This window comes from Nelumbo nucifera, chromosome 3 (genome assembly GCF_055504915.1).
Source record: "Nelumbo nucifera cultivar China Antique chromosome 3, China Antique-T2T, whole genome shotgun sequence".
Classification (NCBI taxonomy): Eukaryota; Viridiplantae; Streptophyta; class Magnoliopsida; order Proteales; family Nelumbonaceae; genus Nelumbo; species Nelumbo nucifera.
In genome coordinates, this window is record NC_142651.1 from 44532677 (window position 1) to 44604765 (window position 72089).

A 72089-nucleotide genomic window follows, 5' to 3' on the forward strand; every position below is an offset into this window, starting at 1 on the left:
ACTTCATATAAAGCACTAAAGCATGTGAATTTCATCTGTTTGATCCTTGGTCACAGTAATTTCAACCTCAAATTTAGTTTTATGCATTTCTAGAATTTTTTTTTTTTTTTTTGTGAATTACTTTAATGTATCTATGTCTATCCTAATTGTTCAACTGTATTCATGTATTTGCAAAATGTATTATGATACATAACCTAAAATTGTCTATCCAATTCACTTTTTAAACCTTGATGGAAAGAGGGATAGAAACAAAGGTCTGCACTCTTCAGCCAGATATAGTAATGCCCTAACCATCACTAATCTCTACACTGGAATTTTATCTCTCGTTAGGCTGCGTTTGTTTGCAATGTAAATACCGACTTGAGTAATTAAAATCTTTGGTCCGGTTTTGTCAGCTTTTGGATGGAGCGCAGTTAAACATCGAAAACATTGATGTAAAATTCCACTCATGTTGAGTTTTACATCGATAATTGATGTAAATACCACTTCGACAAGAACAATGTAAATATTTATCGATAATCCCGCTCTTCATTTACAACGGTTCATAATTTTAAACCAATCAGTGTACAACTCTATCAATGTACTTTTACTTTTACACTGCATTCAAACCCAACCTTAAGAACCACTCTTATTTCTGATTACACTGCTTTTATAGTTACTCTTTCTAGTATGATTCGCCAATTAAAAAAGCACCAAGAGCAAAGAGAAATTCATGAATCTGAGTGCAAAGTTGGAGAATAACATGCTCTATTGTTAATCTAGCACAATGACTCATCCAATGTCCTAAACCATTACACGCAATCAATTAGCCACCTCTTGAATTAATCAATCTGAGCCATCCAAGTTCTCCACATATCTGACATTAGAGGCAAGGGAATAAGTGGTTTCTGAGATCGCAAAAAGCACTTAAGAATTGAATTATTTTTAAGTTGTTGGGACGACTTTTTAAGTACAATAGTCATTGAAATATTAATATCATAAATCAGTCCTGAAAATAGGTTACAACAATAATGCACCATGCCCAAGTGATAGTGAATATTGCTTCCCAAGTAAAATCTTGGAGGTGAAGTTTAAAATACATTGATATTGTTATAACAAATGAGCATTGATACAATACATGTTGCCAAGCCTACAATACAATCTGCATTTCTACCTATATCTAGATCATCATAATAAATTAATAATCAATATAAATACATATACAAGCTGCCAATCTACAGTTATTAGTAACATACAAGGTGGGCCACCAGTCCACTGATCTGATGATTCTGATCCACTCAATGCAAGTGGTTGAAATTTCAGGACCCCAGAAAGAAACAGCTTTACCTGCTACTGAAGTTACAGATTGTAAGCCAACCGGTTCTATCAACCAAGGCCTACGTCTTCTCTTGCCTCGAGAGTGCAGCTAATTCCATCACACTCCAAGCTTACAGACAACTTCCTATTTGGTTGTGAAGATTTTACAGCTGAGGCAAAACCCAATGAACTAATTTTTGAGTGTTCTTCAACTAGCTTGTTACCTTCACTTTGGTGCATCTTTTCCTCAAAGGAGATTTTGCTCTCTTTTTTGATGAGTGGAGCTGCGCCTCTTGTCTCTTGTCATGGCTAAGGAGCCGCACATAAAAGGGATTTACAGATGAATAACATACAGATTCACTCCTTAGGTTACCTCTATCAAGACCAACATTTCCATTGTTCACCTGAAAAGAAAAATTATGGCTGGAATAGATAAATGGAGCATTTATAGAATGAAATGTAAATCTTTTAAGGAAATTTAAGGTGTCCACATCAGGTTTTTAAATGTAAGAGGGATCATGGAGGTACAAATCCATCCAGTTCAAATCTAGGTTTTCAACACCAAGTAGCCACTAGCCACCCAACAACCTGACCAACACCTTCTAACTGAATTGGCTAGAGATGTCCTAGTTGAGAATGTTGAATTGTTTGGTCCCAACCTCCCTCCATACATGCACCACAAGGCTTCGGCACAATAGTTACCAAAACCCTAGAGTTAACTCAAGAGTAACTTCTAAATATGTGGCAACTAAATCCAGAATATAAAGATCACAAAGTCCAAGAATAGATGCCAACACCAGGCTACAAAACTCCCTTATACCCTAACTGATGCCTCTATTGCAACCAGCTGGGAATCAAAATATTCAGAGTACCTACTTCCAAACATTAACGAATAACAAGGGAATCACCAGTTGTAGGAGTGCCGAGAAAGTCCTAGCAACATCATGCTTTTCTTGGCCTGCAACAATGTCTGCAAAGGACATGCAACCTCCACTATCGGCTTTGATGGAAAGTTTATCCAAAACTTGACCACCATATTCATGGATATCAAATGGAGGGTGGGAATCCTGTTAAAGAAGTTCAACCAGTTAAGGCTAGTAGAAACTTGAGAAACTCAAATAAAATGACAAATAAAGCAACAAAAAAAATTAGAAATTACTTGCTCCTCCAATGTGTGCTCAATTCGCTGTTTCCATGTGGAAACCCTAGAAGCCAATTCAGTCTGCTTCTCAGTTTCAGCTATACTAGAAAGGAGAGCATCCTGTACAGAAGAAGAAAAATGGTTATATAAAATGTGGACATCCAAAAGATACATGAACACTGAATAATAGTAGCAAAATGAGTTAAGGAAGAAGACAAGATCTGGATACAACCTGTCCAGTCATACCACCTAATTAACATTAAATGCAGTTTACCAGTAGATCTTTAAAAAAAGGATAGATTTGAGTGTTGGTGATGCAGGAGATGAAAAGTCAATATTGGAATTTTTCTGAATTTCAATTTATTTTTCTATTTTTGGACAGTATGGGTATTTTCATCATTTTAACTATTCTATTGTGGGGTGCAGCCCAATAGTAGTGTTTGTCTAGTCATAATTTAGTCATGCCTAAATTTTTAGTTGTTGGTTATGGAGCTTGTGAGTCATTAAGTTTTCTTTCAGTCGGTTTATGAGTGGTAGAAGTGTAATTTTGAGTTTTCCTAGTTTAGAAAATAGTTTGGCTGACTCTAGACAGTCTATATATGTATATAAAGTTGCAAATGTGGACAATAAATTCTAGAGCTTATTTCTGCTTGTGTGACTTGTGGTGAGGGATTCACTGATTCTCAAGGCCCTAGAAGTGATTCCTAGGCATCAAAGACTTGGGAAAAGGTAATTGGGGAATCATCATTCACATCAATTAAAGGACTAAGTTTGGCCCCAGGTAAGTCTCCTCTCCATTAAATTAAGTTCTCAACATCCACATACCTTTCTAGAGTGAGAAACTTGTCTCTCTAAATCTTGCATACCAAAACTTGGTTGAAACCAGATCTGATTCAGCCATCCCCCATATTTAAAAATCTTTTTCATCCCACTGAAACCTTTTAAAGAAATCTCACTAAAAACCCTAATTCTCAAAAGTTTTTAATTTTTATAACTCTTGTCCTTTTGTGCCATATCTTCTCAGAACCCTTTCAAATTCAATCCCCTTCTTTGTTTCACTTACAGAAACCTCCCTCTAAAACATTTGAAGAAATTTCATTCCAATCTTGAGATATTGATTTTTACTGTTTTTTTTTCTCTAGAAATTTCTGCAAATCACAGCCCAAAATAAAGTGTCCCGTGCCTTTCCATGGGTTGCATGTAACTCTTATTTGCTGGTTTAATAAAATTTTACTCATTTATCAAAAAAAAATCTGCATATCACAGGAATCTCAGCACTAAGCTATCTTTCTGACCACTTCATCTATCCATATAATAACCCAAGACAAACCCTCATTTCCCTTCTTTAGAGTCTAGACCTACATCTAGCCCCTCAACCCCAACTTGAACCTAACTCCTTACCATCTGTAACCATCATCATTTATCTTTTCAGTTTCCCTTAAATCTGCTACCAGTGTAGCCTTGGATCACATCAGTCCTACATCAGTTGGGCCTAAAATTTCTTACTTGACTGGAGTTTGGTCCAATGGTTCAACCAAGTTCATGTCAAGCAGCCCTGAGATGATATGGACCATGTTATGATCTTCCAATTTATCACAGTACCAGACTAAACCCTTCCACCTTGTCTACCAGTGCAACTAAACCACTAACACTAGGGCATTTTATGAGCAGTAGTATATCAGGAAATGACAATGCATTGTATGGTCCAAACCACAAAACTGAACCGAACCAAACCAAATTTGTGGTTTGGTTCAGTTTGCACCTAAAAACGGTTTGGTTCGGTTTGATATTTTGCTAAATTGCAGTTTATGGTTTCAGTTTGGTTTATTAGATTTTATAAACCAAACCAAACAGTAAACTATAAACCGAAATTATATATAATATAATATAAATGTATATATACAATATTAATTTTATAAATATTATATATATAATATAATATAATATAATATAATATAATATATCTAAATAGAATGTATAAAATTATAAAAATATAATAATTTCTTTTATTTTATAATAAAATAATAACATAAAAGCTTTAAGTTCTAATTTTTAGGGATGCTATTTGGGCTTTCTAATTGGGTTAAGCCCAATAGAATCATAGAATGATCCAAAATCCCCAAACCATATTAGAAATCACACCACACCATAATAAAATGGTTTGGTCTGGTTTGGCTTCCTGCTTCCATGCCAAAACGGTTTGGTTCAGCTTGAGAATTTCTCCAACTGTAATTTACTGGTTTGGTCTGAGATCTTCTCCAAACCGCACTGAACCAGACCGTGAAAACCCCCTAAGTGCATCATAGGAGTATCACTAATATATAAATATTAAATAACAAGAACTGCATCTAGTATAAAATAGACATTTTAGAATAAAGAAAAGCAAATTAGCTAAAAAAGAATTGCCTACCAAAACCAAAATGATAGCAGTTTATGTAGTTGTCAACATGTTTCTTTTCAGTAAATAAAAGGGAAATTACCATTGTAATAAGGAATGAAAGTGGTAATGTAGCTCTCTTATTCTCTGGTCCTCTAGGATACAATGAGTGGGGAGATCAGCTAATGCTATGGCTGACAGCTTAGCCAAGCAAGGGGCAAATAGGGAATAATTGTATTGGGCCAAATTGTAATTTGTTTTCTTTTTAGTCTGTTGGGAGAGGTTGAAGCTTGTGCCTCTCCGTAAACAGTTGTAACTTTTTCTCTCCATTCTCTAATAAAATCTGATTACTTATAAAAGAAAAAAAAAAGAGGCCTATGTTTACCAGGTGTAAACGGCAAAGATCTTCCAAATTTGCATGAGAGTTTGAATTCTCCTGCTGAAAAGTATCCTTGCCATCAAAACAAGCATCATCACCATGCTGCAAAAAGATCAGATAATAAGTAATGCAGCTAAAAATTTATGTACAATTTCACTGCTATGTGAAAAAACAACTAACCTTCACAGGGACTGGAGGTTCTGTGTCCATGAAATCACTATCGGGCATGTTACCATCAGTTTGCCCAAAACCAGGGAAGTCTGCATGGTCAATATCCTCATCTTCATTCTCAGCATTACTAAACATATTGCAACTTCCGTGTCCGCCAGGAACAAGTGATTGTCGTAGCTGCAACCAAACAACGTAAAATAACAACTTTAAGTTGTATATAAGCAATAAAATCCTTTCAATGAGGCAACTTCCTCAGACATGCAATTGCTGAAAAGTGGCAAAATGAACAACCCAAGGGGCTAATCATTGGGGCTACCTTTTTTTTTCTGGAGGGAGAAAATTCTCTTTAAGAATTGGAATAAAGCGAAATAACTCTGTTGGATGGGGATAAAGTGGTAGTGCAAGTGAGAGCCTTGCTGAGAATCAGGGGCAGAGCCAGGGTGAACCTCTAAAATTACATTGGGGGTGATGGTGGTGAGCCCTATCCTAATGGAGTGGTCCCCCAAAGTGAGGAATTCTGGCACTGTCCCTGCTTCAAATGTATCCAAGGAGACCAGGCAGCTTCTGAACTAAAACATGATGCAATGTAGCTTGTAGCACTTTCAGAGAAAGAGAATAAGAGATAAAGGAAAGACTAAGAAAGGAATTGCCAAAATATATACAAGTTAGTGGTAAAGATGGCAGGGGGAAATGAAAAGGGAGTCTTGTTGCCTATAGTTAGTCTATGGGTGAGACATGAGGTGTTTTCTCCTATGATGGGTTGTTGGATGGTGGTTTTGGCTTGAGTATAAATTTGAGTAGTTGATTTGCATGCTGCTCTGGACACAATAAATAGAAGGGGTTTCTGCCTTTCTGGTCTTCTTCAGTGGTTTAATTGGAAGGCCTTTTTACATATATGCTTATTCTATAGGTCTCTCGGCTGGACTAACAGGGTGACTTCTTTAAATACTGCTGTTCTTTTCTCTCTCTCTTTACATCTGCATCATATATGTTCTGTATACTTTTTCTTGTTCTTTCAGTCAATAAATTCCTTATTTTACCATAATAAAGTAATAAAATCCTTTCGAATAGACCTTTTCATAAGGTGGAGGAGATTGAGAGTCCCGTAGCTTTTCACGGGCATGGAGCTTTTCCTCCCACATTTCTGAAAATTCTGAACTTATAGTGCCACAGAGTCTTGCTAAAGGAAATTGGGCAGCTATAGGCATCTTTGTCGATGAAATTTTCTCAGGCTTTTTCAGAACAATTACTGAATGGAACAAAGCAAATGAAAATCAAGATGCAGAACCAGTAGTTGGTACATAAAATAAATAACAGGAAATAATACGTAAGCAAAATATCAAAGTTTTACACTTACATTTTCTAAAAGCTTTTACTTTCAAGTTCCCAGGCTCATGGGGATTCAAAGGCTTCCATGGATCATCATCATCTAAGTCATCTGAATCATTCCTAGGTCTTGAATATCCTCCATCCATTTCATCTCCATGGTGGTTATTCTCAGGAACACTACAGGCATGAGGATCTGACCACATATTATTATCATTATCAGCAAAGTTGCAACTAACAATAGGAGATTGATTGGCATTAACGTCGTGGCTTTGTCCAACAGATGTTTTCAGAGCAGTTCCACCAGAAAATCTTGTTGGGGATTGGAAACTTTTATGTGTCTTAGACCTCAAAGAGCTGCCCCTTTGGGCAACATTGTGCCCTGTACAAGTCTTATCCCCCTTTAAAAAGTCGTTTACTGCAACAGCATCACAGGGATCTAATAGAAGAAAACCCTGGTATAAATCGTTGGTGGCTAACTGCAACCATGATACAAACCAGGCAATGAGCTGAATAAGAAAGAAAAGAATGCACAATTAAGCTCATACAAATTACCCACAGTTGTACCAGATATGATTCTAATTCCCCAGCATCACCAGTTGTATCTAAACAATCCCCTTCTAGCACAATCAAATTTGCAGGGGGCTTCACATAGTGATCCAGAATTTGGTCTTTACAGAGCCCATCATCAAGACAGTTTTTAGCTTCCACTGCCAACATTAATAAATGTCAGGTAAGAACCTTTAACCCTGCAAGGGAAATGATTGCTACAAATGAACTTACCAGGCACATCATCTAGACCCAGAAACAGTTCATTCTCCTCATCAACAACTTCATGGCAATCACCTCCTTCAGCATGATCCCCAGTCTTCTCTGGCCGATCTTCCTGCCTGTTCCAAAGAGACCTGATTTGAATACAATATTATTGAGTTTTGCTTCGGCATTTTCTTCGTTTCCTCTCTCTTGCTTGTTGGTCTTGTTCTAGAGCCACAACCCAAGCCCTTCTACTACCTTCTAGTAGAAGGTTAATGTCACTACCTTTACGCATTGCAAAACCTAGAGGTTAGTGTTTATTGCTTCACTCCCTGACTTTTGTAGCAATATCAATGCCATTGGCTACTTTCCTTGAGTTTTCCTCCGTTTAGAGACTTCCAGCTGCACTAGGGAGCTTGACCCAATGTACCTTTTCTCTCGTCTCTATAGTCATTTTCCCTTATTTCTTAGTTTGTTATTTCTTTTTATCTAATGCAACTATTTCTTCTTCAAATATAATGTTACTGAAATCTATATTCAGCAACACTATTGATGGAGGATGATTTGACCTGACCCCTTGAGACAATGACACGTGGACCTGACTCAGCACGAGCAACAACTCAGCACTGCAGCCTGACTGCGACTAAGTAACGAGCCTGTAGGACAGCTCGCTACATCATAGCTCGCTATAGGGGGAGCTCGCTACAGCGCGAGTTCGAGGTCCCCCGAGCTACCAAAAGGGAATACTCCAAGGCTATTCCAACTCGCGAGCTAGGGTAACCAGCTCACTCCAACACTTAGGCAGAAAGACTGCCCCAAAGGCAATCCCGATGAGGGTCACCTCAAAGTACCCCTGGGAGCTCGCTACGAAGTAGCTCGCGACAAGATAGCTCGCTGCGTGACAGGGTAGCCCGCTACAAGGTAGCTTGCGACTAAGCAACGCGATGCTCTAAAGGAAGCTTCTATCTGACAAGACCGTACCCGTCAGATTGCGTCACGTCTCTTGACTGACGACGCAGTCCCTGTCCATTCGGCAGACTGTACCCACGTCTCTCGACAGATGGTGGCGTGCCTGTCCTCCCGAGACGTGTCACCCATCCAATTGGGTAGTACCATGCAATGGTCACCTACGCAGCCCTGGCAGGTAACAGCTACGACAAAAGCCCAGTGGCAGTTATGCCCGATTTGACAAGGACGCCTATATAAGAGCTCCCTAGTTAAAGGGAAGCTCTCTCTCGAACATCTGAGATCTTATCTGAAATTTACTTGCTCTCGAGCTAATCTTGAGAACTTAGTGATCTAGCGTGACCTACACTCTTAGCCTCTTTACACTCTTTGCTTTCTCCCCCAACGTTCTAACTAAAGCTTCGGAGTATTCCCGCCGGGCAAATCCCCCGGGAATCCTTCATCTTCTTCCTCTCAGGTGCTGTCCGTTGCCAGCTAGGAGCCAGTCAGCAGCCAGCTAGGAGTGCCCGGATCGTGCCGCATCAACTATCATACAGTCTAGCCAGCTAATGTTTCAGTTTCACCTGAGTTATTTGTCTCAAACTTTTTCTATTTTTATCATGTGTTCTTAGATTTATCTGCCTATTAGTTGTTCCCCCACCAAGTTCTATTGATTGCTCAGATTTATGAACATTCCCAATGCAAAAGTTTCCAGCTTCCACGCTGTGCAAACTCAACCAACTTGTGTTTACCAAAACTCGCACATTTCACATTTGGCCATGCAACTAGTTAAAGACTCAGATGACCTAAATGGGCTGCTAGGCTATTTATTCAGGAAAATTAACAATCACTTAAAATCATGGACATCAAGTCTATAATTCAGATTGTTCGAGTGTATTAATTTTAATCGAAAGCCTCCGCCTAGTATAAATTGAGCTGACAAAATAATTAGAAATCATACTAGTTACCAAAAGGAACAACGTGGGGAGAATAGTAGTTTAAACTCGAACCTCTTCTGAGAAACGAACTCAAGGGAGTGCAAAACCAAAGAATAAAGATATTCCACCTTCCGGCTGTACACTTGAATGGAGCCTTGAAGCAGAAGAGCAGCTGCACATTGCATAAAAATAAACAAACCTTCCATAGAAGTCAGAACATATAACCAAAAATGATTAAAAAATTGAATATGAAGGAGAAATTAGTGCTGGAACGAACCTTCAGCAAAATTCACAGAGAGATGGACATCGTCTTCTCCATCGATCTCACCGGCGCAAATCTTCAAGAGATACTCCTCGAGGTTCTTGGCGAGGTCAACAGCCCAATTGGATTCAAGGTCCCGAAGTGGCTGCAAAATATGGAATTTGCCACTGCTGCCTTCACTGACCTGTTCTCTGTCGCCGTTCATCTTCAATAAACCATAAAAAAACTCGCCGCCATTTGAAACACTAGATCTCGAATGTGGAGCAAAAGTCAAAAAACTAAATAAAAGAATGCAAGTTCAAAGAAGCCCTAAAATTGTGCAGAGAAATGGTTCAGGGAAGAGGAAAAGACTCGTCCTTTGAGCTTTGGTCCTCATTCCGACGACCGATCATGATTTTGGTAAACAGTTAAAAACAGTGGATATAGCCAATGAAAGAGGGAGATAAAGATGATACACAGTGAGGGAAGGAGGGAGGGAGAGTTCACTAAAGTTTGGTGACCGTTTTCGCGCTTTTCCGACAGTCCAAGTCCAACAGTCAGTCCAACTACTGCACTGACCTTGAGATTGCACGCAATGCGCTAATTCCACTTCTGGCCTTTGCACGTACATTTTTCGGGTAAATCGGGTTTGGTTTATCCTGATCCGATCCGACCCCACTTTCCGTGCAAGCAAAAAACTCTGTATACACCATGGCATGGGAATCGAACCGCACATTGTATATCTTGCCATGAATTTAAGAATACATGTGTGAGATATTTGAATGTGTAAATGGATGCTAAAGGATAAGCAGAATTTATTCACAAAGGGAAAAAAAGAAAAGAGGTATTAGAATGGGTACATCTAGGCTAGGACTGTCAACGGGACCGGTCTTGGTTGGAACCAGCTGAATTATAACCGACCCAACATGAAATGTTGAGGAGCTGGACCCGATAGGGTCTATAATTTTTTGACCCGGATTTGAATCGATCGATTCTCGAGACAATTGGGTCTGACCCAATATATTCAATCATAATAAATAAAAAATAAACATTTATGTTTATTATATATTAAATATTATATATAGTATGTATAATTTAGGGAAAATTCCCGATTAATACCCTATACTTTGGGCCTAGTGTCACTTTGGTTCCCAAACTTTAAAATGCGACAATTAAGTATCCAAAATTTTAAAACGTGACAATCCAGTACCTACTAGTTGTTAACTAACCGTTAAATGGCATTTGAAAAAGACACAAATGCCCTTTAAGTATTATTTAATTTGAAGGGATGAGAGTTTCATCATATGAATGGTCGAACCATGCAGGGTGGCTAGGCGAAATTTCAAAATTTTCTTACTCCCATCCGTGAATTGTATTCCCAATTTAGAAAATTAAATTTTCAAGGTTCGTTCTTGTAACCAAATCGGACCAAATCTGAAACCAAAATTAGGGAGAGGTATACTTGATACGGAATCTACACAAAAAGCTCCTCCCAACGCAGGTGTTCACGCCCAAAGAGAGTACGAAATCCTCCCTCCATTGAATATGACACAGTTTAGGATGAGGCAGGATCAACAAGTAGTTCTTCACCAAGAACCTCATATTTTTTAGTAAGAATCGAATGGGGTAGTGAGCACAACTTTAGAATTGTTTCTTCCAGCAAGAGATAATATCAAGTTCAAATCTTGATCACTTCCAAGAGATGGAGATCAAATAGGGTGGGGCGACAAGAGTAGTGAGAAAGAACTGGAGGCAGAAACAATCAAACTGTGTTGTCTTTTCAGGTCCGCCTTGCTCTTTCTGTATAGCCCTTAAAAAGATAATCTCCTAATCTGATTACGAGTTTCTTGATTCAAATATTTATTTGGATCTAAACTCTTTAAGTGATAAGGATAATCCCTTATCTTATCTACAAATCAAGATCAGCCTCTCCTATTCAAATTAGAAGTTCTCTTATCCAAATCTCTATTTGGATCTGAACTCTTTAAGTGGATAAGAGTTATCCTCTTATCCTTATCTGCTGATCCATACCCAGATCCACCCCTATTTAATTAATACAATTAACCCAGTTCGAAATGGGCTTTAGGCTCATTAAGCTTTCAGGCTCACTTTCTTTCAATGCTGGTTAGCTTGGCTCTCTTTGTATGGATTTGCCTGTGACCCAACAACAAACTCAGTGAAACTGAATAGGGGCAAATAACGTTCTAAAAATAGTGTCTTCAGACACGCCTCAAAGCTTCTCCTCCAAATTTACAATGACCCCAATTTCCAACAAAAACCTTCACTTGGAACAGTCTCATCCAAATCCATGTCATCGGTCGTGATCCCTATCATCTAATTTGGAGCCTATGGGCACTTGAAATCACTATAGGAAGAAAAAAAAATTCATGAATCATTATAGTGTAGGACAAAGTGGGTTAAAGTGCCTTCTCACAAATGCCATTTCATGGATAGCAATAGGGGTGCTCATAGTTTGGTGGCCTAATTTTGAAACCGAGCCAATATGACCGGTTTTTGAAAAACCAGTAACCAAAACCGAATTGAAGCTGATTGGTTAACTGTCAGTTTTTTATTTTTTTTTAATTTAGAATATATTATAAAAAACATAAATATATAATAAAAACTAGAAATATATATAATGCATATTTATTAATTTATAATATATAGAAAATATAAAACATATATAATATATAAATATACATAAAATATATAGAAACTGAACTGGTACCTTCATTTTTTAAAAAAATACTGAATTGAAATCAAACCAACTGGTTCAGTTTTGCTTTGTTTTTCAGTTTTTCTTTCTCACCCCTAGATAGCAATGGTTTGTTGCTATGTGAAAAATGATGGATTCAATGAGAGTTTGAAACTTTTTAGAGGGACAATTGATTTTAGGAGCTAAATAGTTTTATTTTAAACTCTGATTTATGTAACATGCTTCAATATTTTTTTTCTCAATAATTTTCCCATAAACCAAACAATAGAAATGAAAAACTTCACACTTTTTCATCCCATCCCATTCCATCATTTTCCATCCCACCCAAATCATCCCACAAACCGAATTGAAGCTGATTGGTTAACTGTCAGTTTTTTATTTTTTTATTTAATTTAGAATATATTATAAAAAAACATAAATATATAATAAAAACTAGAAATATATATAATGCATATTTATTAATTTATAATATATAAAAAATATAAAACATATATAATATATAAATATACATAAAATATATAGAAACTGAACTGGTACCTTCATTTTTTTAAAAAATACTGAATTGAAAATCAAACCAACTGGTTCAGTTTTGCTTTGTTTTTCAGTTTTTCTTTCTCACCCCTAGATAGCAATGGTTCGTTGCTATGTGAAAAATGATGGATTCAATGAGAGTTTGAAACTTTTTAGAAGGACAATTGATTTTAGGAGCTAAATAGTTTTATTTTAAACTCTGATTTATGTGACATGCTTCAATATTTTTTTTCTCAATAATTTTCCTATAAACCAAACAATAGAAATGAAAAACTTCACACTTTTTCATCCCATCCCATTCCATCATTTTCCATCCCACCCAAATCATCCCACAAACCAAACATAAGCTTATGCTCTAAACACTTTGCATAGGAGCCTATAAGGGACTTAACCTAGCCCTATGTCTGTCCGAACTACATCCTAGGCCTCAAACCTGGGGCTACACAGAAGTGAATCAGTCCCAGCCTATGAATCTTGAGTATATAAAATATTTTATACTTTTGTATAAGCCAAAAGACATGATACCTAAAAATCCGATAACTAATCACCTCGTTGTCTAACTATCAATTTATCATAAAAGTAGTAATCAAGCAGCTGGTATTTAACAAAGTTCATGGAATGTTCTAATTGGTCAAAGTTCTTCCAATATCATACCCTTCCATTAACACAAAAATTGCCATATGTTTATATATGTCATACTTAATATAATATATATTATAATAATTTTAGGTTAAAACATATTATAGATATAACAAATATGTTTTATCTAGTGGTTCCATTGACATAACACTAGGAATGCAAACGGATCAGATAAAATTCAAATTAGGATATACTCAAATCTGATCCAATAAACTTTGAAAAATTAATAAATTATTAAAAGAAAGAGAAAATATAAGAGTTTAAATAAAAAACAAAAAACTAAAATATTTTTTAGTATTTTTATCATATATATATTTTATATAAAAAATTATAAAAAAACATCGGATTGGCTACTTTCAAATTGGATAAGGGTGATCTGAATCAAATCCAAAAATCCAAAATGAAAATATCAGAATCCAACAAAATAAGGGGAATTAGGATTGGATCGAATCATGATCCAATTCATTGCACCCCTATATATAACATAACCCTAACCCAACTTGTAGCACATAAAATCCATCTCCCTACAAATGGGATGAGATAGCTGTTAAGTACAGCTTGGTGGAAGATAATGTCAACCCAGTAAATGGGGCACGGCAGGACTGAATAGTTGGTGCATGGAACGTACTGTTCAGATGTGCTTAGACCAACACGGGTAAATTCACAAACAATGCTAGCTCCTCATCAACACAAATTGTAAGCCATATCCCATAGAAACCCCGAGATAATAGAATCATCAACACAAATTGTAAGCCCCAAGGCTTCAATTATAAGTCCTTGAGCGATTGAGGAGAGACTTTGAGGCGGATTGAGAGATAAACATCTAAATGAGGTCAGGTATCTAAGACTACCATAAATACTGATATTAGGTAGATGTAAATTTGATTCATTTATATTTAGATTTGAATTGAATCTTATTTATCCGATTTACTTTAACTCAAATCTAATTGAGATTATATACTATTAATAAAATGAACTGAAAATGATTTTGATATTGTATATCATGAAAAAAATGTGGAAGATAAATTTTATGAAACTTGAATTAATATATTTTTTTACCAACTAAGGGCTGGCTCGCTGGTGTGTTAACTGGTTTATTCCAGCGTTCACATGGAATCACTCAACGAGCACTTTGGGGAAAAGGGGGTCAGGAGGAAGTTATTAATGGTGCATAGCACTGAATATAAAAAAAAACTAATATATTCTTTCTAATAATACAAACATTCGAACCAGCTATACTAATATATAAAATATTAATTTTAAGTTTACATGTAAGCATATCTTTATATATATATATATATGTGTGTGTGTGTGTGTGTGTGTATATTATATATATACACTAGGGCTGTTCATAAGAAGGCCCAACCCGACCAAATCGACCAACCCGGACCGACCCAACCTGAGTCGACCGGGTTTTCATCAGCATCGGTCGGTTTCGGTTTTCTTGTGTAAAAACCAAAACCGACCCGAAACCGATCCGAAACCGAACCGAACTAGTCTTCCTACTTAACTAGTCTTCTACTAGTTCGGTAGTTCCTAGTTTCCTACTTAACTAGTCTTCTACTAGAACTAGAACAGTCCTATCTTCTAGTTCCTACTTGACTAAATTATATCTATCCTAGTTTCTATAGTCTTTTACACCAAATAGGCAACCCATTAGGCAATTACAATTAGAATTTGGAAAGTTTCTTTAAATATAAATGTTTCAGCCTTCTTTCATATATATATATATATATATATATATATATATATATATATATATATATATATATATATATATATACACTAGGGCTGTTCATAAGAAGGCCCAACCCGACCAAACCAACCAACCCGAGTCGGCCGGGTTTTCATCAGCACTGGTCGGTTTCGGGTTGGGCAAATTTATAAACCGAAATATCAGGTCAGTTTCGATTTTCTTATGTAAAAACCGAAACCGAACCAAACTAGTCTTCCTACTTAACTAGTCTTCCACTAGTTCGGTAGTTCCTAGTTTCCTACTTAACTAGTCTTTTACTAGAACTAGAACAGTCCTATCTTCTAGTTCCTACTTAACTAAATTATATATATCCTAATTTCTATAGTCTTTTACACTAAATAGGCAACCCATTAGGCAATTACAATTAGAATTAGGTGTCCTCTTTTACCTAGATTAGAATTTAAAAAGTTTCTTAAAATATAAATGTTTCATCATTCTTTCTATAAAACTGTTTGACTTTCTATTTTATTGTATATTGATAACTTTTGTTTTTTAACTTTTCTCTTATTGAATATTGAATATTAATAACTTTTGTCTTCTATAAAACAGTTTTGTCTTTTGTCTTATTGAATACAAAAGCTTTTTGAGTGGAATAGGGGTTAGTAAGGTTGACACTGGACCAAAGGTGAGACAAGTTTCAGAAATAAGGTTTGACTACAGGAACAAAACCAAAACCGACCCAACCCGACCCAACCCGACCCAAACCGACTAGGTCGGTTTTGCCTATCAGTGGGTCGGTTTCGGTTTCCACCTCAAGTAACCCGACCAGGTCGGGTTGGTTGGGAAAACCCTAGTAAATTGACCCAACCCGACCCATGTACAACCCTAATATACACGAAGGGGGTGGCCTCCCCTTTTGCCGATTATAATACAATTATCTATTTATTTAACCCGGTTTTAATAATTACTGATTATGACAATAATTTAATAAATATATAATTAGTGACTATAATTAATAATTACTATTATTATAAATATTGTTAATAAATAGATATTTACTTTAATTTTACTTTAATCTAAAATTATAAATACTGTTAATAAATTTAGTAACTCAATTTTAATAATTATTGATTATTACAGTAATTTAAAAAATACATAATTAGTGATAATAATTAATAATTATTGTTATTATAAATATTGTTAATAAATATATATTTACTTTAAATATATTGTTATTAATAAATACTATTAATACATTTAGTAATTATTGTTATACTAAAAATAATTAAAAATGTTATTGATTATTTAATAAAATATTATAATTACTGACTATTATTGATAAGTACTGTTAATTTAATTTAATTTTGGTAATTATTAATTTAATGAATATTGTTAATAAATCCTATTCATAAACTTAATAATTACTGTTATATTAAAAATAACTAAATAATATTATTAAAACTATCATTATTGATTATTTAATAAAATATTATAATTACTTACTATTATTGATAAATGTTGTTAATAATTAAATATTTAATAAATAATGTTAACAAAAATCAGCAAAAATAATGTTTGTCTTTTTGCTTATTGAGTTTCTTTGGTTTAAATTTTTGGGCTTTGTGCTTTGAAGATTGTTACATAATGTTAGTTAAAAATGTTATTTGCATTTAGCTTAATGAATTGCTTCAAGGTTCTAAACATTGACTGGGTCGATATGCCCTGTGTCGGTGCTTTTTTTATGTTTTACTTTTTTTTTTCGAAATCGGTTCAGAGGGGCCAGTTTAAGCCTTGGCTACCCTTTGAACCAATGGCTGACCTGATACAACCCCTATAGGGGCGTATCGGGAAGCCACCAACACGATGCGTATTGGCCGGTATAGGCCGATATGTGTTGATACTTTGAACCTTGAATTGCTTTGGTTTACATTTATAGATTTTGTGTTTTGAAGATTGTTACATATTGTAAGTTAAAAATATTGCTATTTGATTTTTTTTTAATTTGATAACTGTTATACCTGAAATTGTCAAATAATGTAATAATAACAATTGTAAAATAATTATAAAAATTATCAAATATAAATTAAAATAAATTACCATTATTAGACATAAATTACCAATATTTATAAAAAATTACTAAAAATAAATCAAAAGAAATGATCACAAATTAGTAGACTTTAGGATTATAATTACTTGAAATTATCAAGTAATATAATCCTAAATACATTAAAATAATTTGCCAAAAATGATCATAAATTAGTAGAAATTTCCAAAAAAATAGCCACTAAATTCCATAAAATTGATAAATTACTATAAATTACCAATAAACTATCATATAATAAATATAATACATTGGTATATATTTACCATTTACCAATAAACTATCATATAATAAATATAATACATTGGTATATATTTACCAAGAAATTAGTATATAATAGAAATTACCAAAATTTAGTAGAAATTATATAATGGAACTAACTTCTACTAATTGACCAATAAACTTTCATATAATAAGTATAAAAAATAAGTATATATTGACCAAGAATTCTCATAAATTATTATAATAGAAATTAACAGAAATTAGTAGAACTTAGCCAAAAATTACCACTAATTTCCATAAAATATTATATTTACCAAGAATTATAATAAATTATTATATAATAGAAATTTCCAGAAATTAGTAGAACTTAGGGAGAAGTAACCATTAATTTCCATAAAATAGATGAAATTAGTTTAACTTCGTAAAATAACCATTAAATTCCAAAAATTAGTAGAACTTAGGATGATAATTACTTCAAATTATCAAATAATATAAATCTAAATAAATTACAATAATTTGTCAAAAATTGCATTTCGTTTTGCCGTGCATCGCACGAGTCCCCGCTAGTGTACTTTTAAATCTAATTGAATTGAATTATTTTTATAAGACATAGGTGAATCGGTCAAATTATAAATTGATCAAATTCAAATCACCCTTAACCAGATCGAATTTGAATACAGATAAAACGACACCATAGCCAAGAATCAAAATTTCATAATGTATCAATGGGTCACAGATACGTGATATGTGAAATAATAGTTGTTTCAGGGTTTGACCTCCTGTTTCAGGGGGTAGACAGGCTTTATACCAATTCCCTGAACAGATTTGAAAAAAAAAAAAAAACTAGAAAAACAATATATAAAGCGTAATACGCCCCATCTGATGTATTTAGACTGTATTGATATTTAAAACCATGACTATAGCTATTGCGGTCTGCAATAAGCACTCTACTGGTTATACATTTCAGGTTACAAGAGGTTATATCTGAGGCAAAAAAACAAGAACGTACCCAGCCCCGCTTCCCATCTAACAAGATGAGAAACAAAAATGTTACATGGTTAGGCATTGTGGGCTGACAAATTCAAGTTTGCTTTTTGCAGAGATTTGACAACTAAGGAAGTAACTTTGTTGGGTGGTATTTTTATTATGGATTTGATTTGTTTTCTTGGTCTAATTAAAATTTTAATGTCTTACCTTGTGCAGTTCTCGCAGTTTTTCCTCGCAATCTGATTTGCCAAAGTTGATTTCCCCCAAGAAGCCATGGCCCTGCTTTCGAGAATCTGAACTCTATTCCGTGGGCGTCACTCTATACGTCATGCTAAACATTTTATGACAAATTTGCCCTTCTGTACATTCCACGTACGTTGCATGATTGCATCAGTCGATCTTATTTATTATTGCCAACCGTCATTCTCCTTGATGGAGCGCAATCCGGTCGGTCCTAGCTATCAACAATCTTGTCTCTGACTGGAGCAAAAGGTGCCTAAAACGAGGTAGAAAGCGAGTGGTCTCCGGGGAGGAACCCGGTGAGAGTGCTCCGAAGCTCAAGTTAGTATTTTCTTAAAAGTAAGATAAAAAACCAGATGGCGCAAAGTTATCACGTACCTCTATTCTTGGGGGGAAGAGGGCCTTTTATAACCACTTTGCGCAATCACTCCCAAGCTCCTGTCAGGTCGGGTATCATTACCTCTGCACTTCTGCCAGTTCGAGTGTCATCACCTCTGCTGGGGCAGACAACCGCCACTACTCTCTTTGTTGGAGCCGTCTCTGTAATTGGACGTAGCGGTGGCAGGTGGCCGTTGAAGTGCGACTGTCAAGTGTCAGATCCTAAGTCAGTCAGGTGCGCCGCCTAAGGATACAGACTCCTTTGGTGTCAGGTACGGTTGTTCAGTTCGGCGGCCTGGAGACGAAGTGCTGGAGTGGTGTGCGAGGTGAAGTCTTGAGTTCGGATAGAAGTGTGGCCCGAACTGCCCTAGGGTGGGCTACTTCGGGTTGTTGCCCTTTGCGCTCCTCGTAAGGCTCGGGGTCAAAGGGAGAGTTCGGACTCCTTTTGGGGAGCTCGGACCGCTGGTTCCTCCTCTCGGAGCTCGCGCCTTGAGCGTACTGCCATGCCGAGCTGTTGCTCCTGCCAGGTCACCCTCGGTTGCTTCCGTGTTGGGTGGCCAAGAGGTCGGGCCAAATCTTCCTCCATCAATTGCCCCCTACTCCTCGCGCTAAGGGTCTTGCCCTGACGCGGGGAGTTCGCGAGGTGACGGGTGGATTTGACCCGTACTTCAAACCGGTTGACTGATGGCGCGAAGTGTGCGTACGTCAGGAGATTTCCTGATTCCTCGAGCGTCAAAAAGTCAAAAAACGCGCCAATCCATCTTTAAATGCTGGGAGATGTGATGGTGGGCGTTATTTCATATTCAAAAAACATGCCACTGTTGCCTTCAATGCTGCGAGACGTGACAGCGGGCGTTATTTCAAATTTGAAAAATGCGTCGCTGCTGCCTTCAATGCTGGGAGACGTGACAGCGGCGCTGCTTTAGTTTCCAAAGACGTGCGGCCAGTCACGTCTCGGTCTTAGGAGGCGTGCGGTCAGCTTGATCGTGGGCCATTGGATTTGCTTCAATCAGAGCTGTCGGTTTTCGGTCACTGTGGGTATAAATAGTGGGGGACCCCCAGTCGCTTTCCATCGTCGTTCTCCTGCGTTCGCTTCTTGAGCTCGCGTCCGAGTTTTAGCTCGCATCACCCTTCCATAGTCCGTTAGCTTATTCTGGGTGAGTCAGTACTTTCTTCCTGGTATTCTTTTCCTCCCGATGTCTAGCTCGGACAACTTAGACAGTTTCTCGAGGGGGTCAAATGCAGGTTCTACGAACCGAGCTGCATCCCCCGACAGCCTTAGTGAGCTCGAGGTAGAGCTCGAGGAGGAGCTCGAGGAAGAGTTCGAACCCGTAGGCCAAATTGCCTCGGGTAGTTTGGCGTCCTCCTCCCGTCGAGGTCGGACGTTAGACAAGTTTGGGCCCTCAACTGTGACGCCTGAGGGGCTTTACTCCCATATCACCTAGTTCAACATGCCTAGGGAGTATACTTACTTTATACCCTCGAGCGACTTCCCTTGGGAACACGGTCCTGACGAGATCATGGTATTCTGGGAGCAGCTCGTCGTCGGGCTGCGCCTACCTTTCCACCCTCTCATCGTCGAGGTTATGAACCACTTCGGCGTCACCGTTGGTCATCTCCACCCGAATTCTATTCGCAATTTGGTTGGGACTATCTCCCTCTTTTGCGAACACATTATGCCTTTAGACTTGAAGATATTCTCTTCCCTTCTCATGCTTAAGAAGCAAGCAGGTCCCCTTCCCGGGCGTAGGCGGGTGTACTACCTGCCCCCTCGCCCGTGGTTCAAGCTTTTACACGATCTTCCCAACAAGGTCCCAGCGTGGAAACGAGACTACTTCGGGGTACGAAGTGCAACGGGGTGGCCGTTCCAAACCGGGTGGGGATTGGCTGCCCCTGACCCCGGTGTTACGCTAGATAGGGAGACGGCGAAGGGCCTCCGGGAATGGGCCCGGCTTAGGCTAAAATGCCACCATTATTTAACAGAGGCCAAGCTCATCCAGGCCGGCTTGAGTTCGGGTAGGTTCCTTGCTCAGAGGCTTGCCTTTTGTTTTGCTTTCCGTTCTTTTGTTTTCCTGATGCCGAGCTCTTTTTGCAGGTGCGATGGACGCAGAAAAGACTCATGGTGGGAACCTGTTTCATGCTATGAAGAGGAGGAAGCGAGTTGCAAAGCGGACTCGTGCCGAACTGCCCTAAGATGCGAAGCCCGAGGCACCGAGCTATCCGCCAATGGATCCGCCCAGGGAGCCCGAGATGGCCCCTCCAGTACAAGAAGCAGCAGGGGCCCCTTACGCCGAGGCTGCTTATACGGGGGCTCCTTATGCTGAGGCTGCTTATACGCGGGCTGGGCCTTCAGGCTCGGGAGGCCAAGGCGAGTTCAGGAGCATGCTGTTGCCGAACCACGCTCTTCAAAAAAGTAAGGAGGTCGTTTACCCTGAGGAGGTCGCGGCGTGGGCCGAGCTTCCTTTGAACCACGTAGCCGGCGTGCTGCCTCTTATGCCATGGTGGTAAGTCAGCGACCTCTTGTCGGGCTCCTTGCCATTCCCCTTCTCGTTTATTACTCTTTTAACATTGTTGTTATTTTCTTTTTGGCAGGTGAATTCCTCCATCCATGCCTTGGCGGTCCAAGCAGAAAGGAGCTCGAGGCAAGCATGAGCTGCCGAAGAGGCTTCCCGTGCTGCCGAAGCGGCTTCTCGCACTGCAAAGGCCAGGCTAGCAAGGTCTCAGAGAGGTACTGAGGCTATGGGAGTGGTGGTGAAGCACATGGCGGACCTGAGGCTGGACTTGCAGCATCAGGTCGAATACCTTCAGGAGGATATTAGGGAGAGGACTGAGATCTTTTCTCAGGGCATCGAGGATGCCAAGAAGAAGGCCGTCGATGATTATATCGCCTCGCCGTGCTTTGACGACCTGATGGTGGGCTCGTACAGAAGGGGTTTTAAACTGAGCCGATGGATGATCAGGAACACGTACCCCGAGCTCGACATCAGCACCATAACTACTTCGCGCATTACTTAGGAGATGGACAATGCGGCTGATGGTGAACCGGATTCTGAGGATGAGGCAGGGCCTTCGGGTATCGTTGAAGTGCCTTCCGAGGGCGAGGAAGATGTACCTCCGGGCCTATGAGCTCGCTTCTGTTTTTTTGTTTTTTTGGAATGTACACAGAGTATTCTGCAATAAAATGTCCTTTTGGTTTAAGTGTTGTCTTCTCCTTCTTTGCCGAATTGATTATATTATTGGACTGCTGGAATTAGGGCCTAAGGCGAATTAGCATAATAAGGCTAAATGCCCAAACTGACTCCCAATGTTGAGATACCGAGGTCCTTATCAGCTCGTTGTTAGCGCTTTGCCTCGTCAGCTTGGTGCTAGCATTTTGCCTTTGCTTTCCCACGCTGAGGTCCTTGATAGCGACTTAGTCCACCTCGCTCGGTGATTTATAGGTAGTATTGTCTCAAGTTAACGACGTTCCACGCTCAGGGTACTTGTTTGCCCTCTAAGGTTTCGAGCTCGTATGCTCCCCCGAACGCTCTCTTTACTCGGTAGGGCCCTTCCCAATTCGGTCCAATTTTGCCCACGCCGGGCTCGGGTGCCATGATCTTACAGAGAACCAGGTCGCCGACGCGGAAGTTCCGCTTTTTTACTCTGGCATTGTAGTACCGAGCTACTCTTTGCTGGTAAGCTGCGGTCCGGATGTACGCGAGGTTTCTTACCTCGTCCAGTAGATCAAGATTGGAACGTAGCTCGTCTCCGTTTGTTTGATCGTCGTATGCTTCTAGTCGTAGTGTAGGTACTTCGATCTCTGCCGGGATTACCGCTTCAGTGCCGTAGGTGAGGTTAAAGGGGGTCTCTCCCGTGGCGGTTTTTCCCGTAGTTCGGTGAGCCCATAGAACACTTGGTAGCTTGTCCGCCCACAACCCTTTAGCTCGGTCTAGTCGCGCTTTCAACCCGCAGAGGATAGCTCTGTTCATAACTTTTGTTTGACTGTTTGCCTGCGAGTGTGCGACCGATGTGAGGTTCTGCCGAATCCCCATATCTTGGCACCATTCCTGAAATTTGATGTCCTCGAACTGCTTGCCATTGTCGGAGATCAGTACCCGAGGTAACCCGTAGCGACATACTATGTTCTTCCAAAAGAAGTTCTATACGTTTCGAGCTGTGATTGTTGCGAGAGGTTCAACTTCTACCCACTTTGTGAAGTAATCTACCGCCACCACTAGGAACTTCCTCCCACCTGTTGCTGGCGGGAATGGCCCCAGGAGGTCGATGCCCCATTGCGCAAAGGGCCATGGACTGGTGAGATACTTGAGGTCGGCGGCAGACTGATGGTGGATATTGGCATGCTTCTAACACTTGTTGCATTTTCTGACGAGCTCGGTGGCCTCTGCCTTCATCGTTGGCTAGTAGTACCCTTGTCGAAGTGCCTTCTGGGCGAGGGCCTTGCCCCCCAAGTGTCCGCCACACAGACCTTCATGAGTGTCATGGAGTACAAGCTCGGCTTTGGCAGGTCGCAAGCAACGCAGGTAGGGGAGCGTGTAGGATCGTTGGTACAACCGTTCGTCTATTATGACATATTTGGCTGTCTGGCGCTGCACCCTTCTGGCTGCATTGCAATCTACAGGGAGGGTCCCATCTAGCAAAAAGCTCACGAGTGGGTTGATCCAGCTCGGCTCTGTTTCAAGGACGGGAGCGACCTCCTCTGCCCCCCCGAGAATGCTAGGCCGAGGTAAGTCCTCTATGTACACGGTTCTCATGGCGTTGTGACCAGTGCTGGCTAACCGGGACAGGGCATCAGCCTCAGTGTTCTCTGACCTCGGGATTTGCTTGATGAAGTGTGATTGGAAGTTGAGCAGAGCCTCCCTTACCTTTGCCAATTAGGCGATCATAGTTAGCTCGCATGCTTCGTATTCGCCCGTAACCTGGTTGACCACAAGCTGGGAATCGCTGCAGATAACTATCTATTTCTCTCTTACCTCTTGCGCTATGGCCAGCCCGACTATCAATGCCTCATACTTTGCCTCGTTGTTGGATGCCGCGGACTCAAAGCGTAGCACGCATTCCAATTTCGTGCCACCCGGGCCGTGCAAGACTATTCCAGCCCCGCTTCCCTGTTGGTTCGAGGAGCCATCTACGTGAAGGATCCAGGGCTCCTCATCCCAGTTCGCATTTGGCCTAACTCGGAGAGATGACACCCTGGCTGCTACCTCACGGGGTTCAGACTCTATTGGCCTGGGAGCTCCGGGCTCACCCAAACTGGGAATCTCGGGCTCAACTAGCCTGAGGACTTCAGAGCTGAACATGCACTTGGCGATGAAATTTGCTAAGGCTTGGGCCTTAATAGCAGTTCGTGGCTTATACTGGAGGTCGTACTCGTTGAGCTCGATGGCCCACTTCGTCAGCCAACCGGAAACCTCGGGCTTGAGTAAGACTTGCCTCAGAGGTTTGTCAGTCAAGACGATGACAATGTGAGCCTGGAAATATGGGTGGAGTTTCCGAGCTACAATTATTAGTGCGTATGACAACTTTTCTATCTGTTGGTATCTTGTCTCTGCTCCCTACAAAATTTTACTAAGATAATAGATGGGTCGTTGGACCCGATCTACTTCTTTTATTAGTACCGAATTAACCACCTCGTCGCTTGCCGAGATGTACAGTTCTAAGACATCGCCCTCCTCGGGCCTGGTTAAGACCGGCACACTAGCAAGGTATTTCTTGAGCTTGCCGAATGCGAGCTGGCAGTCTGGGGTCCATTCGAACCCTTTGCCTTTAATTGCCTTAAAGAAAGGCAGGCAGCGGTCTGCTGACTTGGACATAAAGTGGCCCAGGGCGGCTATGCGGCCATTTAGCCTCTGAACCTCTTTTACTTTTCGGGGTGGTCTCATGTCTAGGTTGATGATGTACCCTAGGAACTTACCCGAGGTGACACCGAAGACGCACTTGTTTGGGTTTAGTTTCATGCTAAATTGACGCAGAATTTGGAAGACAGAGTGCAAGTGTTGTATTAATTCATGCGAAAACTATGTCTTTACGACCATGTCGTCTACATAACATTCTATTTTCGTGCTAATTAAGGGCTGAAACAGCTTATTCACGAGTCTTTGGAAGGTCGCCCTAGCATTTTTCAGTCCGAAGGGCATGACCTTGTAGCAGTACAGGCTGAACTCGGTTATGAAGGTGGTCTTTTCCTCATCGGACTGGTCCATCCTGATTTGGTTGTAGCCCGAGTAGGCGTCCAAGAAGCTTAGCAACTCATGTCCTGAGGTCGCGTCCACTAGGCGGTCAATTCTGGGGAGGGGGAAGCAATCTTTCGGGCAAGCTCGATTCAGGTCGGTGTAGTAGACGCACATACGCCACTTGCCGTTTGCCTTTTTTACCAGAACTGGGTTGGCTACCCAGCTCGGGTAATGAACATCCCTTATGAAGTCTGTTGCGAGGAGCTTCTCGACCTCCTCGTCGACCGCCCTCCAGCGTTCAGGGGCTAAGTTGCGTTTCTTCTGTCTAATGAATCTAACTATAGGGTCAGTATTAAGTTTGTGAGTTATAAGGCTGGGGTCAATACCAGGCATATCGGCCGCGGACCATGCAAAAATATCTAAATTTTAAAGTAAGAAACTTACCAGTTCGGATCGTAGAGGTTTCTGGACGGAAGCATCGATCTGTAGCGTCCAAGTTGGGTCCGCAGCTGAAGTTGGGATTGCGGCCATTTCTTCTGTGGGCACAGCTCGTTCTTCGCCTTGCTCCGTAGGTCACTCCAGTTCGAGGTCGTCGGCTACATTGGTCTTTCCTTTTAGGGCGGCAAAATAGCACTTACGGGACTCGAGCTGGTCGCCCCGTGCTACTCCCACACCGAAGTCTGTAGGAAACTTCATTGCCAAGTAGTAGGTGGAGACCACTGCCCGTAGGACATGAGTGATTGGCCACCCTATTATGGCATTGTATGGGGAGGGGGTCGCGACCACCAGGAAATCGTGGTTGTCTGACCGCACAGGGCCATGTGCCGACTTCCACAGGTACTATTATTTTCCCAAGGGGCCTGACTTCCTCTCCGCTGAAGCCCACCAGAGGAGTGTTTGCGGGCTTCAACTCGCTTCTCTACAACTGAAGTTGGTCAAACGCCGACTTGAAGAGAATGTCCGCCGAGCTGCCTGAATCAACAAGCACGCGCCTGACTTCGAAGTCGCTGATCCTTAGTTTTATGACAAGCGCATCATCGTGGGGGTAGTGGACCCCTCGTGCATCGTCTTCCGTGAAGAAAATCGATTCCTCCGCCTTCGGCCTCTTTGGAGGGTTCTGCTCTTCTTGGGCAGCTTCGTGAACTGACGCCCGGGCCGCTGCCAAAGTACAACCCGCTACTACCGAACCTCCCACTATCATGTGTATGGTTCCCCGAACTGGCCTCTCTTCCGGAGGCTGTCTCTACGACTGTTCGACTGGCCTGCTGCTGGACTCGGGAGCATCCTTACCGTGCTCCCCTTGCCACCCTGTATTATTATTATTATTATTATGCTGTACAAAATTTCTTAAGTACCCGCAACGGATGAGTCCCTCTATCTCGTCTCGGAGATTATTACAATATTCGGTACTATGACCGTGGTCTCTATGGAAACTACAGTACAAGTTTTTGTTCCTCTCGTTTGGGTTCCCTTTTAGGCGAGGTGGCCACTTTACGTATGGGGCTTTGATCGTCATCAAGATCTCAGCCTGCTTTGTGTTCAAGGACGTGTAGTCTGTCCGACCTACCATGGGAGCTTGGAACGATTGGCTTGGTTTCAGCGCTCGAGCTGGATCCTTCCGGCTATCTCCTTCATTGGGGAGTTCTTCTCTCTTTCTTTTTTTAAACCCGCCCCCGGTCCTTTGGTTGATCTCCTCCTCCGTTCGCATGAACTTGTCCGCGAGCTTAAGGAACTCAGCAATGGTCACGGGCTGGTTGGCCACTATGTGCCACTTGAACTCCTTGTGTGTCACCCCCATCTTGGCCGCCGCGAGCTGAACTGCGGGGTCCAAGCATGGGATCTGTAGGCAATCGTCGTTAAACCGCTTGATGTAGCTGCGGATGGGCTCCCCTTCCTTTTAGACCATGCCGAGGAGGCTCTCCTTGGTTCGGGGGCACCGTTTGCTGGTGACGAAGTGCGCGGTGAAGACCTGCACGAACTGGGCCCAGCTCCTTACCGACCCGGGGGCCAGGTTCCTGTACCAGGTGCGAGCCACCGCTCTGAAGGTGGTAGTGAAGGCTACGCACATACAAGACTCGCTGGCCCTAGCTAGGTGCATCTGGGACTGGAAGGCATTGACATGGTTGCTGGGGAAAAAGGACCCATCATACTTGTCGAGTGGGGGGAGCTTGAAGTTTCTGGGCATAGGAATTGCAAGGAGTTCTGATGACAAGGGGGAAGGGACCGAGAGGATTGAGGCAGCCTTTACCTCTTCCGAGCTCGCTTCTTCACCTCGGAGCTCGGGCAGGACGCAGGTTGTAGTTCGGCGGCTTCGCCGGCGGCGCCTCTGCTGCTTGGAAGGCCCGGCGTTGGCACTACTTGCCTCGGTGCTCCCGAGCTCGACGGGCCTGGACTACCAGAGGTAGTCCGCCGCTAAGGCGCTGAACCGGTTTTCGGTGTCCAGGGGCCTATCCTGAGAGTGCCGAGGTGATGCTGACCTGATGGATCGGGTTCCTGGTCCACCGGCACGTGGCGAGGCGGGGGCAGCCGCGCTCTCTCTCCTGTCGGGGGAACAATGGTTGGTTCAGCAAAAGTGGTTCCAATAGAGGAAGGGGGACGTTCATGGCGGGAAGATTCATGGGCACCACTGTTTGTGGCGCATTCAGGCTGGGGATCCCATCCACCGGAAGGGGGATGGTGAACTGTCCGATGCACACCACGGGGACTTGAAGTTGTTCCCCGGTGCCGTTCATCTCCGTGCTACGTCCGGCATTGCTGGAAGAAGCCATGGGTGTGGGGGTTTCTTGAAAAAAAAAAGGTGTTATGAAAGTTTTAGAGGGAGGCTTTTAGAAGTGTTTCCCACAGATGATGCCAATTGATGGAGCGCAATTCGGTCGGTCCTAGCTGTCAACAATCTTGCCTCTGACTGGAGAAAAAGGTGCCTGAAACGGGGAAGAAAGCGAGTGGTCTCCGGGGAGGAACCCGGTGAGAGTGCTTCGAAGCTCAAGTTAGTATTTTCTTAAAAGTAAGATAAAAAACCGGATGGCGCAAAGTTATCACGTACCTCTATTCTTGGGGGGAAGAGGGCCTTTTATAACCACTTCGCGCAATCACTCCCAAACTCCTGTCAGGTCGGGTATCATTACCTCTGCATTTCTGCCAGTTCGGGTGTCATCACCTCTACTGGGGCAGACAACCGCCACTGCTCTCTTTGTCGGAGCCGTCTCTGTAACGGGAGGTGGCGGTGGCAGGTGGCTGTTGAAGTGCGGTTGTCAAGCGTCAGATCATAAGTCAGTCAGGTGCGCCACCTCAGGATACAGACTCCTTTGGTGTTAGGTACGGTTGTTCAGTTTGGCGGCCTGGAGACGAAGTGCTGGAGTGGTGTGCGAGGTGAAGTCTTGAGTTCGGATAGAAGTGTGGCCCGAACTGCCCTGGGGTGGGACAGTTCGGGTTGTTGCCCTTTGCGCTCCTCGTAAGGCTCGGGGTCAGAGGGAGAGTTCGGGCTCCTTTTGGGGAGCTCGGACGGCTGGTTCCTCCTCTCGGAGCTCACGCCTTGAGCGTACTGCCGTGCCGAGCTGTTGCTCCTGCCAGGTCACCCTCGGTTGCTTCCGTGTTGGGTGGCCAAGAGGTCGGGCCAAATCTTCCTCCATCACTCCCTGTTATTGTTGGCAACTTCACTCCTGTTCGAATCCAACTTATCTGCTCTGCACTCACTAATTTTTGTCAATTCCTAGCTTGAATTCAAAGGAGGGCCTTGTTCGGTGCTCTGCAAATTACGTTCCTTTGACTCCTATTAGCTTCTTCCTGCGATCCGCCATTATTTTCAGAGATAACGTTTCTGTTGTTCATGGCAATGGAAAGAAACGCTGCAGATGTTTGAGGCTTGCCTCTGCTCTGGCCCGTTTTCAACTGGAGACGTCGTGAGTTCTGTTTTTCTGTTGAACTTCCTATTTTGTTCAAATATTCTGCTTTTTCATTTATCTGGGATCCGTCGTCTGAGTAGTCCTTAACCAGAATTAGTAAAACTAATGCCATCGGAGTTTCATCTGGAATGCATCAATGAAGTAGCTAGAAATCACTGTCCTTGTCTTCACTCTTCAGGACTCTTTACACTCGGTTCTGATAACTTTCTCCTACTTAACCCTTGCATTTGCAGGTTGCCGTATGTGCACCAAACGTTCCAGCAATGTACGAGTTGCATTTTGGGGTTCCAATGGCAGGAGCTGTTATATTTGTACACTCAGCATACGTCATGATTCTGCAATGGTGTCAATGCTAGCAGCTGAGACACTCAGAGGCCAACAATGTTTCAGATCTAACTTGGATACTAGTTCCAAATCTAACTTGAATAACGATACTAAGAGATAGCCATTTCTTGTATTTTCAGATTAATATGATCTCTAAATCTTTTACTCTACTCTTATTAATCTTATCTTGTATGAGACCTATATAAACTAAACTCTTGAGAACTTTATAAATACAAATAACTTCGGTGAATCAAATCACTAAGTCAATTGTCTTCTCTCATTCATCTTGCTGTGTTTTTTTGATATTATTATTCAAACTTGGTATAATAGCCAATGGAGATCGATGGCTCTCAAGGAAGCAACTTCAATCGAACCTGATGAGGGTGGATTTGGCCCACCAATGACATTGTGACACATGGCATCTCAGAATAGCTAGATGACACCTAGACACCACCCAAGTGATGATTTGGAGTCCCAGATTGCGGCTCGTCTTTACCCTGATCGGGTGACCTACCTTTACCGCTGACCTGTCGACCTGCCTTTACCGCCGACCTGTCGATCTGGCGACTTGCCTTTATGCTGACCTAGCGACCTCGACCACAACTTAAGGTAAGATTGTAGCACCTTGTCACTAGCCAAAGTGACCTTGATGCGAGGAGAGACCTCCATCGAGGGCTTGCCAACCTGACTGGGGACTAGGCGGTGACCGGCGAGATGTGCTCGCCGACAAATTCAGCATGCATATCCCTACGCTCCCAGGTTTCTCAAAAGTTGGCCCACGTACCAAATGTTCTAGAGGATGGTCAACGTGCATAGCGGTTACCTCCGAGGATCTCGGACCAGTTAGGCACAACCTCTCAGAAATCTCGGATGTAATGCGTGAGGCACAAACCAAATAATGCCTATATAAAGGCACCAACCCCAATGATGCAAGAGAGAGGCGAGTAAGCACATTCTAGCTCTCATACTTTATGATTTTTTAGCTCGCGATCTACTACGAGAGTAGTAACTTAATCATCGGATTAGCCTCCCCAGGTCCTCTAACATTGATTCCTTACAGGTTTCTCTGAAGAGCTACCCAACTCAGCAATTAACCCAGCTCAACACCCAATCTACCCCTAGTTCGGCCTAGCTAACTTGGCATCCAAGTCCTCATCTAGCAAAAATCCTCCACTTCGGCCTTTGAGTCATCGTCCACCTAGAAGTAGTCCGAACAACAAGGTGTTGCCAAAAAACCCTTCATCAGAATCAATGTAGATAGTGGTTCAAACGAAACCAAGGCTTGTTGTCTTCAACCCCTCTGATTCAGAATGTGACTCATTATCTTCCTATTAAGCTTGGAAGTGACAACTACCTTCTATGGTGAGCATAGTTTCTCCCTATACTATGGCATCATTATCTCATGGATCTTGTTGAAGGAAAAAGAAAGGCACCACCAAAAATGATACCCGACCCAATAGGTGAGGACAGTATAGCAAATCCAGATTATATAAAATGGTACGATATTGATCAATTAGTCCTAAGTTGGCTGATTTCTTCTCTCACGGAGGGTGTTGTGGCCCAAGTATAACAAATCCATATTATATAAAATGGTACGATATTGATCAATTAGTCCTAAGTTGGCTGATTTCTTCTCTCACGGAGGGTGTTGTGGCCCAAATCGTGGGTCTCTCTACTTTGGTTGAGGCATGGTGTTCTCTTGCTAAGTCTTGTTCCACCCATGCTAGATCTCGTATTTTGCAACTTAGAAGACAATTGTAGAGTTTAAAGAAATGTTCATTATGTATTATTACTTATATTTAAAAAATCAAAGTCGATAGCTAATAGTTTATCCATTGTCATAGAATCGGTTCTCAAATATGATTTGGTTTTGTATATTTTAGTTGGATTGGGAAGTGAATATGAAATTGTAGTTATTGCTATAACTAATAGACCAGATGCAGATAGTCTTAGTATTCATGATGTAATTGGTTATCTTCTTAATCATGAGAACTGGCTCGAAGAACAAGGACGAATTCAGTTTGATTCAAGTGCCTCACTAGTTGCTAATGTAGCCGGAGTTAAATCAATGAATAACCTAGGTTTTCAAAATCCAACATATCATTTGAATCAAGCACCCTAGAATATGTATAGCCGTTGTCGAGACTGAGGGAGAGGACAACAAAATTTTCAGCCTCAACAAAATTTTAATAACCAGCCCTAGTTCTTCAATGGTGGTTGTGGTAAACCACCTTCTATTATTTGTCAAATCTGCAACAAACCGGGACATGGTGCTCTAGCTTGTAGAAAAGCAAAATGTGTTTGGAAACAATAATGATATATACTAGATATGAACCACCAGCCTACAACAACAGTCTCACTAATCCATCATTCAACAACAATAATTAGTCGTTTGATCCTATATGGTATCGAGATTCCAAAGCAACCCATCATATGACATATGATGTTGAAAATATTCAAAATCTGTCAGAATACATGGGTTCAGACCAGGTCAGAGTGCAATGTTTGCAAATTAAACATATTTGTTCTTCTTTGATTTTCAATCAGCATGCTTTTACTTTGAATGATATATGTCATGTTCCTAAAATCTATAAAAATTTATTATCGGTAAGCAAGTTTACAAAGGATAATGATATATTTTTTGAGTTTCACCGAGATTGTTGCTTTGTAAAGGATTATACGAGGAACATCCTGCTTCGAAGAGTCAGTAGAGGAGGGTTTAATTGCTTTCCATCCACAACTACCACTACACAGGCTTCAATAGTTGCACCATCTGCTCTTGTGGGTGAATGAACTTCTCTTCCAGGTTGGCATTAATGTCTTGGTCATGCAACACTTCGTATTATTCAACAATCTATTTCTAGTCAAAATTCTAGTTCATTAGTCTGTGAGTCATGTCAAATGGGCATGACTCGTAGAGTGGTGGTAATGGGATGTGATTTTTAGCAACAACTTCTCAGAAAATGTCATATAGTTTGATCGAGTAGACACAACATAAGTAAACACGTTAAATGAACACTTGATAAGTATTTTGACAATTGCTAAAAGTATGTTTTAATCTTTTTAAAGGGTGGGATGAGAGTATTTTAAGGGACAACTGTTAAAAAAAAATTTCAAGTGCTCATAAACGTGCTTACAACGTTGTGCTTACCTGATCCGAAGTACTACATTAAAATGTCCCTATGAATATGAATATTGAGTTTTCAACTGCAAAAAAAATAAATAAATAAATAAAAGAGATCAATTTCAGTGCTGACAAGACCGTATTGACACCTATACCGAATATCTCCATATTTGTATTTTTTTTCACGAGGAGATATTTAAGGCTGCAATGAATTGTGCGAACGTGTGAAGCACAGGACCGAATCCTTTTTAAAATTTCAAATAAAAAGCAGTTTTTATATATTAATCTTTGGTCACTGCTGTTACATTGATTGCAATCACAAATTTTGTGCAAATACAATCCAGTTGCACATTGGGCTCCATTTGGAAGGAGTGCAAATACCAATATATAGAGCGCAAAATCTTATATTTTATATGTATTTATACTGTACATATTTGTATTTGTACTCCTTCCAAACCGATCCTTGGCGATATCTCCCTTACATGTACATTAAGTTTTCGGGGGTGATGTAAAGTCGCAACATTCTGTGCACACACTCTGAATTATAGTCACCTATGACCTAATGACAGATTGTCAGCTGAAGTATTTCAAGCTTTTTAAATTGAAGAAGATAAATACAAATGTACAACTAGCAAATGATTCTTATTCAAGCAGCCCCGTACCAAGGAAGGGAAAATTGGCTTCAAGAAAAAATATAGGAAAATTCACCCACATGTATGAAATTTTACTAATTTTATTGAATATTAATTGTTAGTTATTAATATAAATTATTAATAGTGAATATCACCGTTATGGGGAAATTCACCGTATATGTCATTTTATTTGATAATTATATTACATTGAGAATTATATCTAATAGAGAATGACCCCACATACTAGGTACGGGGCTAGTATTGTGATATTTTTCTTGTTTTATGTATTCTAACAAATTCGACATCCATTTTTTATGTTCTAAATTTAGGTTAATATATTATTTGATTTTTTATGTGTAGATTTTTTATTTAATTTAAGAGATTAAATACAATTTTATTTCTAAATAATTCCCTCCATCATTTGAAATGATACGGGGGAATTGGCTCTTTAAGTATGAAGTTCGTTTTTCAATAATCAATCTTATTTGAAAGCAAAGATATTTGGCGATTCAGTTTATAAAAGTCACTATTCATATGTAAAATTTCCTTAAAGATATTATTTATATGTAAACATATTTATTGCAAAAAAATTACATGGATTTGACAATTTGTCCCAGTTTTAATAAATGGTACCATACTAAATATAGCCCATGGGGTTACCACTAAGAGAGGGTTTTGTACTGGTAATTTGTATAAAATGGAACACATAACATTTAAATCGAATCTTTTATTTCTGTGAGAAAGTTGGATTAGTCAATGGGACTGGATTTGGTCCAATTCGATCCAGTCTAATGTGAGTCTTACAAATGGGCTGGACCTAATTCAGTCTAAATCCAATACAAATCAAATCCAATCCAATCCATTAAAATGTAAATGGCCTGGATTGGATCGAATCCAAATAGAATGAAATATAAAAAATAAAACAATATAAAATATTACAAAAATATATTAAAATGAAGAAAATCTGAAAATTACAAAAAAAATATACCCTTTTGGCATTGAAAAAGCACTTTTGTAAAAGTGCTTTCATAAAAGTACTTTCATAAATGTTCTTTTACAAAAACACTTTTATGAAAGTACTTCGTAAAAGTGCTTTCATAAAAGTACTTTTGTAGAAGTGCTTTTATAAAAGTACTTTTGTAGAAGTGTTTTTATAAAAGTACTTTCATATAAGTGCTTTTGTAAAAGTACTTTTACAGTACTTTCATAGAAGTGTTTCTATAAAAGTGCTTTCGTAAAAGTACTTTTATAAAAGTATTTTGATACAAGTGCTTTTGTAAAAGTACTTTCGTAAAAGTGTGTATAAAAATACTTTCACAAAAATACTTTCATAAAAGTGTTTTTATAAAAATACTTCCATAAAAGTGCTTTCGTAAAAGTACTTTTATAAAAGTGCTTTTGTAGAAGTGCTTTTATAAAAAATGCTTTTATAAAAGTGCTTTCGTAAAAGTACTTTTCATAACTTTTATAAAAATGCTTTTGTAAAAGTGTTTTTGTAAAAGTACTTTCATAAAAGTGATTTTATGCCGGCTTCAGTTTTGATCAATTTCAAATTGGACAAAGATTTGGCCTCATTAATTGATTATTGAAAATTTGGTTTAGATCCAATTCAGACCAATAAAAATATGAACCAAGTTATTTTGGATTGATCCAATCTAATAATTACAATAGACCGTCCAAATCTAATTTAATAAGGTTTGGATCGGATTGGACCCAATCCAAAATCGACCGGATCGGATTGGACCCAATCCAAAATAGGTCGATTGACACCCCTAGTAACAAATAATAGACATACACATCAAATGTTGTTCCACCTGTCCTCAACATTTAAAAGTAACGTGACATTGTGATGTGTAAAGTTCCATATTAATCAAGCATAGAGGTTAGATGGGATAAACCATTAAACCTACTAATAAAATAGTGCTAGGCACATCATAATTTTGTTCCACTTATCCTCTTAAACCAACGATCACTGATTTTTCTAAGGGGATGTTTGGAACCGTGGCCGTTTTTCAAAAAAACGGTGTCATGTTGGATCTACATAGGCGTTTCAACAAATGTTCATGTATTTCATTATTTGGTTCAGTCAATTATTAAAAAATCGGGTATGCCTTGAAAATTGGGACCACGGTGACCGTTTCCCTTAATGATTGACTGATGTGTATCCTGTGGTGTTTACCTGTCAGCACATATATGAAAAACGGTGATAAAAATCACCTTACCAAACAGCATAGTGTTGTTTACTGCCTATGTGGTATAAGCTTTTTTTTTTTTTTTTTGAAAAATAAGTATTAAAAGCATGGACATTTTTTCTTAAAAATCAGCCACGCTTTCAAACACCAACTAAGTGAAAAATAATTAACTGAATACGATGGCTCTTCAGCGGAATATAGAATGGATGATAGTGTTCCACGAATGGATGATAGTGTTCCACGTCAGTAATAAAACACATAGGACTGCACCTTTCGTAATAGGGACATGAACAGCCATCTCTGTTATTTGGAAGTAACTTTCTTTAATTTGATTGACAGTGAAATCGAAAAATAAACAAACAATTTCTTTCCCTTATGGAGAGTGAAAGGAAACAAGTTCATTTCAATTTTAATTTAAAAAAAAAATCTTTTTCCCTTATTTTCTCATTTTCTTCGGAACAAAACGTATAGCCTAAGCTCCGGCGGACTGGACCCGTTTTCTAGAATCCGAATTTATCGTCATTCGTCACTCTTCACGTCATTTTCTATTATGCTCAGTGCTCACTGTGTACCTATCTACACTTAATCCACAGATCCAAGTATGGATGTGTCATGCATTTCGTAAGCTTCTCATCTCTGTGTTTCTATTTATTTCCAACGTTCTCTCCTGTTCTAATCGAACTCATCACTGCTGTCAGTAGTAAGTACTAAGTAGTAATATCTGAAAAATCGACATTCGAGCTTGAAATCAATGGAGGGTCTCCTTCGGTGCCCTGCGAATTATGTTCCTCTGTCTCCCATTAGCTTCTTGTTGCGATCCGCTAAAGTTTACAGACATAAGGTCTCTGTCGTTTATGGAAATGTGAAGTACACATGGAGAGAAACGCTGGAAAGGTGTTTGAAACTCGCTTCTTCTCTGACCCAGATGGGAGTTTCAACTGGGGACGTTGTAAGCTCTGGTTTTCTGACCTTCTGCTACCGTTTTCATTTTTTGGGTCATTTTGTCATTTCTGGAATTTAAATTCGTGTTGATGCTAGTTTTCATGTTTTCTTCTTCTGGTTTATCTTCAACTATTCCTCCTTACGTTTTCCTTTTTTTTTTCTGCAATTACACTGAAATTTTCTCAGTTTATTTTTTTCTGTTTGTGTAGTGCGTTGTCATAATCTCATTCTCCGTAACCTCTCATGCATATCTAACTCATTTCTGATGTGTTTCTCTCTTATTCATTTACTGATGCATACTCTTTTCTGTTTATGATGTGGATCCCTTTGATTCGATGCTGTTTTACAGAGATCTCCTGTTCTAGTACTCTTCAATTTTCTTTTTCTTTTCTTTTATGTTTGATATTGTGCCGGATATTTGGTGATTGTGCATTTGCCAAAATTGATTCATCACAGGGTCATTCGAAGAGGTCACTTAATCATCATCATCAATATTATTATACATTTCTAGGTTTTCAATTTCTTGTCTGAGGTTCATCCCTACTTTCCACAGTCAAATTATTTTCTTTTGGAGAGAGAGAGAGAAGATAACAAAGTGTTGTACGAAGAGATAATAAGCGCAAGGGCCCAAAAAGTACAAATCCAAGCTTTTTACTCCATGTTTTTGCCAAGCTATCAGTTAACGGATTTTGATCTCTTGGAACCCATCTGAAAGACAGTCACAGAAGAAGAAAGGTACCTTGCTTCAGCCAATAGGTGATTCAATTTCCATGGGCCTCCTTGATTCGTTTCTAACCAATTTATGGTGTTGACTGAATCACCCACTACTAATAAAGGAGAGAAGTTCCGATCTCTAGCAATTCTTAGCGCTGTTAACACTGCCAAAATCTCAGCCTGGTTGAAGTAGTCTCCCCTATGGGCCCACTACAAACCCATATCACACTACCTTGCCTTGAGACAAAAACGCTACCAACCCATATCACACTTCCATCAAAATTAAGAATAAACTCTGCTCTCACATTCAAAGGGAAACTTGGTGAACTAGAAACTGAAGGGGAAGAATAAGATTCTTAGGGCCTGTTTGGTTAACGGGAATAGGGATCTGGAATCAGATCCAACTGTTTGGTTGGGGAATCTGAATCCCATTTCCATTCCTGGTGGAATGGCATTCCCCCATTTGAGGGAATGGTCATTCCCTCCCCCTCTCTTGAGAATGAAATCCCATTCCAGTTGATTCCAATTCCCATTCTGATTTCTGTCTGAACCAAACAGACTATGGGAATAGACCATTCCAATTCCAATTCTGACTATGAACCAAATGGACCCTTAGTGTTTCTACTGATGTCTTTGACTATGAGACCCATAAACTCTTCACAAACTGAAGGCGCAAGAGTTACACATGCTGTCTATTCGATCTTCTAGTTCATGCTAATTCCTGCATTTATTTTCAAAAATTCTGAAATATCATTCTTATCAAAATCCCCACATGTCACATAACAGCATGCTTGATGCCTAAGAGGATTTGTTCAGCTTCTTTAGGTCCAAAGGTGATGAAGAGCTTGCAGCAACAGAGAAAGTTTGTATTGATCGTGTCAAAATGGCATAGTTGGGTTTTGAGTAGATGGATATGCGCAATATAAATTTTTATGATTTGACACAAGTTGATAATGAGGCAGTATTTGGTAATGCATTGACAAGTGCTCCAATCACCTCTGCCTGGTAGGAAAATACAGTTGTTAAGGCTTGATTTGGCTAAGTAGTATCCACACTGACATGGTTCTGCAAATGGAAATTTTGGTTTCTTTTTCACAACAATGCATACTGTCTATATGCAAGACGTTTGCTGGTTGAATCTGTAATCTCTCTTAGAAATAAATTTCCATTGGCCCCATTCAAATTGGTGATATAATACTTGTACAGGAGCTTACAACATACTATTCCTTGTTGAGTATTAATACTCTACACTTTTGTCTCTTTAACTGATCCAATTCAAGATTGGCCATGTTTCTATCCCAATTAATATTGTGGAAGGTTGTTTTAGTTTGGTATCCAACACAAAGGCATATGCCCTACTAGAATAACTCAAATTTCTCGAGTAGAACTTTGTAAATCAGAACATTAATATGTCAATAGAAGTTCTTGCAGTCCTGATAAAAAACTAAGTTCTTCTGTCAAGTCAAAGTTTCATTCCAAGCTAAAGATGCATCAATGAAGTCCCTGAATTATTTTTCAGGCACCAGATTTCTCGTTTCAATAGAAGGATCTCTTTCCTTCTCATTGTAATACCGCCAGCTATAGATATACTTTTAACTATCCAACTCTTCATTCCTTTATGATTCATGACTCCTTATATGAACTTTTCCTTTCATTTTCAGGTGGCCGCATTTGCACCAAATATTCCAGCAATGTATGAGTTGCATTTTGCAGTCCCAATGGCAGGAGCTGTTCTTTGTACACTTAACATACGGCATGATTCTGCAATGGTGTCAGTGCTGCTAAGACATTCAGAAGCCAAAATCATCTTTGTTGACTACCAGTTCCTCGAAGTTGTTCAAGGAGCACTTAAACTTCTCTCCAACACAAAAGCCAAGTTACCACACCTGATCCTAATTACAGAGTGCAATAAACCTTCCCCAATCATTAAAAATGCTGCCTCAACTTCTGGTGAATTGCAATATGAAAGTTTCCTAGAGGTAGGACAACTGAATTTTGATATCAGATGGCCAAAGGATGAATGGGACCCTATTTCATTGAATTATACTTCTGGCACCACATCAAGTCCCAAAGGAGTTGTTTTCAGCCACAGGGGAGCTTACCTCAACTCCTTTGCAGCAGTTCTTTTAAACTCCATGGGCCCGATGCCTGTGTACCTATGGACTGTTCCTATGTTCCATTGCAATGGGTGGTGCCTCACTTGGGGTGTGGCAGCTCAAGGAGGCACCAATGTTTGTCTCAGGCATGTCTCTGCAAAGGGCATATTTGATAGTATCTGTCTCCACAAAGTAACACACATGGGTGGTGCACCAACAGTCTTGAACATGCTTGTCAATGCACCTGCCAGTGAAAGGAAGACACTTCCCCACAAGGTTGAGGTGATGACAGGCGGTGCACCACCACCTCCAGAGATTTTGTTCAAGATGGAGGAACTTGGTTTTGGTGTTACACACTCATATGGCCTAACAGAAACCTATGGTCCAGGAACAGTTTGTACATGGAAGCCTGAGTGGGATGCCTTGCCTGCTCATGAACAGGCAAAGATCAAGTCCCGCCAAGGCCTGCAACATCATGGAATGGAGGAGGTTGAAATAAAAGATCCAGTGACCATGAAGAGTGTACCAGCAGATGCAAAGGCCATAGGCGAAGTAATGTTTAGAGGCAATGTGGTGATGAATGGGTACCTTAAAGATTTGAAAGCAACACAGGAAGCTTTTAAAGGGGGTTGGTTTCATACTGGGGATCTTGGTGTGAAACACCCTGATGGTTACATAGAGTTAAAGGACCGTTCAAAGGACATCATAATTTCTGGAGGGGAGAACATAAGCACGATTGAGGTTGAATCTGTGTTGTTTAGTCATCCTGCAATTCTTGAGGCTGCTGTTGTAGGCCGACCTGATGAACATTGGGGGGAGACACCTTGTGCCTTTGTAAAGTTAAAAGAGGGATATAACACAAATTCTGAAGAGATCATAAAGTTCTGTCGTGGCCACTTGCCACATTATATGGTTCCTCGAACCATTGTTTTCCAGGATTTGCCAAAGACTTCAACTGGAAAGGTACAGAAGTTTGTTCTCAGGCAGAAAGCAAAGGCTATGGGCAGCCTCTCTAGGAAGAGTACCAGCAAGCTTTAAGACATCCTTGTCTGGAAGGGAATGTAATATTGTATTGAATGCAAAACTTTCTTGTTCACAGAACTATTGAAGGTATCTTTGGAAATGTTCATTATTGCTCTATTAATTGTGCTAGTCTAATTTTCACCACTTCATCTGCCACACGAGCATTGTTATAGCAGATTGGGGTGTGGAAAACACTAGATTTGAGGCTCAAAGCCTCAAATTACTATTAAACAAGGTAAAAAGATATAAGGAATACATATTTCGCTAGTTTTTGTCTAAGAAAGTAAGAATTACATTTCAATCGACACAAAAGGCATGCAGGTATTAACATATTATATAACTTTGCTTATAATACTTATAAAAAAAACACTTTGATAATAATGCATTAATCAATATTTCAGCTCTCAATTTACTTAAAATTCAATAAGAATTTTCATAAATTAAACGCCTACAACTAGGGGTGTCAATTGGACTGGATTTGGTCCAATCCGATCCAGTCCAATGTGAGTCCATTATAAATGGACCAGGTCCAGTCGAGTCCAATGAATATTTTGGACCATTTTCCACTGGTCCAATTCAATGTCTGGACCATCCAATCTGTTCAAATTCAATCCAAACCTGGTCCATTGACACCTATATTCTTATCTTATATCAGTGGACCGGATATTGGCTTAATCCAACCCAATCCAATATAAATTTATTACGGATAGACCAGGTCCATTCCAATCTAATAAATTTTTTGGACCGGATTGGTCCAATGACTCCAATCCAATATGTCTTCTTAACAAGCTGCCTCAAAAGCTTAAAGATCCAGGGAGTTTCACTATCCCTTGCACTATAGGCAGTTTAAAAATTGAAAAAAACATTATGTGATTTGGGAGCTAGCATAAATTTAATGCCATACTCGGTTTTCAAAAAATTGGGATTGGGAGAGCCCCAACCCACCAAAGTTGCATTGCAATTGGCTGATAGATCTATTAAGCATCCTAGGGGGATCATAGAAGATGTGTTGGTTAAAGTAGATAAATTCATTTTTCCCGTTGATTTAATTGTATTGGACATGCAAGAAGATGTGGATGTCCCTCTCATCCTAGGGAGACCTTTCCTGGCTACCGGGAAGGCAATGATTGATGTCCAACAAGGATAACTTAGCTTTAGGATACAAGATGAGGAAATAATTTTTAAAATGTCTGATGCCATAAAATATGCACCCTCTAGTGATGACTCTTGTTACATGATTGATGTTCTTGATGATGCAGTTAATGATTGCTTCCAAGTGAATAGATCGGCTGACCCTCTTGAACCCTGCCTACAACAAGGAGAAGTTGGGAGAAGTTGAAATGGGAGAAAATGAAGAAATAAACCTCATGATGGCAACATTGAATGATAAGCCTTAGTTCAAAGGGAAGGGATTTCTTAAGTTAGAAAATTTAGGCAAAACTCCTGTACCAACAGGCAAGCCATCAACTCAAGAACCCCCCACCTTTGAACCGAAGCAATTACCACCCCACTTGGAGTATGCTTTCCTTGAGGAACCATCAACTCTCCCTGTAATAATTTCCGCATCCTTGAACCCATTGCAAAAAGAAAAATTGCTAAGAGTGTTGCAGGAATACAAAAATGCACTAGTCACACAAAGTATAAGGAAAAATAATTTGGTTCAATTTTTTTCCCAGTATATCTACTTGTACAAAAACTACTAACATGGCTTCAATCAGCATATCCATGCATTTCAAGCACCCAAACATGTAAATCTACTAGAACTAGAAGAATTAAATTTAAAGAATGGGAAAAAAGTAAAAACTTTTGAGAATTCAATGGGAAGCAAGCACTAAAACACAATTTGCTTCAAAGGAATTTGAAGTTCAAGGTTTTCATTCTCTGAAAAAAAAAAGGCTGGTAGATCCTACATTTATATGTGGTTAGGAACTCCTCTACCAAGTTTCAGGCCAAACAAACAAGGTTTGGTAGGCTGAAAGTTGCATCTTTGGGGTTTGGGTAACAATTCATACCGTTTGATACACCCATCCATGCACCAAGGGTCTGTTTGGTTTATTGGAATAGGGATCTAGAATCAGAATCAACAATTGTTTGGTTGGATAGAATTGGAATCCCATTCTTATTCTTGGTGAAATGTTATTTCCCCATTTAAGGGAATGACCATTCCCTCCCCCTCCTTTGAGAACAAGAATCCATTCCAGCTGATACCGATTCTTGTCTGAATCAAACAGAGAGGAGGATTAGACCATTCCAATTCCAACTGTGAGCCAAATGGGCCCTAATAATATCACTCAATACTTTTTTTTTTCTTTTGAGCTCAAAAAGAGGCTTTCATTGATCTCAGTTGAAACTTTCAAAAAATACAATGACTGTCAAAAAGTCAGGACAAATTGACCAAGTAGTAATAGATTTACAACGAAGGGATGATCAATCAGGTGGTTTTCTTCAAAATTAGCTTATCTCTTGGTATGATTGACTGAGAGTGTAGACGATTAAAAAGCCCTCTACTGTGTTAATATACCACAGTGGAGATAGAGACTCCACCAACAGAAGGTCAATACTCTTTCATACGCTCTCATAACCTTCATTCTTCAATATGAAAGAATGGTACAATAGGCCATTCCCCGTTTTGTACCACATGATGGTATTACTAAAAATGGATGCATGCATGTCGGCCATTACATATTGACTCACGGTCATGGATTAAAGGGAGTGTTATGTAGTATGGATGAGAAATTGGTGGGTGTGGATTGGTCCACACCACACCTTGTGGCAGGGATCAATCCATACCACACCACAGTCTACAGTTGTTCTGAACTGTCGATAAATTACCAGTCCACACCCACAATGGCGTTCTGTAGGCATAGTGTAGACCAGTTCACACCACACTTTTTGATTCCATGTATCTAATATACATTTATGAATGATTTACACCAACATTTGAAAAAACAACTCAGAAACGGAACTGTTTTGGCCATCAGTTTTTGGGTCGACGGTCCAACCATCCGATTCGAATGGGCGACCCATTCTAACAAACAAATTAAAAGATAAAAAAAAATAATTAAAAATAAAAAAGGTAAAAAACCGTTGAGCGGGTCGACGGTTTGGCCGCTCAGGTCAACGATTTTTTGCCAAAAACCGGGTTTGGGGTAAAACAGAACCGCTTGCCTAGACGATTCCTAGGCGGAATGGTTCGACAATCCGGGTCAACGACGGTTCAAAAACCTTGATCTACACAATTAAACATAAATATCTAATTTTTGCATTTTATATGATAAATACATTGAAAAATGCATCAATAAATTAATATTAACCAAAAATATTATTTTTTTATAAAAACAATAGCAAAATAATTAAAATTTTAAAAAATATATTTTAAATATAATTTTATTGATAAAACATTAAAATTAAAAAAAATAAAAAATTAAGTAAAATAATTAATATTTTATTGACAGAAATATTAAAATTTGAAACATACAATAGGGTAGCCTTTCAGGGAAAGTGTGAAATATGGGATCAAAAATCAAGCGTGAACAGTCCCTAACCACGAGATTTTGTTGTGCAGAACGCGACCAAATCTCAAAATGGTCCTATCCACTAGATATACACAATTCCGAACGTCACTAAATCTAAGATAAAGTTGGTCAGAGGAATCAAGACAGACCTTATATGCCCCCCCCTAAAAGTATTTTCCTCGTCCTCCATTTAAATCTATAGTACTATTAAAACTGTGAATAAGAACTTAAGAACTTTTTTTGGTAATCAAAAAATAAAAACTTATATTAAGATACCGAACAAAAGGTTATAAGCCCACACACTGGGCTAGGGGCAAAAGCAAGTTGGTTTGAACTCATGCTTGATGAAACAAAACTTTATAGCTAAACAATTATCAATTACATTGATCTCTCCAGATGTCGGCTAGAGGGGAGAAGGTCACCAACAAAGGATTGTTAATGGTAGAGATCACTTGAAAGGAATCTGACTCAATGATAGCAGGAGCATCGATCATAGAGGATAATTCCATGCATGCAAGACAAATGGCCAAAGTCTCAACGCTTAAAGCAAATTAAGATTGCCAAGGTTCTATGACCACAGGCCCAAATGATGGCACCAGAGTCAGAAATCAGAATGAGCGATACAAGCAAGGCAGAAGGCCCATTTAGAAGAGTTGTCAAAACCAACATTGCAACTAACCTTAATCCATCCCCAAGGAGGCAGCTCCCAAGCACCAGAGAGGATATGGGAGGAGGCAAGTGAGAAGCTTGACAAGGGACGAGCCAAGCCACGACATAGGACAGAGGGGCTCATTTCTGAAGAGAAAATGTTCCTAACAGTCCATATCGACCAACAAGTGAAAGCAATTCCTTGAAACCAACAAGTAGGATAGGCATATTGCGAGAAACCCATGGAGAAGATCTTAGTAAGCCACTCACAGTCACAGAAGTTGTAAGAATGAAATCGATTTGGCTGGATACTGAGGGGGAAGAATCCAGAAGGCATGGGCAAAATTGCACCTAGGAAGAAGAGTCTGAATATCATCTTCCTTGTCCTACAATTGCATTAACACTTGCATGTTGTAGAGCTTTTGTTTGACTAAATTACCTCAATTTTTAATATGGTCCATGTCTAATTATAAGGACAAAAATGTAATTTAAACAACCACTTTTCTCTTCATTCAAATTCCTCTCATTAAGTCTTATACTTAAGGTATTAGTTCTCATTAACATTCAATTGAATTCTATTGTTGAATGGAATACACCTATTTGAATTTGGTCTCTTTCTAATTGTGAGAACACAAAATGTAATTTGAATTATTACATTTCCTCTCATCCAATTCCCTCTCATTAAGTCTTATATTTAGGGTATTAACTCCATTCTTTCATTGAATCCTATGTTCAAGCTTTTCTTTTCACTAAAAAAATAAATAAATTCCATCAATCAGATTTATATACAAGAATTTAGCAATACAAAATACATGCTTTTTAAAATGAACTCAAAAACGAAACCTTTTTTCATCCTAATGGTGAATAAGCAATTCAATCATCCAGGTCAAGGTGCCAATCCATGATGTCATAATTAAATAAAAACTTTTAAAATAGAAATAAATAAAAAATATAGAAAAGTCAGGCATATCTCTAATGTTTTATATATGGGTTCGACTATGATACAAGAAAGATATGATATGGAAATGCTTATAGCCAAACAACTGGTATCATAAAAGGGATGATCAATCAGGTGGTTTTCTTCAAAATTCACTAGGGTGCTTTGATTGGTCAAAACTCTACCGATGCCCTAGATTTTCCCTTTATATTAAATAAAAATTAGTGTGGTAAATAATAGTTGCTTTGTTGATGTTTGAAATAAAATATAAAATATGAAATATAAAATTGACCAAAAAAATGAAAATTTTTCTTAGTGGTGGGTAAACAATTCAACCTTTTGGGTTATATGTATCAACCCTTGATCTCATAATTAAATAATAAAATTAAAAAAGTTAAAAACAAAAAAAATATATAAATTGTGTAGAAACTATTCAGGCATATCTCTAATATCTTATATGGGCCGTATTAAAAATAATAAGTGTGACAAATAAGAATAATTTTTATAAACATAGAGATATAAAGAAATTGTAGAAATTTTTGAAAACATATTATATATTATCATCTTAATCATCATAAAAAAATGGCATGTGCACACTTACTAGAATATATATACTACTATTAAAAGTGTGAATGAGAGTGAAACTTTTATTTAACTAAAATACCCCAAATTTTGGATTTGGTTCCTCTCTAATTGTAAGAACAAAAAATGTAATTTGAACAACCATTTTCTCTTCATTAAATATTATATTTAAGGTATTGAATCCCATTATCATTCATTGAATCCTATTCTTGACTACAATACCCATATTTTTTAATTTGGTCCATCTCTAATTGTGAGGGAAAAAAGTATAATTTGAATTACTACATTTCTCCTCTTTCAATTCCCTCCCATTAAGTCTTATATTTAGAATATTAACTCTCATTCTGTCATTGAATTCCACATTTAAGTTTTTTACTAATAAATTCCACCAATTAGAACTATATCCAATATTCTTAATGGTATAAAATACATGCTTCTTAAAAGCGACCAAAAAATTGAACCATTCTTCCATACGAGTGGCAAGTAAGAAATTCAACCATTTGGGTCAAATGGGTCAACCCATGATGTCATTGTACTAAAATAAAAACTTTTAAAATAGAAATAAGTACAAAAATAAAAATATAAAAAAATTAGGCACATCTCTAATGTTTTATATATTAATCATATTAAAGAAAAACAAGTGTGATAAATAATAATTATTCTTATAGATGTTGGAATCAAATATAAAATTCAAAGCAATCCATGGTGGTGGTCAACAATTCAACCTTTTGAGTCAAATGTGTCACCTCTTGATATCATAATTAAATAAAAATTAAAAGAAAGATAAAAAAAACACAAAACATTACATATTAATTAGTGTCGTAGACTTTAGTTGAGTCGGTCAAATCTCCAAAGGTCTGGAGAGAACAACAATGAAGAGAAGAAGAGAAAGCTAGTTGCAGGAAAAACCCTAGGGTGTCTTGCATGGAGTCCAAGAGGGTCTCTCTCCTCTTGGAAGACTTCTCTCATACTTATATAGACAAATGACCAGGGTCTTAGAGGAAAGTGAAGAGGAGACAAAGGAAACTCTCCCACTGTGGGAAGGTGGTTAAAACTCGTTAGGTATTAAACAAGTAAGAGACTTAGATTTCGCTACATGTCCATGATAATCTCTTGGGGTCGGGAATTCCCATCTTTGGAGTATGCATGTGAGCACATTTGTGACTACAACTCCTTCTAGATGCTTGCTCGTTGTCATGCGATGTGACTCCTCTTGTGAGGGTGTCTAAGTATTTGAGAGCAGCATCGCAAGTGCTGCGATGCGAGAGTATCATAGTGCTGCGGTGCAAGAGTATCGACTGTAATCGTAGATCTGCACTACGATTCCTATGTTTTAACGCCTCAATGCAGTATTCTAACTTCATTGTTGTCATCGCAAGGGTGTTTTCTGCGAATGTGCGTTATATTGTTGCTACTAGAAGGGAAGTACAATATCGTAAGCATTATCACAGATTTTGGTGTCGTTGCACACTATGTGTTTGCAATTCTGGTTCATAGACATGTGATTGCATCTATGTTGTAACACTGGACATGTCTTTCATCGTAGTGGTTAACTCCATGTACTTACAATAATTATATAGTAATTTGTAAAAAAAACATTTAGTCACTTATTTAATATTTTATATTAAATAATCATATCAAATAAAAATAAGTATGATAAATAATGGTTGTTTTATTGATGTTGGAAATAAAATATAAAATTTTAAATCGATCCAAAAATGAAATCGTTTTCCTAGTGGCAGGTCAACAATTCAACCTTTTGGGTTGTGTCAATCCTAGTCCTCATAATTACATAATAAAAATACAAAAATATGAAAATATAGAAATTCTACCAAACATTTGGACACATCTCTAATGTTTTATATTAATCATATGAAAAATTAAACACAATAAGCAAAATTTGTTTTAAACTTTTTATTAATGATGAAAATAAAATACAAAATTTAAAACTAGCCCAAAAGTGAAATTGTTTTTACTATTTAGTGGTATATCAACAATTCAACCTTTTACATAAAATGTATCAACCTGTAGTGTCATAAATAAATAATAAAAATAAAAAAACATAAAAAACACAAAATATATAAACTATGTAGAAAATATTTGACCATGTAGGACTGAGGTGTAAGGCTAGGTTGAAGGGTGGTCTCTTTGAAAGATGAAGGAGAGCCTCCAAGGGGAGTGAAAGCCTTTTTTGGTATGGGATTAAGAAAATGAGAGGGTTGTAGGGACTCGAGGGTATCAGTACGAAATGCTTAGGATTCGGTGATGTCTGATGTGAGGAGGATCCTCTATTTATGAAGAAGATACTGAGATCCTAAAAGGCAGGAGATGAGGATCTTCGCTCCATATCGGGGAAGGGAATATATAGTTCACTGGCAATCATTAGATGCGCTATTAGGGTTTCACCACATGTATCATGAGGATCTCCCAAGGATTGGCTTTCCTTATCCTTGAGATCCCTCTTTACTCACACATGCTACTACCTTTTTACGCAACATGACTAGTCCTACGTGGCGAAGATGACGCCACTATTCGAAGGGCAGTATTCATCAATGCCTCATGGTGATTCGCAGAGTGCATTGCTATCATGAGCTTGCGTGTTTGGACATGCGTAGGCCTTGCCGTGGTCTCGGCCAACTGCACTCTCTAACCTGTCATTCGAAGTGGGTTCAAAACTGTGGGTTCATCGCACACTTAAGTGCGCTTAGGCGTTTTGGGTGAATCTCTCTGAAGCTTGTTCCAGTTCAGGTACTCACCGGACTTGATGGTCCGCGGGTTTATTGTGACTTTGCTTACTGTGTTTTGGGTTCATCGCGACGATAGTGATAAATTGTGTAATCACCGTAGACTCCTGGCAGTCAGTCAGTCTCCGAAGGTTCGGAGATGGCGGCCAAAATGAGAGGAGGTGGAGAAGAGAAGAAAGAAATGAGAGGGAGAGAGAAAGAAAAACCTCTTGAGAAACCCTAGGTTTGGATTGTGATTGTGTTGTCTCTCTCTAGGGAAGAATTGCTCTCCCCCATTTATAGAGAGGGTTAAGGCCATCAAGGGATCGTTATTAGAGAATCCTATCCCTCCCGAATTCTCTCCATACGTGACCCTATTGTACTGACGTGGCGCGGGTGACATCATCGTTTGGCGGGCATACTTTCATTAAAACTCACATGCGTAACTTAAAGACGTACGTGTAACCGGTATCTATTCCCGTTCTTCCGTGATTCCACGGTTCTGTGATGGTGTTGGGTTCATTGTAGTTTTACGCATGTTTGGGTTCATCGCAAATCTGCATGTGTCTTAGCTTTATCACAGATTCGTGCTAGCCAAAGCTCATCGTGACCTGTCCTAGGTGTGAGTTCATCTTAATCGTGGATCTGTGATGAATTCATCACAATCGTGCGATGGGTTCTGCATTCATTGCAGGCGTCTGTATAGTGTTGGTTTGACACCTTTTTACTCTAAAGGTTTTAGTGACCACTATATACCTACAGACTATATCTTAAATATCATATATTCATCATATTAAATAAAAATAAGTGTGACAAATAAGAATAAAAATATAAAATAATTATAAAAATATTTTGAAAACATATTATTTACTATCATCTCCATAAAAAAATGCTACTTACAAAACACATGCATACTTAATAATAGAGTAAATATCAAAGACTAATAACCAGAGAAAGAATCATCTTATGGTTGGATATGTGGGTAAGTTATGCTTTAGTCCCAGTTATTGCCCACCTGAGAAGGTTGAAGTGCAGCAGCTTCTAGTTTTTTTAAGTAAATGAAAGGAGAAGCAGCTTCCTTATGGCTTTCTGAGATGGGCCCCACACAAAGAAGCCTATAAAACTCTATTGAGAAGAGAGACCAAACCTGTTTCAGTCACTTTTTCAACTATCCCCTTCAGCATCTTTTAATAGCTTATCCAAAGCACTTCAAAGCTGCTGAACCAGCTTACTTGAATCTTCAACCCGCCCAATTGCTTTCTAAGAGGCTTCAAAGGCGTAGCGCGTACTACCAAGTCTTGTGAAATTCCCGCCAGGTAAATTTGTTAAAAAAAAACAACGGTACATAAGAGGCTGCATTCACAATCTCCTCTATATGAAAATCTTCTCTGCAACGTGTGTGCCAACGCGTCTTCATGTTGTGGATTATACCAAACCATGTCAGTGGGTGAGGTAAACCCGCACATTTGCCCGGCCCTATGGGTTAGGGTCGGATCAACCTTAATCGGGTTTCAGCCTTTCGGGTCATGTTCGGGTTAAGGTCAATGTGTCAAAACCGACTAATTGTAACATTGAAACATGTGTTAAACAAAAATGGCCTCGGTTGCGTATATTGGTGTTCCTCTTCCTTTAATTCAAGTGGGGTGGGTTTGCGTTGGAAGTAACTGTGTATCAGGTTCAACCGTCCTGAGTCTGACGTCCCTAATTGCATTTGCATCCATGCCATGTGCGGAGTTGGGCTTCAGTCAGGGCAAAGCCCATTCGAGCTGCCTTTATTGCTTGCATTGAGAATATGTGCTTTATTTCGTGGAAAGGTATTCCTAATGCAAGATTGCAAAAGGCTGTTAGAACTGTATGGACATAGATTTTCCCTGATGAAAGCCCATCTTACTTGCGCCATGTATTGTTTAAGTTGCACCTAGTCCTGTTGGGTGGTACTGAATGCTCTTGCAAGTTGCAACTTGGGTTTTTAATTTGGGGATGAGGATAGGGATGCAATTATCCGAATTAAAATTCAAATTTGATTCCATTAAGGGTGATCCAAGTTTCATATCTAAATTTAAATTCAAATTCAATGTGTTTATATTTGGATCAAATATGAGTGTACCCATATCCAATCTGATTTAATTCGATTTAAACATATGTACTTAAAAATTATATTCTATTTATCAATGAAATGATGTATTTTTACCAATTTGTCATAGGTTCCAAGTTTTATACAAATATTCAATTCATTTTGTTCATAAAATATAATATTAAAGCCATTTTAGTTTATTTTTAGGGTAAATTACAAAGGATCCCCTGTACTATGGGGTCTGTGACAAAGACCCCCCTTGACCGTTAAGTCAGATGATGGAATGCATTAAATTACCAAAATACCCTACTAAATTTTTTCTATTTTCTTTTTTTGCCATTTTTCTCTTTAAACCTATTGTTTCCCTTTCTTTTCTTCTTTTCCCCTCCTTCACCGTCCTCTCTTATTCTTTCTCTCTCCCAACTCTCCTATATGAAAGGACAGAGGAAATCCATTTATCATCTTCCCTTTCTTCTCTTCTCCGTTCGAGCCAAGAACACTATGAACATAATGCTCACCAACGTGCTCGACGTAGCCGCTAAGGGTCTATTTTACTATCTCTTCGAGTTTGCCTTTGTCTTCGATTCTCCTTCCAACGGCTTCATCGGCCATCACTTCTTGGGCATGAAGGCATTCCCGTCAAAGCTCTTCGATTATAGTAACTTCCTGTATCAATGGGCTTTTGCCATCACTGCTACAGAATCCCAATTCGTCGCTTACCTCATTTACTTGACCGGACTGCAGTGACCACAACCTTGGTCGATTGCACAGCTGCGCTAACCACTCTGTTCGGGAAAAGATTGATTTCAGGACTCTAGAACATTACCGATGTGTGCAATGGATTGCTTGGTGGGTTCATGGCAATCACCCCTGGCTGCTCAATGGTGGAGCCATGGGCTGCTATCGTTTGCGATTTCGTTGCCTCCTAGGTCTTGATTGGATGCAACAAGCTTGCAAAGTTCAAATATGATGACCCACTGGAGGCTACACAATTGCACGATGGTTGTGAAAGTTGGGGTCTTATATTCACGAGTTTGTTTGCAAGGGGCATATATGTGCAGGAGGTATACCAGGCTACAGGGAGGCCATATGGGTTATTCATGGGAGGAGGTGGAAAGCTCTTAGCTGTTCAAATTATCCAGACTTTGACGATTGTTGAGTGGGTGAGTGCCACCATGGGTCCTCTGTTTTATGTGTTAAATAAGATGAATTTGCTAAGGATGAGATGGCTGGAATGGGTCTTCTGTTTTATACCATGATGAAGATGAACAGTCACAAAAGCAGGGAGGTTTAATGATAAGAATAGAACCAGCTAATGGCACTCCCGCTGCTAATCAAAGTCCATCACAAGCTGTGTGGTCATTCTCCGCTCTCGGTGCAAATCCCAACGTCTAGAACCTTCATCACAACGATGGGTGAGTGCCACCATGGGTCCTCTGTTTTATGTGTTAAATAAGATGAACTTGCTGAGGATATCGGTTGAGGATGAAATGGCCGGAATAGAAATGACCCGGCACGGTGGCTTTGCATATGTATACCAACTAGGAACATTTGTATATTTAACAAAAGAATTAGTTGAGATCGGAATCAGTTCGGAACAAGCAAGAATAAGAACCGACCCAATTATTAATTGGGACAAAATCTTAGAAACAGAACCAATGCAAACGGTTCGATTTAGTTTGATTTGATTCGATCGGTCGGGTAAACCAACCAATTGACAGCCCTATATGCAATTGTAAAAAGCCCAAGAAAACCCGGTTAATGGGTGGAAAAGACGATCTTTGAGATTTTCTGCTTCTGGTTTTGCCTGATAACAATGACAGATTTTGACTCATGTCGTGACTCGTGACAACTTTTATCATCATTAATTAAGTAAACAAATTCAAACAAAGCTCAAACAAAAGCACCAAAATCAGTCGACAGTTCTTGACTTTTGTCTCAGGGATCCAGAAAACCACTCACGGCATGGTTTTCATAGAAAATAGAATACATTCTCTAGACAGAAAAGTCGGAACTTGCCAATTTAGATTTTAGAAGCTCATGGTCCTGAATTTAGCGACACAAGCATATTGTGTAGTTGTCGTCATCATCATCATCTAAACTTTGTCTCAATTATATAGGGCTGGTTATATTATATTAATACTGTTATGTCATTTCATTCTATTCAGTCTCATCCATTGTTAAACTATGGACTCTCAAATCCCTTCTAACTATTTTAGAAAATTTTAGCAATTCTTTTAGCATGCCATACATACAATTTTAACACAATTCTGATAACAAGAGGTTCTATACTTTAAACCTTGTATGATACCCAGAGACCAGTATAGGGTGCTGAATTGTGTCAGATAATTAACCATTACTGATTATGATAAAATAACTACTAATTTCCATAAAATATGATAAAATAGATGAAATTAGTTTAACTTCATAAAATAACCATTAAATTTCAAAAATTAGTAGAACTTAGGATGATAATTATTTCAAATTATCAAATAATATAAATCTAAATAAATTACAATAATTTGTCAAAAATTGCATTTCGTTTTCCTGTGCATTGCACGGGTCCCCGCTGGTGTATTTTTAAATCAAATTGAATTGAATTATTTTTATAAGACAAAGGTGAATCGATCCTATCAATTATAAATAGATCAAATTCAAATCACCCTTAACCAGATCGAATTTGAATACTGATAAAAAGACACCATAGCCAAGAATCAAAATTTCACAATGTATCAATGGGTCACAGATACGTGATATGTGAAATAATAGTTGTTTCAGGGTTTGACCTCCTGTTTCAGGGGGTAGACAGGCTTTATACCAATTCCCTGAACAGATTTGAAAAAAAAAAAACTAGATAAACCAGGACTATAGCTATTGCGGTCTGCAATAAACACTCTACTGGTTATATATTTCAGATTACAAGAGGTTATATCTGAGGCAGAAAAACAAGAACGTACCCAGCCCCGCTTCCCATCTAACAAGATGAGAAACAAAAATGTTACATGGTTAGGCATTGTGGGCTGACAAATTCAAGTTTGCTTTTTGCAGAGATTTGACAATTAAGGAAGTAACTTTGTTGGGTGGTATTTTTATTATTGATTTGATTTGTTTTCTTGTTCTAATTAAAATTTTAATATCTTACCTTGTGCAGTTCTGATAAACTAACCGATATGAATAAAATGTCCCAGAATGATCCAAATTAGATTGGATTATATTTGCCAAGTGGATTTCCCCCAAGAAGCCATGGCCCTGCTTTCGAGAATCTGAACTCTATTCCGTCTGCGTCACTCTTTACGTCATGCTAAACATTTTATGACAAATTTGCCCTTCTGTACATTCCACGTACGTTGCATGATTGCATCAGTCAATCTTATTTATTATTTCCAACCGTCATTCTCCTTGTTATTGTTGCCAACTTCACTCTTGTTCGAATCCAACTTATCTGCTCTGCACTCATTAATTTTTGTCAATTCCTAGCTTGAAATCAAAGGAGGGCCTCGTTCGGTGCTCTGCAAATTACGTTCCTTTGACTCCTATTAGCTTCTTCCTGCGATCCGCCATTATTTTCAGAGATAACGTTTCTGTTGTTCATGGCAATGGAAAGAAACGCTGCACAGAAGTTTGAGGCTTGCCTCTGCTCTGGCCCATATCGTGAATTTCAAGTTTTCAACTGGAGACGTCGTGGGTTCTGTTTTTCTGTTGAGCTTCCTATTTTGTTCAAATATTCTGCTTTTTCATTCATTTGGATCCGTCGTCTGAGTAGTCCTTAACCAGAATTAGTAAAACTAATGCCATCGGAATTTCATCTGGAACGCATCAATGAAGTAGCTAGAAATCACTGTCATTGTCTTCACTCTTCAGGACTCTTTACACTCAGTTCTGATAACCTTCTCCTACTTAACCCTTGCATTTGCAGGTTGCCGTATTTGCACCAAACGTTCCAGCAATGTACGAGTTGCATTTTGGGGTTCCAATGGCAGGAGCTGTTATATTTGTACACTCAGCATACGTCATGATTCTGCAATGGTGTCAATGCTAGCTGCTGAGACACTCAGAGGCCAGCAATGTTTCAGATCTAGCTTGGATACCAGTTCCAGATCTAACTTGAATAAGGATACTAAGAGATAGCCATTTCTTGTATTTTCAGATTAATATGATCTCTAAATCTTTTGGTTCTACTCTACTCTTATTAATCTTATCTTATATGAGACCTATATAAACTAAACTCTTGAGAACTTAATAAATACAAATAACTTCGGTGAATCAAATCACTGAAGTCAATTGCCTTCTCTCATTCATCTTGCTGTGTTTTTTGATATTATTATTGTTCAAACTTGGTATTAGAGCCAATGGAGATCGATGGCTCTCAAGAAAGCAACTTCAACCGAACCTGATAAGGGTGGATTTGGCCCTCCAATGACACTGTGACACATGGCATCTCAGAATAGCTAGAAGACACCTACACACCATCCAATGGATGATTTGGAGACCTAGACTGCGGCTCATCTTTACCCCGACTTGGCGACCTGCCTTTACCTCCGACTTGGTGACCTACCTTCACCATCGACCTGGCGACCTGCCTCTATGCTGACCTAGCGACCTCGACCACAACTTAGGTTGGCTTGTAGCACCTCGTCCAATGTCAGCCTGTAGCACCTTGTCATTGGCCGAAGTGACTTCGATACGAGGAGCGACCTCCCTCGAGGGTTTGTTGACTTGACTAGGGACCAGGCGGTGACCTGCAAAATGTGCTCGCCGACAAATTCGGCATGCATATCCCGACGCTCCTAGGTTTCTCGAAAGTTGGCTCTCGTACTAAATGTTTTGGAGGATGGTCAACGTGCATGGCGGTTACCTCTGAGATTCTCGGACCAGTTAGGCACGACCTCTTGGAAATCTCAGATGTAGTGCATGAGGCCCAAACCAAACAATGCCTATATAAAGGCACCAACCCCAATGACGCAAGAGAGAGAAGAGTAAGCACATTCTAGCTCTCATACTTTATGATTTTTTAGCTCGTGATCTACTACGAGAGTACTTACTTAATCATCGGAGCAACCTCGCCGGGTTAGCCACCCCAGGTCCTCTAACATTCATTCCTTGCTGGTTTCTCTGAAGAGCTACCCAACTCAACAATTAACCCAGCTCGACACCCAATCTACCCCCAATTCGGCCTAGCTAACTTGGCATCCAATTCCTCATCTAGCAAAAATCCTCCACTTCGGCCTCTGAGTCATCGGCCACCTAGAAGTAGTCCGAACAACAGGGTGCTGCCAAAAAACCCTTCATCAGAACCAATGTAGATAGTGGTTCAAACAAAACCAAGGCTCGTTGTCTTCAACCACTCTGATTCAGAATGTGACTCATTATCTTCCTATTAAGCTTGGAAGTGACAACTACCTCCTATGGTGAGCATAGTTTCTCCCTATACTACACCATCATTATCTCATGGATCTTGTTGAAGGAAAAAGAAAAGCACCACCAAAAATGATACCCGACCTAGTAGGTGAGGACAATATAGCAAATCCAGATTATATAAAATGGTACGGTATTGATCAATTAGTCCTAAGTTAGCTGATTTCTTCTCTCACGGAGGGTGTTGTGGCCCAAATCGTGGGTCTCTCTACTTTGGTTGAGGCATGGTGTTCTCTTGCTAAGTCTTATTCCACCCATGCTAGATCTCGTATTTTGCAACTTAGAAGACAAATGTAGAGTTTAAAGAAATGTTCAGTATCTATTACTATTTATATTAAAAAAAAACAAAGTCGATAGCTAATAGTTTATGCACTGTCTTAGAATCGGTTCTCAAATATGATTTGGTTCTGTATATTATAGTTGGATTGGGAAGTGAATATGAAATTGTAGTTATTTATAACTAACAAACCAGATGCGGATAGTCTTAGTATTCATGATGTAATTGGTTATCTTCTTAATCATGAGAACTGGCTCGAAGAACAAGGGCGAATTCAGTCTGATTCAAGTGCCTTACAAGTTGCTAATGTAGCTGGAGTTAAATCAATGAATAACCCAGGTTTTCAAAATCCAACATATCAGTTGAATCGAGCACCCTAGAATATGTACAGCCGTGTTGAGACCGAGGGAGAGGACAACAAAACTTTCAGCCTCAACAAAATTTTAATAACCAGCCCTAGTTCTTCAATGGTGGTCATGAAAACCACCTTCTATTATTTGTCAAATCTGCAACAAACCGGGACATGGTGCTCTAACTTGTAGAAAAGCAAAATATGTGTTTGGAAACGATAATAATATATACTAGATATGAACCAGCAGCCTACAACAACAGTCTCACTAATCCATCATTCAATAACAATAATCAGTTGTTTGATCCTATATGGTATCCAGATTCCAAAGCAACCCATCATATGACATATGATGTTGAAAATATTCAAAATCAGTCAAAATACTTGGGTTTAGACCTGGTCAGAGTGCAAGGTTTGCGAATTAAACATATTGGTTCTTCTTTGGTTTTCAATCAGCATGCTTTTACTTTGAATGATATATGTCATGTTCCTAAAACCTGCAAAAAATTATTATCGATAAGCAAGTTTACAAAGGATAATGATATATTTTTTGAGTTTCACTGAGATTGTTGCTTTGTAAAGGATTATACGAGGAACATCCTGCTTCGAAGAGTTAGTAGAAGAGGGTTTAATTGCTTTCCATCCACAGCTACCATTGCATAGGCTTCAACAGTTGCACCATCTGCTCTTGTGGGTGAATGAACTTCTCTTCCAGGTTGGCATCAATGTCTTGGTCATGCAACACTTCGTATTATTCAACAAGTTATCTCTCAGTTTGGTTTACCTTATTCTAGTCAAAATTCTAGTTCATTAGTCTGTGAGTCATGTCAAATGGGCAAGACTCGTAGATTGTCTTTACCATCTTCTTCGCATAGGTCTCAGAATCCTTTGGAGTTAGTTTTTTTCTGAAGTTTGGGGACTTTCCCCAGTTAAGTCTAATAATGGATTTTCTTATTATGTGTTATTTCTTGATGACTTTTCTAAGTTTTCTTGGATCTATCACTTGGCGTGAAAATCTAATGTTTTTTATGTATTCTTGAAATTTAAGAGACATGTTGAGTTATTATTCAATGCCAAAATTCATTCTTTTTAGTCTGATTGGGGAGGAGAGCATCATAAACTCTCTTCTTGTCTTGATTCTTAGGGGATCACTCACCGATTTTACTTCCTACACACACATGAGCAAAATGGTACATTTGAAAGGAAGCATCAACACATTATTGAATCCACCCTATATCTACTGGCTCCCTCTAAGCTCCCTTTCTCCTTCTAGGCCGATGCAACTAAAACAAACGTTTACTTCATCAATCGGCACCCATCTCCTACTTTGCAAGGCTTTTCTCCATTTTAGAAGCTATTTCACAGAGCTCTGGATTATTCTATGTTACGGTCTTTTGGTTGTACATGTTATCCCTTGTTATGCTCGTACAATGCGCACAAGTTTTAGTTTCGTTCCTTGCAATGCATCTTTCTTGGCTATAGTCTTTCTCACAAGGGATACATGTACTTACATGTATCATCAGGTCAAGAATTTGTTGCTAGACATGTGGTCTTTAATGAGAGATTGTTCCCTAGCATTCCTAGTACACCTCCTGGTCCATCACATGTGAGACTGGCTTTTATTTGAATATTCCCTCCACTATTCATGACACTCCTCCTGTGGTATAGACTCCTACGACTTCCTCTCCAAGGTCGGCCGAACAATCTTTTGCCTCCTCAGCTTTAGCTCCAACACCCACCCACCTCATTTCTGTACAATGGAAAACTTATTGGCCAATACTCTAGCAGTACCTCCTCCCACCCAACAACACTCGATGATTACACGATCTATGGATGGCACCCTTCTTGTTTGTTCACATCTTGCCACTCGACATCCCATACCTATTGCTTTACTTAGCTCTCTCTTTGGGGACGGTGTTTAGAACCTATGCTAAAGCTACAAAGTCCCCTATGTGGCCATCAGTGATGCAGTTGGAATTTGATGCTCTATTGACCAATGGCACGTGGAAGTTAGTACCCTACCATCCCTCCATGAATATAGTGGGTACTAGGTGGGTGTACAAGATTAAAAGGAAATTTGATGGTTTTCTAGAACGATACAAAGCCCAGCTTGTTGCTCAAGGCTTTCATTAGATCCCCGTACTTGATTTTTCCAATACCTTTAGTCCCGTAGTGAAGCAAAACACCATCTGTACCATTCTTACCCTTGCCACTACTCATCAGTGGCCTATCCGACAACTGGACATCCATAATGCTTTTCTCCATGGTCTCATCCCTGAAGACATTTATGTACTTCAACCCAAAGGGTTCGAACATCCTAACTACCCTCATCATTTTTGCAAACTGCACAAGGCTCTGCATGGTCTTCGGCAAGCTCCACGTGCATGGTATTCTCGGCTGACCTCTTGACACTTCTTGAATTGGGTTTTCGAAACTCAATGGCTGATCCCTCATTATTCATCTACGAGCATGACTCCAAATTATTGTACGTATTAGTCTATGTTGATCACATCATTATTATTGGGAACTCCTCTTCTGCTATTACCTCTCTGCTTCAGAAGCTCTCCATAGTTTTTCTTGTGTAAGATCTCAAACTTTGCACTATTTTCTTGGTGTAGAAGCTCAGTTTAATCTTGATTGTCTTCATCTCTCCCAGAAATGCTACATTCTGGATTTATTACAACGCACCAAGTTCAATGGGGCTAAACCTTAGAGTTGTCCTATGGCAGCCTCTACACGACTGAGTCAAACTTCTGGTTCCCCTCTCTCAGATCCCTCTGAGTACTGAAGTGTCGTCAGTGCATTGCAATACATCACCCTTACCCAACCCGATATCTCCTTTTCGGTTAACAAGGTCTATCAGTTTCTACAGTCTCCAACTGATGAACATTGGCCTACGTCAAACATATCCTGTGTTACCTAAATGGTACACTCGATCATGGTCTGCATTTTTCATCCTCCACCTCCTTACACCTCAATGCTTTCACTAATGCTAATTGGGCCATCTATCCAAATGATCGTCATTCTACAAGAGGCTTTGTCGTTTACCTAGGTGGTAATCTCATTAGTTTGAGTTCCAAAAAGGAACACACTACTGCTCGCTACAGCATTGAATCTGAATTTAGATCGCTTTCCAATACAGTCACCAAAGTCTTATGGATCCAATCCCTTTTGGCCGATTTGGACTTCCCTGTCTCACGACCAAAAGTTTGGTGTGACAACTTGGGTGCTACATACCTTGTTGTGCACCCAATGTTTCATGCTCGTACCAAACATGTCGAAGTTGACTTCCACTTCCTCCGCGATCTCTGCTTCCACAACAAACTATCCATTTGGTACATTTGTTCTGAAAATCAAATTGTCGATATCTCCACGAAACCGCTGGCTACATCACGTTTTGCTCTACTTTGATCTAAGTTTCACATGATGCCATTCAGCTTGAGGGGGGCATACCGGAGATAACCACGTATTCAGTTCCTGATCTAACTTGGATAAGGATACTAAGAGATAGCAATCTCTTGTATTTTCAGATTAACATGTTCTCTAGATCTCTTGGTTGTACTCTACTCTTACTAATCTTATCTTGTACGAGACCTATACAAACTAAACTCTTGTGAACTCTATAAATACAAGGAACTTTGGTGAACCAAACCACTGAAGTCAATTGCCTTCTCTCATTCATCTTGTTGTGTTTTTCGACATTATTATTGTTCAAACTGTCGATCACTAGAAACAATGCCTCAAGTAATTCAGGTGAATTGGAATAAGAAATTTTCCTTGGAGCATGACAACCCAACTTTGACATCATATGGCCAAAGGATGATTAATGGGATTCAGCCTCATTGAATTACACTTTTGGAACCACATCAAGTCCCAAAGGAGTTGTGCTCAGCCATAAACAGGCCTACCTCAATTCCTTTGCAACAATTCTTCTCAACCGTATGGGTCCAATTCCTGTCTACATATGGACTGTTCCTATATTCCATTGCAATGGATGGTGCGGTGCCTCACTTGGGGCGTGATAGTTCTTCATAGTCCCTACTATGTCTCCAGCTATTCATCATCTTCTGTATACTCGAAGTCATCAAGTCTTTCTCTCATCTCACCATCTCCGGTGTTCAAGAGAACAATAGGAACAGTGGGATAAAAAACTCGCTCTTTCTCAAGCAGATTTTCAAGTTTTCCATACTGATTAAGGCAGGAATTTGATTCCTTAATGCTGATCGATTTTCCTTTTGAATTGTCTAGTGGTAGCTCTTCGACGAGTTCTTTTGCGTGAGTGGAGGATTATGGGGCTAAGAGGCAGTGGAGGATGCCATTTCGGTCTCATATTCTTAGACATTTGTGCTTGGGCAGTTTGGTCATAATAATTACATTTATGCTGATGTGGACAACTTTTATTAATAAACATTAACAACACTGTGATAGATGGTGAGTTTTGTAAACAAAAAGTCATTGATATGGTTTCGTAGAAGTTTTAAAAAGTTACGGTGAATTTAATAGATGCTAAAAGGTCATGGTGAGTTTTAGACAAACTTTCATTAATTAAAGTCTAGGCTCATTACTTTATGACTTTATCCTTTGGCCTTGTGTGAATTGATCGGCTTCAGTCAGTGCTTGGCCTGTTCGAACAAACTTGCATCGGGAAACATCTCCATACCTCTATGCTTTATTTGATGGGAAGATATTCCTATGCAAGGCTATAATGGCTGTTTGAACAAGCTTTGAACTAACTGAATCTGGTTTCCTATGCGAATTCACATCTGTACCCCACAAACTTCGGGAGATGCTCGTCCTGTGCAACAAAAGAAAAAAAAAGAAGAGAATAAAATTAAGGAAATTACCCTAAAGCAATCAGAGTTAATTTTGTCCTTAATCAATAGATAAGGGCCATAATGCCATAGCTCCTTTGTTTTGTTGAATGGTTTTGAATCATTGAATGTTTGGGCCATGAAAATGATTGTACCAATCATAATGGAGCCAAAGTTCCCTTCTTGGCAAGACCTCGCTGTCTTTTGACACGACAATATAGTGGCACCCTAATGAAACACGAACTTCCTTATTTTCCGGATTTATCTCCTTTTCATTATTAAAACTAGAGAATTAATCCTGTACTAAGTATGGGGTAACTAAATGTGTGTATAATTTAGTTTGAAGTTTATTATTTAATTATCAAAAATTAAATTAAAAAAACTAATATGGGTCTTGCATCTTTGTAATTGATAATCTATTCTGACCTATTTTATTTGAAACCCATTATTAATTTATGATTTTTTAATTTGATATAAGATATTAAATGATATCTTATTGGTAAACAATAACCCACTTTATTTGGTATTTACTATTTATCTAATAAATCTATTTTGAGTTATTTATTTTTAAAAGTTAAATTAGGTTGCTTCCTAAAAGTTAAATCAAGTTTGTAATTAACAAAGTGTTTTCTTTTAAAAAAACATTTAAAAACAAAATTGGGTTTATGATAATCTTTTAATGGGTCCCACCATTGTATTTAACAGACTATGGATAAACATGTGTTAAGCTAATAAATAATTGTCTATTTAGAATGTTTAGGAGTGAAACTACCCACTTTTTTAATCATATTTCTTGAATTAATAAGATGCCACGTGTTTGAATGGTGGTAATGGGATGAGAGCTAGCAACAACTTCTTAGAAAATGTCATGTAGCTTTCTAGAGAAATGAAAATGCCACATGTCTGAATGGTGGGGGGATGTAGCATGATAGTGGGTTGTGGACTTTAATAGAATTTCTCAGAAATTGTCCTGTGTCTATCTTTCCAGAAAATGAGAATGCCACTTGTCTGAATGGTGGTAGTGGGTTATGAGATTTAACAACTTCTCAGAAAATACCACGTGTCTAAGTGGTGGGGGGTTGTAGCCTGAAGACCTTCCTTTAATATATATACTAGGCATGACTGCCGTACTCGGTACGCGACAACTATTTTAAACTTTCAATTTTTTTTTTTAAATCCTTTATATTAAAAATTTAGGTTAGGTTTTTCATTTGTTGTTTTGATGGATTTTATTTGATTTAAGAAACTTACTGTATTTTATCTAGTATGTGACCTTGTTATGGGGCAATCACACATATGTATCATTTTGGTTTTTACTTTTTTTTTTGTTTTTTTATAGTAATATTATTTTATTTGAGTTTTATTTAAGAAGATTTTATTTGAGTTTTACTATTTGTCTAATAATTATATTTATATTTGAAATTCAAATAAAACCAACTATTGAAATACTTGATCGAGTAGTCACAACATAAGTAAGCACGTTAAATGAACACTTGATAAGTATTTTGACAATTGCTAAAAGTATGTTTTAATCTTTTTCAAGGGTGGGATGTGGGTATTTTAAGGGACAGCTGTCAAAAAAAATTTCAAGTGCTCATAAACGTGCTTACAACGTTGTGCTTACCTGATCCGAAGTACTGCATTAAAATGTCCCTATGATTATGAATATTGAGTTTTCAACTGCAAAAAAATAAATAAATAAATAAAAGAGATCAATTTCAGTGCTCACAAGACCATGTTGACACTTATACCAAATATCTCCATATTTGTATATTTTTCACAAGGAGATATTTAAGACTGCAATGGATTGTGCTCACATGTTCGCACAGGACCGAATCCTATTTAAATTTTCAAATAAAAAGCAGTTTTTATATATTAATCTTTGGCCACTGTTGTTACTTTGATTGCAATCACAAATTTTGTGTAAATACAATCCAGTTGCACATTGGGCTCCATTTGAAAGGAGTGCTAATACAAATATATAAAGCGCAAAATCTTATATTTTATATTATTTTGTATATATTTGTATTTGTATTCTGGGGATATCTCCCTTACATGTACATTAAGTTTTTTGGGGTGATGTAAAGTCGCAACATTCTGTGCACACACTCTGAATAGGCACCTATGACCTAATGACAGATTGGCAGCATGAATTTAATATTACACTTGGAACGACCCCTACTAACTATGGGCTGAACTATTTCAAGCTTTTTAAATTGAAGAAGATAAATACAAATGTACAGCTAACAAATGATTCTTATTCAAGCAGCCCCGTACCAAGGAAGGGACTGGATTTGGTCCCAGTTTTAATAAATGGTACCATACTAAATATAGCCCATGGGGTTACCACTAAGGGTTTTGTACTGGGAGTTTGTATAAAATGGAACACGTAACATTTAAATTGAATCTTTTATTTCAGTGAGGAAGTTGGATTAGGAAGTAGAGGTGTCAATGGGACTGGATTTGGTCAAATGGGCGGGACCCAATTCAGACCAAATTCAATCAAATCCATTATATAAAAAACAAAACAATATAAAAAATTATAAAAATATATTAAAATGAAAAAAATCTGAAAATTACAAAAAATATATCCTTTTGGCATTGAAAAAACACTTTTGTAAAAATGTTTTCATAAAAGTACTTTCATAAATGTTCTTTTATAAAAACACTTTTATGAAAGTATTTCATAAAAGTGTTTTCATAAAAGTACTTTTATAGAAGTGCTTTTGTAAAAGTGTTTATAAAAGTACTTTCATACAAGTGCTTTTGTAAAAGTACTTTTACAGTACTTTCATAGGAGTGTTTTTATAAAAGTGTTTTCGTAAAAGTACTTTTATAAAAGTATTTTGATACAAGTGCTTTTGTAAAAGTACTTTCATAAAAGTACTTTTATAAAAATACTTCCATAAAAGTGCTTTCGTAAAAGTACTTTTATTAAAGTGCTTTTATAAAAATGCTTTCATAAAACTGCTTTCCCAAAAGTGCTTTCGTAAAAGTATTTTTCATAAAATCTTTTAAAAAATGCTTTTGTAAAAGTACTTTCATAAAAGTGATTTTATGCCGGCTTCAGTTTTGATCAATTTCAAATTGGACAAGGATTTGGCCTCATTAACGGATTATTGAAAATTTGGTTTATGTCCAATTCAGACCAATAATAATATGAACCAATTTATTTTGGATTGATCCAATCTAATAATTATAATAAACCGCCCAAATCCAATTTAACAAGGTTTGGATCGGATTGGACCCAAACCAAAATCGGTCTATTGACACCCCTACCTTCCAATGATGTATTATTTGCTTCAAAGCATGTTAAGGGATCTAAATGTGCTAGTAACAAATAATAGAAGTTCCACCTATCCTCAACATTTAAAAGTAACGTGAAATCGTGAAGTGTAAAGTTCCATATTAATAAGCGTAGAGGTTAGATGGGACAAACCATTAAACCAACTAACAAAATAGTGCTAGGTACATCATAATTTTGTTCCACTTATCCTCTTAAACCAACGATCACAGATTTTTCTTAGGGGATGTTTGAAACCGTGGCCGTTTTTCAGAAAAATGATGTCATGTTGGATCTATATAGGCGTTTCAACAAATGTCCATCTATCTCATCGTTTGGTTCAGTTAATTATTAAAAAATCGGGCAAGTCTCAAAAATCGGGACCATGGTGACTCGTTTCCCTCAATCGTTGGCTGATGTATATCCTATGTGGTATTTATCTATTAGTACATACATGAAAAACGGTGATAAAAATCACCTTACCAAACAGTGGGCGTCTTTTCTTAAAAATCAGTCCCAAAAAGATGATAGTATTCCACGAATGGATGATAGTGTTCCACGTCAGTAATAAAACACATAGGACTGCACCTTTCGTAATAGGGACATGAACAGCCATCTCTGTTATTTGGAAGTAACTTTCTTTAATTTGATTGACAGTGAAATTGAAAATTAAAGAAACAATTTCTTTCCCTTATGGAGAGTGAAAGGAAGCAAATTCATTTCAATTTTAATTAAAAAAAAAATCTTTTTTCCCTTATTTTCTCATTTTCTTAAGAACAAAACGTATAGCCTAAGCTCCGGCGGACTGAACCCGTTTTCTAGAATCCGAATTTATCGTCATTCGTCACTCTTCACGTCGTTTTGTATTATGCTCAGTGCTCACTGTGTGCCTATCTACACTTAATCCACAGATCCAAGTATGGATGTGTCATGCATTTCGTAAGCTTCTCATCTATGTGTTTCTATTTATTACCAACGTTCTCTCCTGTTCGAATCGAACTCATCACTGCTGTCAGTAGTAAGTACCAAGTAGTAATATCTGAAAAATCGACAATCGAGCTTGAAATCAATGGAGGGTCTCCTTCGGTGCCCTGCGAATTGCGTTCCTCTGTCTCCCATTAGCTTCTTGTTGCGATCCGCTAAAGTTTACAGAGATAAGGTCTCTGTCGTTTATGGAAATGTGAAGTACACATGGAGAGAAACGCTGGAAAGGTGTTTGAAGCTCGCTTCTTCTCTGACCCAGATGGGGATTTCAACTGGGGACGTTGTAAGCTCTGATTTTCTGACCTTCTGCTACCGTTTTCATTTTCTGGGTCATTTTGTCATTTCTGGAATTTAAATTCGTGTTGATGTAGTTGACTAGTTTTCATGTTTTCTTCTTCTGGTTTATCTTTAACTATTCCTCCTTACGTTTTCCTTTTTTTTTTTCTGCAATTACACTGAAATTTTCTCAGTTTAGTTTTTTCTGTTTGTGTAGTGCGTTGTCATAATCTCATTCTCCGTAACCTCTCATGCATATCTAACTCATTTCTGATGTGTTTCTCTCTTATTCATTTACTGATGCATACTCTTTTCTGTTTATGATGTGGATCCCTTTGATTCGATGTTGTTTTACAGAGATCTTTTGTTCTACTACTCTTCACTTTTCTTTTTCTTTTCTTTTATGTTTGATATTGTGCCGGATATTTGGTGATTGTGCATTTGCCAAAATTGATTCATCACAGGATCATTCGAAGAGGTCACTTAATCATCATCATCATCATCAATATTATTATACATTTCTTGGTTTTCAATTTCTTGTCTCTGAGGTTCATCCCTACTTTTCACAGTCGAATTATTTTCTTTTGGAGAGAGAGAGAAGATAACAAAGTGTTGTACGAAGAGAGATAATAAGCGCAAGGGCCCAAAAAGTACAAATCCAAGCTTTTTACTCCATGTTTTTGCCAAACTATCAGTTAACGGATTTTGATCTCCTGGAACCCATCTGAAAGACAGTCACAGAAGAAGAAAGGTACCTTGCTTCAGCCAATAGGTGATTCAATTTCCATTGGCCTCCTTGATTCGTTTCTAACCAATTTATGGTGTTGACTGAATCACCCACTACTAATAAACGAGAGAAGTTCCGATCTCTAGCAATTCTTAGCGCTGTTAACACTGCCAAAATCTCAGCCTGGTTGAAGTAGTCTCCCCTATGGACCCACTACAAACCCATATCAATCACACTACCTTGCCTTGAGACAAAAACGCCACCAATCCGTATGACACTTCCATCAAAATTAAGAATAAACTCTGCTCTCACATTCAAAGGGAAAATTGGTGAACTAGAAACTGAAGGGGAAGAATAATATGTCAAAAGAAGTTCTTGCAGTCCTGATAAAAAACTAAGTTCTTCTGTCAAGTCAAAGTTTCATTCCAAGCTAAAGATGCATCAATGAAGTCCCTGAATTATTTTTCAGGCACCAGACTTCTCGCTTCAATAGAAGGATCTCTTTCCTTCCCATTGTAATACCACCAGCTATAGATATACTTTTAACTATCCAACTCTTCATTCCTTTATGATTCATGACTCTTTATGAGAACTTTTCCTTTCTTTTCCAGGTGGCCGCATTTGCACCAAATATTCCAGCAATGTATGAGTTGCATTTTGCAGTCCCAATGGCAGGAGCTGTTCTTTGTACACTTAACATACGGCATGATTCTGCAATGGTGTCAGTGCTGCTAAGACATTCAGAAGCCAAAATCATCTTTGTTGACTACCAGTTCCAAGAAGTTGTTCAAGGAGCACTTAAACTTCTCTCCAACACAAAAGCCAAGTTACCACACCTGATCCTAATTACAGAGTGCAAGAAACCTTCCCCAATCATTAAAAATGCTGCCTCAACTTCTGGTGAATTGCAATATGAAAGTTTCCTAGAGGTAGGACAACTGAATTTTGATATCAGATGGCCAAAGGATGAATGGGACCCTATTTCATTGAATTATACTTCTGGCACCACATCAAGTCCCAAAGGAGTTGTTTTCAGCCACAGGGGAGCTTACCTCAACTCCATTGCAGCAGTTCTTTTAAACTCCATTGGCCCGATGCCTGTGTACCTATGGACTGTTCCTATGTTCCATTGCAATGGGTGGTGCCTCACTTGGGGTGTGGCAGCTCAAGGAGGCACCAATGTTTGTCGCAGGCGTGTCTCTGCAAAGGACATATTTGAAAGTATCTGTCTCCACAAAGTAACACACATGGGTGGTGCACCAACAATCTTGAACATGCTTGTCAATGCACCTGCCAGTGAAAGGAAGACACTTCCCCACAAGGTTGAGGTGATGACAGGCGCTGCACCACCACCTCCAGAGATCTTGTTCAAGATGGAGGAACTTGGTTTTGGCGTTACACACTCATATGGCCTAACAGAAACCTATGGTCCAGGAACAGTTTGTACATGGAAGCCTGAGTGGGATGCCTTGCCTGCTCATGAACAGGCAAAGATCAAGTCCCGCCAAGGCCTGCAACATCATGGAATGGAGGAGGTTGACATAAAAGATCCAGTGACCATGAAGAGTGTACCAGCAGATGCAAAGACCACAGGCGAAGTAATGTTTAGAGGCAATGTGGTGATGAATGGGTACCTTAAAGATTTGAAAGCAACACAGGAAGCTTTTAAAGGGGGTTGGCTTCGTACTGGGGATATTGGTGTGAAACACCCTGATGGTTACATAGAGTTAAAGGACCGTTCAAAGGACATCATAATTTCTGGAGGGGAGAACATAAGCACGATTGAGGTTGAATCTGTGTTGTTTAGTCATCCTGCAATTCTTGAGGCTGCTGTTGTAGGCCGACCTGATGAACATTGGGGGGAGACACCTTGTGCCTTTGTAAAGTTAAAAGAGGGATATAACACAAATTCTGAAGAGATCATAAAGTTCTGTCGTGGCCACTTGCCACATTATATGGTTCCTCGAACCATTGTTTTCCAGGATTTGCCAAAGACTTCAACTGGAAAGGTACAGAAGTTTGTTCTCAGGCAGAAAGCAAAGGCTATGGGCAGCCTCTCTAAGAAGAGTACCAGCAAGCTTTAAGACATCCTTGTCTGGAAGGGAATGTAATATTGTATTGAATGCAAAACTTTCTTGTTCACAGAACTATTGAAGGTATCTTTGGAAATGTTCATTATTGCTCTATTTATTGTGCTAGTCTAATTTTCACCACTTCATCTGCCACACGAGCATTGTTATAGCAGATTGGGGTGTGGAAAACACTAGATTTGAGGCTCAAAGCCTCAAATTACTATTAAAAAAGGTAAAAAGATATAAGCAAAACATATTTCGCTAGTTTTTGTCTAAGAAAGTAAGAATTACATTTCAATCGGCACAAAAGGCATGCAGGTATTAACATATTATATAACTTTGCTAATAATACTTATCAAAAAAAAACTTTGATAATAATGCATTAATCAATATTTCAGCTCTCAATTTACTTAAAATTCAATAAGAATTTTCATAAATTAAACGCCTACAACTAGGGGTGTCAATTGGACTGGATTTGGTCCAATCCGATCCAATCCAATGTGAGTCCATTATAAATGGACCTGGTCCAGTCGAGTCCAGTGAATATTTTGGACCATTTTGCACTGGTCCAATTCAATGTCTAGACTGTCCAATCTGTTCAAATTCGTTTTGATTTAGATTGGTTTCAACCCAAACCGGGTCCATTAACACCGATATTCTTATCCTATATCAGTGGACCGAATATTGACTTAATCCAACCCAATCCAATATAAATTTATTACGGACATACCAGGTCCATTCCAATCTAATAAATATTTTGGACCGAATTGGTCCAATGACTCCAATCCAATATGTCTTCTTAACAAGCTGCCTCAAATGCTTAAAGATCCAGGGAGTTTCACTATCCCTTGCAATATAGGCAGTTCAAAAATTGAAAAAGCATTATGTGCTTTTGGGAGCTAGCATAAATTTAATGCCATACTCGGTTTTCAAAACATTGGGATTGGGAGAGCCCCAACCCACCAAAGTTGCATTGCAATTGGTTGATAGGTCCATTAAGCATCCTAGGGGGATCATAGAAGATGTGTTAGTTAAAGTAGATAAATTCATTTTTCCTGTTGATTTCATTATATTGGACATACAAGAAGATGCGGATGTCCCTCTCATCCTAAGGAAGCCTTTCTTGGCTACCAGGAAGGCAATGATTGATATCCAACAATGACAACTTAGCCTTATGGTACAAGATGAGGAAATAATTTTTAAAATGTTTGATGCCATGAAACATGCACCCTCTAGTGATGACTCTTGTTACATGATTGATGTTCTTGATGATGCAGTTAATGATTGCTTCCAGGTGAATAAGTCGGCTGACCCTCTTGAACCTTGCCTACAACAAGGAAAAGTTGAAATGGGAGAAAATTAGGAAATAAACCTCATGATGGCATACTTGAATGATAAGCCTTGGTTCAAAGGGAAGGGATTTCTTATGTTAGAAAATTTAGGCAAAACTCTTGTACCAATAGGCAAGCCATCAATTTAAGAACCCCCCACCTTTGAACTGAAGCAATTACCACCCCATTTGGAGTATGCTTTCCTTGATGAACCATCAGTTCTCCCTGTAATAATTTCTGCATCCTTGAACCCATTGCAAAAAGAAAAATTGCTAAGAGTGTTGCAGGAACACAAAAATGCACTAGTCACACAAAGTATAAGGAAAAATAGTTTGTTTCAATTTTTTCCCAGTATATCTACTTGTACAAAAACTACTAACATGGCTTCATCCAGCATATCCATGCATTTCAAGCACCCAAGCATGTAAATCTACTAGAACTAGAAGAATTAAATTTAATCCATCCCCAAGGAGGCAGCTCCCAAGCACCAAAGAGGATATGGGAGGAGGCAAGTGAGAAGCTTGACAAGGGAGGAGCCAAGCCACAACATAGGACAGAGGGGCACATTTCTAAAGAGAAAATGTTCCTGACAGTCCATATCGACCAACAAGTGAAAGCAATTCCTTGAAACCAACAAGTAGGATCGGCATATTGCGAGAAACCCATGGAGAAAATCTTAGTAAGCCACTCACAGTCACAGAAGTTGTTAGAATGAAATCCATCTGGCTGGATACTGAGGGGGAAGAATCCAGAAGGCATGGGCAAAATTGCACCTAGGAAGAGGAGTGTGAATATCATATTCCTTGTCCTACAATTGCATTAACACTTGCATGCTAGAGGAAATACCTGGTTGTAGAATTTTTGTTTGACTAAATTACCTCAATTTTTAATCTGGTCCATGTCTAGTTATAAGGACAAAAATGTAATTTAAACAACCACTTTTCTCTTCATTCAAATTCCTCTCATTAAGTCTTATACTTAAGGTATTAGCTCCCATTAACATTCAATTGAATTCTATTGTTGAATGGAATACACCTATTTGAATTCGGTCTCTTTCTAATTGTGAGAACACAAAATGTAATTTGAATTATTACATTTCTTATCATCCAATTCCTTCTCATTAAGTCTTATATTTAGGGTATTAACTTCATTCTTTCATTGAATCCTATGTTCAAGCGTTTCTTTTCACTAAAAAAATAAATAAATTCCATCAATCAGATCTACATACAAGAATTTTAACAATACAAAATATATGCTTCTTAAAATGAACCCAAAAATGAAACCATTTTTCATCCTAGTGGCGAGTAAGCAATTCAATCATCCAGGTCAAGGGGATCAATCCATGATGTCATAATTAAATAAAAACTTTTAAAATATAAATAAATAAAAAATATAGAAAAATCGGGCATATCTCTAATGTTTTATATATGGGTTCGACTATGATACAAGAAAGATATGATATGGAAATGCTTATAGCCAAACAACTGGTATCATAAAAGGGATGATCAATCAAGTGGTTTTATTTAAAATTCACTAGGGTGCTTTGATTGGTCAAAACTCTACCGATGCCATAGATTTTCCCTTTATATTAAATAAAAATTAGTGTGGTAAATAATAGTTGCTTTGTTGATGTTTGAAATAAAATATGAAATATGAAATATAAAATTGACCAAAAAATGAATTTTTTTCTTAGTGGTGGGTAAACAATTCAACCTTTTGGGTCATATGTGTCAACCCTTGATCTCATAATTAAATAATAAAATTAAAAAAGTTAAAAACACAAAAAATATATAAATTATGAAGAAACTATTTAGGCATATCTCTAATATCTTATATGGTTCGTATTAAAAATAAAAAGTTGAAAACACAAAAAATATATAAATTATGTA

At 38.7% G+C, this 72089-nt stretch overlaps 3 protein-coding genes and 1 pseudogene across 4 annotated transcripts; 3 read left to right on the forward strand and 1 right to left on the reverse strand.

Moving 5' to 3' along the window:
* Nucleotides 1–942: 942 nt before the first annotated feature.
* On the reverse strand, nt 943–10046 carry LOC104612848 (condensin-2 complex subunit H2-like). Its single transcript, XM_019200392.2, has 11 exons — nt 9604–10046; nt 9399–9498; nt 7474–7595; nt 7258–7400; nt 6722–7169; nt 6438–6613; nt 5374–5541; nt 5200–5295; nt 2456–2557; nt 2205–2363; nt 943–1700 (listed from the first exon to the last, which is right to left on the reverse strand). Exons 1-11 carry the CDS (start codon nt 9791–9793, stop codon nt 1509–1511), a joined length of 1896 nt encoding a protein of 631 aa, XP_019055937.1. The 5' UTR covers nt 9794–10046; the 3' UTR covers nt 943–1508.
* A 25954-nt stretch (nt 10047–36000) lies between these two features.
* Nucleotides 36001–40302, forward strand: LOC148801172 (butanoate--CoA ligase AAE1-like). Of its 2 annotated transcripts, none has more exons than XM_088901625.1 (2): nt 36001–36370; nt 38739–40302. In XM_088901625.1, the coding sequence occupies exons 1-2, from the start codon at nt 36173–36175 to the stop codon at nt 40209–40211; spliced, it is 1671 nt and encodes a 556-aa protein (XP_088757751.1). In that variant the 5' UTR covers nt 36001–36172; the 3' UTR covers nt 40212–40302. The 2 variants fall into 2 exon arrangements, with proteins under 2 accessions (XP_088757751.1, XP_088757752.1); XM_088901626.1 differs by lacking the exon at nt 36001–36370 and adding an exon at nt 36399–37098.
* An 11047-nt stretch (nt 40303–51349) lies between these two features.
* On the forward strand, nt 51350–52070 carry LOC104612921 (ammonium transporter 1 member 3-like; annotated as a pseudogene).
* Nucleotides 52071–65729: 13659 nt separating this feature from the next.
* Nucleotides 65730–68995, forward strand: LOC104612847 (butanoate--CoA ligase AAE1-like). The gene is made up of 2 exons (XM_010280452.2): nt 65730–66077; nt 67409–68995. Exons 1-2 carry the CDS (start codon nt 65880–65882, stop codon nt 68879–68881), a joined length of 1671 nt encoding a protein of 556 aa, XP_010278754.2. The 5' UTR covers nt 65730–65879; the 3' UTR covers nt 68882–68995.
* The last annotated feature ends 3094 nt before the right edge of the window (nt 68996–72089 follow it).

Coding starts and splice junctions, on each gene's coding strand:
- LOC104612848 (XM_019200392.2), bottom strand. CDS start 9,793: ATGAACGGCGACAGAGAACAGGTCAGTGAAGGCAGCAGTGGCAAATTC. Junction 9,499..9,603: donor CTCTGTGAATTTTGCTGAAG/GTTCGTTCCAGC, acceptor TGCAATGTGCAG/CTGCTCTTCTGCTTCAAGGC. Junction 1,701..2,204: donor TCTCGGCACTCCTACAACTG/GTGATTCCCTTG, acceptor TTTTCTTTTCAG/GTGAACAATGGAAATGTTGG.
- LOC148801172 (XM_088901625.1), top strand. CDS start 36,173: ATGGAGGGTCTCCTTCGGTGCCCTGCGAATTATGTTCCTCTGTCTCCC. Junction 36,371..38,738: donor GAGTTTCAACTGGGGACGTT/GTAAGCTCTGGT, acceptor TTTCATTTTCAG/GTGGCCGCATTTGCACCAAA.
- LOC104612847 (XM_010280452.2), top strand. CDS start 65,880: ATGGAGGGTCTCCTTCGGTGCCCTGCGAATTGCGTTCCTCTGTCTCCC. Junction 66,078..67,408: donor GGATTTCAACTGGGGACGTT/GTAAGCTCTGAT, acceptor TTTCTTTTCCAG/GTGGCCGCATTTGCACCAAA.